At 36.8% G+C, this 72,089-nt stretch overlaps 3 protein-coding genes across 4 annotated transcripts; all 3 read left to right on the top strand.

The window, feature by feature from the left end:
• Nucleotides 1-32,133: 32,133 nt before the first annotated feature.
• Nucleotides 32,134-36,571, top strand: LOC136207377 (uncharacterized). 2 transcript variants are annotated; one of them, XM_065998647.1, is made up of 6 exons: nt 32,134-32,269; nt 33,060-33,394; nt 33,600-33,745; nt 34,156-34,432; nt 35,086-35,358; nt 35,903-36,571. In XM_065998647.1, exons 2-6 carry the CDS (start codon nt 33,086-33,088, stop codon nt 36,380-36,382), a joined length of 1,485 nt encoding a protein of 494 aa, XP_065854719.1. In that variant the 5' UTR covers nt 32,134-32,269; nt 33,060-33,085; the 3' UTR covers nt 36,383-36,571. The 2 variants fall into 2 exon arrangements, with proteins under 2 accessions (XP_065854719.1, XP_065854712.1); XM_065998640.1 differs by having other exon boundaries at nt 32,154-32,316.
• Nucleotides 36,572-47,710: 11,139 nt separating this feature from the next.
• LOC136207370 (uncharacterized) lies at nt 47,711-51,293 on the top strand. The gene is made up of 6 exons (XM_065998638.1): nt 47,711-47,953; nt 48,551-48,884; nt 48,981-49,197; nt 49,448-49,985; nt 50,064-50,162; nt 50,567-51,293. Exons 1-6 carry the CDS (start codon nt 47,890-47,892, stop codon nt 50,821-50,823), a joined length of 1,509 nt encoding a protein of 502 aa, XP_065854710.1. The 5' UTR covers nt 47,711-47,889; the 3' UTR covers nt 50,824-51,293.
• Nucleotides 51,294-63,372: 12,079 nt separating this feature from the next.
• LOC136207364 (delta(3,5)-Delta(2,4)-dienoyl-CoA isomerase, peroxisomal-like) lies at nt 63,373-64,749 on the top strand. The gene is made up of 2 exons (XM_065998633.1): nt 63,373-64,112; nt 64,280-64,749. The coding sequence occupies exons 1-2, from the start codon at nt 63,476-63,478 to the stop codon at nt 64,471-64,473; spliced, it is 831 nt and encodes a 276-aa protein (XP_065854705.1). The 5' UTR covers nt 63,373-63,475; the 3' UTR covers nt 64,474-64,749.
• The last annotated feature ends 7,340 nt before the right edge of the window (nt 64,750-72,089 follow it).

Genomic DNA, 72,089 nt, shown 5'->3' with positions numbered 1-72,089 from the left:
CGGACGAACAGCTGGCGGATATCTTCACGAAGCCACTGGCTCGTGAGCAGTTCAACATACTGAGAGAAGCAATTGGTATGTTTAATCCTCTTCAGTAAATTCCTGTGCTAAATGAATATTGAATGCTGAGTGAATTACATGCTGAATGATTTATTGTTTGCTGAGTATCTCTTGAAACTGACTGAATATACAATACTGAGTGATTAATCCGTTAGCATAAATTCCAAGCACGCGTATAACCTAGGATGACGTATTCGCTGTAATGTGTCATAAATGCCAGGATCCCTGTCGGTACATGATCCCAAGGCAACTGACACATGGATTTGGTTAAGATCCACACCGTTCAACTCGTCTATAAATCATGGGCAATTCCCCATCTTTTACTCCTTACGCTCAACAAATCTTTAAGGCTACGAAATCACCCAAATTTCTCTCTCTCAAATACCTCTATTCTCTCCATCTTAGAAGCATGACTAAGCTATCCTTCAACGTCTCCGGTGCCGGCCAAAATAAGTCCAGCTCCGATGAACCTTCACGAAACCCTTCCACCTCTAGCAAGGGTAAAACTGATCAAAACTCTGAAAAAGAGAAAGCTGTGAAAATACGAACCTACTCCAAAGTCTTCGAAAGTGTTCTCGAATGGAAAGTTGAGCCCTCCAGATGGGTTTTTGAGCACTTCGTCCAACATGAACAACCGTTTGCCGAATGGATTGCAAAGAACGAATGGACTGGGCTGTTCTCCGTCAGAGATGAAACGTATCCTGACCTGGTAAGGGAGTTTTACCACAATCTCATGGTTGCCAATGACTCCCCTAACTATCTAAGCACTAAAGTAAAAGGAAAGACGATCTTCATCAACCCTCTGTACTTGGGAAATCTCCTCCAACTTAAAACTGAGGGAGTGAGGCTGAGGAAGTCTGGAGATCAGGACAAGACCGACTACGTCCATACTTTCTGCAAACCTGAGGGTCACTCAGGCGAGATCTCAACATCTTCAATGGGACAGCACCAAAAGATGGCTCACTACCTGCTGAGCTACTTCATTTACCCTAAGATAAACTGCACGACCTCAGCAACGAACTTTGAACAGTGCTTCATATGGCACATGCTGACGTACACCCCCATCAACATGCCCGTCTTCCTAGTTGCTGGGTTCCTACGCAGCACGGGTACAATGAGGTTGGGATCAATCATTACCAGGATCCTTATCGACCACAAGATTGACCTTGAAGGTGAGGAATCTTTCAGAGGAACCGAAATCACAGCGGCCTCGCTGAGGGCACTGAAATATGGGCAGCCTTTGAAGAAAGGAAAAGCTGCTGCTGCTACTGGCCAAGCTGATCAGACTGAGGAGACTATAGCTGAGCCTAAGAAAGGGCAAAGAACTAAGGCCCCAGCTTCTCGCAAGAGAAAATCTGCTGAGACACCTAATGTTGTGTCTCCAGCAAAGAGGCAGAGGTCAGCTGGAAAGTCAGCTGAGAAGAGAAACAGGCAAGATGAGCCTAACACTGAGGCAGCTGCTGAGCTCCCTCAGAAGAAGCAGAAGTCTTCAACACTGGCCCCTCTCGACGTCATACCGATGGATTTTATTGTACCGGGTGATTCTCACTTCACTCAATGTCAAGGCACTGATGCTGAGGGAACTGAGGTCCAGTTAGATGACCACTTCATCTCCCAAGTTGAGGAAGAACTTGATGGAGATAATACTGAGGAGGAAGAAGAAGATGATGAAACCAGCGGTCAGAATGACGCTGAGGAGTCTGAAGAATATGCCAGCGAAATTGAAGCTGAGGACGCTGACGCTGGGTTAGCAGGTGGTGCTGTGCAGACTGACACTGAGTTGGCTGCGGGAGTTGAACAAGTTGAAGAGCAAGCTGACCAGATTCAGACTGAGCAAAAGGAACCTGCTCATCATACCACTCCACCACGTAGAAGGCGAAAACTGGTTAAGGCCAGTAAGGTAATAGTCAGTGACCCTCCTGTGCAACCACCATCCATTCCTTAACTTGTCCTCTCCAAGACAACAAAGGATCCTTCTACCGTCCAATTAAAATTTTTCAAACGGCCCTCAACTTCCTCTACTACAACGCCGTTGGAAAAACAAGCCTCTGTTTCTTCTCAACAGGAACATGCCGAGCATAACACTTCAACCACTTCTACAAGTCAGGTTGAACCAAGCACTGCCCATGCTGTTTCCTCAAGCATAATGCTGACTCCTCATCCCTCTACCGTCAGCACAGACAGTGTTCGGGTTATGACTTCCATCATCAACAACCTCTCTGCTGATCAATCAAACTTACCTCCAACTCAAGTGCAGATTGAGCCAAGTCATCCAGTCACTGACCAGGGTATTCCTTTCACCCCACTTTCTTCTGGTCATACTGATGTACATCGGGATACCACTGAGTCCGGCAAAAAGCTCCTTGACTCAGTGCAAGCACTCATCCACGATCTTCAACATTCCGCTTCGCCTGCTGCTGGATCTTCAATTCCTGTCGCAACTCAGCTCTCTCAAGTCACTCTACTTCTCAACGAAGTCAAGGGACTCAAGGATTTGCTGAATGTCGTCCTGTCATTACAAGCCCAGCAAGCTAAGCAGGATTCCATTGCTAAGTTGGTAGAGATACAGCTGTCAACAATTCAACATCTGAACTCACTCCATCAGCAAGTTCAGAAGTTATCTGCTGTGAACACTGACTATGCCACTTCCTCAGAACTCAAGATGCTCTTTGCTCAGCTTCATACTGAGCAACTTAAGACAAATGAGCAAATGGTATCCTATAGTCAGTGCTCAGTCGAGCAAATTGGTGAGGCCATTCGGCTCCTTAATCTCAACAAGCAAGAGATGGATACTGACTCGATGAAGCAAAATGAGTTGCTATCTCTTGCACGGCAATCCTTCACTCACATCCGTCATAACAATATCCAGCGTCATCATTATGACTCAGCACTCTTAAAAACCTTCCACCAAGTCTTTGCTGGTCTCACTGAAGCTCTCATTTGGCAAGCCAAAGCACAAGCCTTCAGTGTGAATATGCTCAGTGCTGATGATCTTCATATACCAGTCGAAGTATCCGCTGATGGCGTTGGCATTTTTGATGGGGTAAATGAAAGTGCTGACAAACTCAAAGAGCTTTCACAGGAACTGACTCGCGCTGTCTTAACCGATGCGTTTAAGCTCCCTAAAGTTGACAAAACGGGGGAGAAAGCGCAAGCTGCTAGAGCTCAGCATGAGCAACGTCAGTACAAGAGAAGTTAGTCACAGGGCAAGAAAAAGAAATAGTTAGGCTAGGTCTTAATTTTTGCTAATTTATTTCTTTTGCTGTGCAACTGCTGACTTCTATCAATATATCGTACTTCCTTTTCTTATTCAAATACTGAGTTATGATATATGCTATTAAGTACTGAGTTATTATGTATCTTCATTTATATCAGCTATGCTTAACACTTATAATATTTATTGACTAAATGATATGCTGATAACATGTTTGACATCATACTATGATCTTATGATACATTCTGATAAAGAACTCATTGAACAATAATTTGCTCAGCGCGCTCTGTCACTATACATTACTTCCGCTGAATTCTGAGTAAAATAGAATATGACCCATAAGCTGACCTATACCTGAAATCTGATCTTAGACTTATTCAGTTAAACCTTAGAATGTTTAGAATAAAGCTAAGTCAGTAGTTCAGTCCTTACGGGGGAGTTCACTTAATTGAAAAGGTCAACTATCATGGGGGAGCTCATACTGAGTTCCTTGCTGAACAGTTTTGCCAACATCAAAATGGGGGAGTTTGTTGAAACACCTTTCCACATAATTTTGATTTGACAAAATTGTTTAAGTATAAATTAAAATACATATTCTAAACACACTAAGTTTAAATGCGTTGATTTATTCTACTAATGTGTTTGTTCAATGTTGAGTATAAATGTTATAAGTCATAAGGATTGGAAGGCCCAAGCCCAATACGGAAGCCAAGGCCCAAGTCAAACAACTCAGTACACTCGGCCCGCGTATGTCAAGACGTTGTCGTTTTGGACAAAAACGCAACTCAGCAAACGGAAGGATCTAGAAGACCTTCAGGAACAACTTCACAATGAAGCTGCTGAGTAGTCTCGACAAAGCGTACAAGACAGCAGACCGGCAGAGGAAAACTTCCAGACAAAGTGTTTCTTCTTTTAGCAAAGTTCAGACGACACAGTATGCTGTCCAGTTGACTTTACCATAAAAGGAGAGACCATCTGCTGTGCTGACCGAGGACAGAAGATACACGATTGTGATTGGCCAAGAGCTCTGTGCAAGTCAGGATGACAACGACACATAGCCGTTTCCCTCCAACGGTTATTTCGAAATTCGAAATGACCGAATGGCCAGACGTCTCTATAAATAGTGCCATCACAAGCTTCACTAAACACAGAACTTGATCAAGCCATTACGCTGTCCAAATCTCTACAAGTTCTGCAAGCAAGAAGCAAAGCAAAATTCTTACACTACATTTTCATATCTGTGTAAAAGTCTAGAGTGGTTGTTTTTCAATCATCTAAGGTGTTCTAGCAATTGTTGTTTAGGACAAAAATCTTTATCATTTCTAGAAGTAGAAAGGAGAGGCTGAGTACTCGGTTTTAAGTACTCAGCGGAGAGATTAGGATTGAGTAGAAGTATAGAGGAAGGTACTCTTGTCATACTCAATTGCTGATATTGTAAAAGGTTTGAGGCTCTACCTTTAAAGAGCTCAGTAGAGGATTTGAAATCTCGGAAGTGTTCCGGGGACATGACGTAGGCTTAGAAGAAGCCGAACCTGGATAAATCTGCTGAGTGAAGTATTTCTAAACCTTAACTCCTTATTTACATTGCTTGCTTAAAACAAACTAAAACTGACCAAGTAAAAGAGGTCAAGCTGAGTTGTGCGCTACCAACGAGAAGGTTCAGGAATAGACTCTAAGTGCTATTTCCTGACTTAAGCAACAAAGCTGTCCTAGTCACTAGTTGACTAAGCTAGTGTCTTGCTGAGTGCTAAGCGCCGCTGTTAGATAAACTTTTCTTAAAGAAAATAAATCTGCCTAAATTATTTTAAAAAGGTAAAATAGTTCCTAACCCCCCCTTGGAACTATATTTGCAACCTTACAAGGGACCAACACATACAACGAGGTGCTATTCCGTTGGCCGCAAGGAGGATGAGCCGGGTGTCCCTCCGTGACTATGATGAGTTGATAGGTTGGGCTTTGTACGGATCGGCGGATCCCTTTTTCTTGAATCCGAGTGTTCCTCACGTCATGGAATTAATGGTTGTGGACATTTGGGAGAGTTCCTCGGATGAGGAGGATGCCAATCGAAGGGTTCCTATTAACATTTGGGACGAATCGGATGATGAGCCGGAAATTGCGGTAATGATGAGATCAGGTCGTGTGGCCGAGGGAAAGGCACCAATGGTAGAGACTGAGATTGGAGAAGGGTCGGCTCCTAAGCCCGATGACCAAGTTTTTGAGCAGTTGAAGAAGACGCAAGCTAAGTCTACGGTCTGGGAAGTTTTATGCCATTCTAAGTACCATCGTGAGAACCTGATGAAGGAGTTACAGAATTTGGTTATTTCCACCGATACTGAGCCGGCAGCGCTAGTAGGGGCAATTATGGCTCGAAAGAAGACTGAGATCACATTTATCGACGAGGATCTCCCAGAAGAGGGGAAGGCTCATAATAAGCCATTGTATATCCGAGCGGAAATTAATGGGAAGAAGACTAGCTGTGTGATGGTCGATGATGGATCGGCCATTAATGTTTGTCCGTTGAAACTCTTGTCGAAGTTGGGAGTGGAAAGAGGAGACTTGACGGCCTCTGAAACAGTGATTAGAGCATATGACGACAGCCATAGGCACATTGAAGGAGTCTTCAAGGCCAAGTTGAAAGTGGGGCCGCACGAGGAAGAAACTGAGTTCACGGTGTTGGATATCCCGGTAACTTTTGCTGTGCTGTTGGGACGCCCTTGGTTCCATAAGTTAGGAGGTGTGCCCTCCACGCTCCACCAAATGATTAAGTTCCCCTTTGGGGAGGAGATAGTAATAATTAGAGCTGAGAAATTGAGCTAGGTGGCAGCACTGGGAATTAAGCCTCAACTTTTCTCCGGATTCCAAGTCTCCGGGATTTACGAGTCGAGCATGACCACCGATGTGGTGAAAATGATGAAGGGAGGTTTCATCCCGGGAATGGGTTTAGGAGCATACCATCAGGGGCTGCCAGAGTTTTCGGACTTTAAGAGTCAGAAAACCCGGAGAGGTTTGGGATATGAGCAGGGGAGTCCGTCCAATGCGAGTGATGAAGGAAAAGTAGGCTTGAGGAAGTATTTTGTGAGCGAGGGGCATGGGAAGGCATATTCAGGAACCCCTGAGGCATGGACTAGCACGGAAGGGAAGATTCTGCCAGGGTTCGAAATCTTCAATGATGTTGCCGACTGGGGCAAAGGAAAGGCGAGCTGCTTTGCCGAGGAGATCATGATGCTGGATTTAAATGCCGAGGAGCAGGTCATCACCATCGAAGCGACTGCGGGAGCGGGAGATGAGCCTAGTACCTCCAAAATTCACGAGAAGTCCGAAGGCCCTAATGATGAAAATTGTATTACTGCTTTGTTTGAGTCAGATGATGTAATCACCCATGCTATCAATGAAATGAATTCTGATTTTGCTTACTTGCTTGATGTCGATCATGATCATTCCATGCATTCTCATTCATATAACATGCCTGCATTTGAAATCAATACAATAGAAATGTCAACTTTCAATCTTGGTACGGATGAAAATCCTAAACTTATACAAATTGCTCAAGCATTAACTATTGAAGAGAGAAAAGAATTTGAGAGAATAATTAAAAAATACGAAATTGTATTCGCTTGGACATACGAAGACATGCCTGGAATTGATCAATCAATCGTAACCCACCGCATTCCAACTTACCCCGAAGCGAAGCCCGTAAAGCAGAAGCTCCGACGTATGAGACCAGAATGGGCAGATAAGATCAGAGAGGAGGTGAAGAAACAGTTAGAAGCAGGATTCATCGAAGTAATCGACTATCCCCCTTGGGTCGCGAATGTGGTGCCCATCGCAAAGAAGGACGGCAAAGTAAGAATGTGTGTTGATTACAGAGATCTTAACAAGGCATGCCCCAAGGATGAGTTCGCATTACCTCATATCGACGTATTGATCGACAGCGCAGCGTCAAGTGTATTACACACGAATGTGGACGGTTTCATGGGCTACATGCAAGTTCAGATGGCCGAAAAGCACAAAGCAAAAACCTCGTTCACAACTGAGTGGGGGACATACTGTTACAGGGTAATGCCGTTTGGTTTGAAAAATTCCGGGGCAACTTATCAGAGAATGGTCACAGCACTGTTCCATGATATGATACACAAGGAGGTAGAAGTCTATGTGGACGATATGATGGTCAAATTAGAGACAAGAGAAGGGCATTTTGCCGCGCTCGAGAAGTTTTTGGCCCGAATTGCAGAATTCAAGCTAAGGTTAAACCCGAAGAAGTTCTTTTTCGGCGTTTCGCCGGGGAAAATCTTAGGCTATGTAATCGGAAATAAGGGAATCGAGGTGGATCCTGATAAAGTGAAGGCTATACAGGAGATGCCGGCACCGAGAAATGAGAAGGAAGTGAGAGGGTTTCTGGGGCAGGTTCAATATATCAGTCGGTTCATAGCAAGACTCACCGCAATCTGCGAGCCAATCTTTAAGTTGTTAAGGAAAGACCAACCCACCATCTGGAATGATAAGTGTCAACAAGCTTTGGAGAGCGTCCGGAACTATTTGTCTAATCCGCCAGTGCTGAGACCCCCTAAACTGGGAAAGCCGCTTCTCCTCTACGTAGCAATTGAGGAGCGATCTATTGGGGCAATGTTGGCTCAAGAGGGAGACACCGGTGTGGAGCACGCGGTGTATTATTTGAGTAAGAAATTCCTGGAGTACGAGCTCAAGTACAACATGATCAAAAAGACATGTGTGGCAGTGGTGTGGTTGATAAAGAAACTGCGGCACTATTTCCAATCGTATAAAGTGATCATTATTTCTCGGATGGACCCCGTGAAGTATCTATACCGAACTCCATCCTTGACGGGGAAGTTAGCCAGATGGTTGTTGCTTTTATCCGAGTTTGACATTGAATATGTGACGAAGAAGGTTATCAAAGGGAGGGCCGTGGCAGAATTTCTGGCCAACCAACCCCTGAATGCAGAGGAAGAAGAGATAAGTTATGATTTCCCCGATGAGCACTTGAACGCAATCGAAGTCATACCGTGGAAAATGTTCTTCGACGGAGCAGTTAATTCAAATGGAGCCGGAGTAGGAGTACTACTCACCTCACTAGAGGGAGAAAGGATCCCGATGGCCAAGAAGTTGTCGTTCCCTCTTACCAATAATATGGCCGAGTATGAAGCGTGCATTTATGGTCTAGAGTCATTAGCAGCACTGGGAGCATCATATGTCGAAATTTGGGGTGACTCCAAGTTGATCATCGAACAGGCACAAGGAAACTGGGAAGTAAGGGAAGAAAGGCTACATCCATACCTAGATCAGCTAGAAGGGTTGGCACAAAGATTCAAGGAATGTCGTTTCTATCATATTCCTCGAGCACAGAACCAGGCGGCGGATGCTTTGGCCACTTTGGTGTCAGTTTGGGACAACCCCCGGAACCTTGCCTCGAAACCGTTGGTATTGAGGAGATCTCACAACCCATGCTACGAGGACGTAATGCTGTTAGGGGCAGATGAAAAACTGTGGTATTTCGATATCGTGAACTTCATGAAAAATGGAACATATCCGGCAGAGTCAGAACCTAGGGATCAGGCTGTGATTAGAAGGCTAGCTCGTCAGTTCGTCATCCACAACGACTTGCTTTACAAAAGTCACATTGATGGATTACAACTATGATGCTTGGATGCGGGAGAAGCCCGCGAGGTAATGGAATCAGTACATTCAGGAATTTGTGGAGCCCATATGGGGGGAGCAGTACTAGCTAAGAAAATTATTAGGCAAGGCTTCTATTGGCTCACCATGGAAAGAGATTGTAACGAGTATGCAAAGAAATGCCATGATTGTCAAATCCACGGCGATTGCAGTCATCTTCCAGCCATGGAACTACATGTGCTAGCACCTATTTGGCCATTCGCTGCTTGGGGCATTGACATCATCGGCGAAGTAAGGCCTAACGCTTCAAATGGACATAAGTTTATTGCTGTCGCCATCGATTATTTCACCAAGTGGGTAGAAGCAGAGTCGTTTAGCAAACTGGGATCCAAGCAGATGAGAAAGTTCATTGAAAAACACTTGATCACCAGGTTCGGAGTGCCTCATCACATGATTACGGATAATGGGGTCCAGTTTCAGGGGGAAGTAAGAAATCTTTTCCGAGAATACGACATTGAACATCACAGATCTTCTCCGTACCGTCCACAAGCTAATGGGGCAGTAGAAGCAGCTAATAAGAATCTTAAGAGGATTCTCGTAAAAACGGTGGAATCACATCGGAATTGGCATGAGCAGCTCCCACTCGCATTATGGGCTTATCGCACGACAATTAGAACCTCAACTGGGGCAACACCATTCTCCTTGGTATACGAAACAGAAGCAGTCCTGCCGATTGAGATCGAAAAGCGATCGTTGAGAATCGCAGTGGAGGCAGAAATTCCCGAGGCGGAATGGGTGAAGATGCGATGTGAGCAGTTGGCTCTAGTTGACGAGAAAAGGATGGAAGCACTTTACCATGTACAATTATATCAAAGAAGGATGGCTCGGGCTTTCAAAAAAAAAGTCAAGACCAGCCCTATCAAAGAAGGAGATTTAGTGCTGAAACAGATCCGTGTGACGCACACCGACCCGAGGGGGAAGTTCAGGCCTAACTGGGAAGGACCATTCATCGTAAAGAAGATACTAAGCAAAGGAGCGGTGAAGTTAACCACAATGGACGGCATGGAATTCTCCGAACCTACCAACCTGGATAGGCTTAAGAAATACTTTTCGTAAAAAAAAAAAAAAAAAAGAAAAATAAAGAAAAATTCCCGATAGGTTGAAAACCCGCAAAGGGCGACCTATGCAACAATAAGGGAAATCCCAATGGGTGAAAACCCGAAAGGGCACTCATTTAAAAATTCCGGGATAGTAAAAGGAGAGGAGAAAAATCGCCGGGATCCGAAAACCGAAAGGCGGGTCCTGGTAACAATAGTTATAACTTGAGCAATTACAAAAACAATGTATAAGAGACTAAGTATTTCTGTTGTTTGTAAATAAATAGAGGCATGAATATATCTGACGAGAATGATTGGAATCATTATAATCTACCGAATGCATGGTAATATGAATCATGGGTTATACATTTCTTGTCCTACTTTTCACAAAAAGCCTACCTACTATCCACCCACTCCCTATACATCAGCTATACATCGGAGAAACCCTAATAAAAGCTACAAAGCAACAATGAAAGCTACAAAGCAATAATGAAAGCTACAAAGCAATACATAACGAGCCTAATACGGAGGAAAGTCCCAATAGTTCTCAAAATCTCTCAGGTGTGATGCCCGCTCCGCAGATAGTGCCTCCTCGGCAGCACGCGCTCTCTCATTAGAAACTCACGCTCTCTCATCAGAAACTCGTGCTCTCTCATCAGCAGCTCGTGCTCTCTCCTCTGCAGCAAGGCGTCTGATCGACTCATCACGCGCCCTCTCCTCGACGGCAAGGCGACCCTCAGTCTCCCGTCGCATCATCCCCGACCAGTGGTCGTTCCTCTCTTGATACACATGACCAACTCGGGCATCAGCTTCCCGCACTAGCTCGCTCTGTCTCCGCTCGTGGGCATGCAGATCACTCTACAGAAAAAGAAAAAAAAGAACAGATAAAAGGCAGCATAGGCAAAAACATAAATCATACATACATGCATACATTTCACTACACTAAAGTACAGTAATGATACATACCAGGTGATCGGTACAGCGCAAGCTGAGGCGGTCTCGGAGATAACCAGACAGCCCCACGTAATCCGTACAAGTCTCTCTCGTTGTCAGAGAAGCGTCCGAGGGATCAAACGGGACCCTCAAGGAGAAGATAGGAGGGGCCGCCTCAAATCCCGCGTAAGGTGCCCCGGACTCGTCATAGCAGATCGTAGCATAATCTCTCCCATAGTCTGGTATAAGCATGCCTAGGGAAGACCTCTCCGGTCGGGCAGCGCTGGAGGACTCGACAACATAGTAGGGCTGCTCGCACACTGGCGTCTAAGCCCGAGTGCCGTCGAAGAAATCAGATAAGTGGGCACTCCTCCAGGATCCCTCCTGCAAACAAAACACACCATAAAACCTCTGAACATCTCATGAATAAAAGGGGTAAAATAAAAAGGGAATAGAATCACTTATCGGGACCTCCTCCTGACCAAAGACTGCCGCGACAGCCTCCCTCGAAAATACATCCGCCACCGGATCCACCTCCATCGCCGCCGCTGGGGCATCCCTCGCGCTCAGCAAAGTAGACAAGTAAAGCTCACGGCCCCCGGCGTGAATCCACACCGCTCTACCAACATACCGACGGGTCAGGTCCCGACGAATGACCGATAGTGGCAGGGTCCGCACCGCGAACATAGAGACGGGGATCTCGCCCGGCGTCCAGTGAGCGTCCCTAACTCCGGTGATGCCTCGATCCCCTAAATACCACGCCCGCACGCAGGGGCCGGTGAGCACACACTGCTGCTCCTGGATCATCGATACATATGTATAACCAGGGCCGAAGTCGAGGTCGTCCCATCGGAACTTAATCTAAAAAAATGCACAAAGAGAAAGTCAGAAAGACTCAAACAAAAAACCAAGCATGATTAGGCAAAATCTACCTGTGTGAGGGTCATCGAGTCGATCCGATCCAGAAGCCGCGACACTGTCCGACTCCTCTCGGCGCTCAAGTCAAAATCCCTCCACTGAGTCATGAAAGGCGGCCTCAGTACTCTCGGTCGAGATCGAGATCGGCTGGGAAGGATGTGTCTCTCATACGCCCACACCTGCGGTAAAAACGAGGACTAGGAGTGTGAAAAATGCGAAGAAGATAAGACGGATAAGTCAAGAAGGCGTCACGTACCAGCAGAGCAAAGGTATAACCACCGAAGTCCTTGCGCTTCCGGCAAGTCAGGTCCAAAAACTTGTAAAGAAAGGCTAAGCCTGCCCCCGCCCAATCGTAGGAAGCCGCTGCATCCAAATCGCTGAGCGCCTGAATGAGGCCCGCATGTACCTTCCCGCCCTTCGTGCGGAAAATCGTCTCACTCAGAGCATATACCAAGAAGCTACGAACCGCCAAGTCGGTATCGTCAGTCTCGCAAAAATCTCATCTACTCAAGAGGCTCGCGGTGGAAACAAACTTCGCCGGAGTAGACTTGGCGCATAGACGAACTCCCGGTCCAATCAAGGCAGCAAGCCTAGCAGGGTCGACCCGCGGTCGCATCATACCAAAATGGAAAGGGACGGGAGTGTTGCTCCCTCGCAATCCGGTCAATAGCGAAAAATCTCGAGGCGAGATAGTCATCTCCCCAAAGGAAAGGTGGAAGGTGTGGGTCGAATCGACCCACCGCTCACACAAGGCCTGTAGGCCAAAAGGATCGCATACCCCGTTGGTGCGGGGCAGCACTGCAATAAAGGGCTCGAAGCCCAACTCACGCACGCGGGCTCTCACCGCGGCGCCTAGCCTATCATACCACGAGTGAACCTCGGCGGTGGTCCCCGAAATCTCAATGAACTAAAAAGGAACAAGATAAGAAAATTTAAATACAGCTCCTAAAGCATGCAATTGATAAGCACGCGTTAAGACTAGGTATTCTTTCATTTTCTAACCTAGAGACATCCAGTCAGTTAGGACCAATTTTCTGTAAAAATCTCTCCTGTAGGGTCATTCACGTAAGGTTTAGTCAATTCTTTAATCCACCATCGTCTGCGGTGACGAGGAGCATAGATTAGCTTTACTATTCACGTGCATTAGTTAAGTTTTTACTATTCACGTGCATTAGTTAAGTTTTTACTATTCACGTGCATTAGCTAAGTTTTTACTATTCACGTTTCCACTATTCACGTGCACTATTCACGTTTTTACTATTCACGTGCATTAGCTAAGTTTTTACTATTCACGTGCACTATTCACGTTTTTTTACTATTCACGTGCATTAGCTAAGTCTTTACTATTCACGTTTTTGCTATTCATTTGCACTATTCACGTTTTCACTATTCACGTGCACTATTCACGTCTTCACTATTCACGTCGTTTTTACTGTTAGCATGCATAAATTCGTAGCATCACTATTCACATGCATATAGCGCGCATTCTTACAAAAATAAACAGGTGTTACTTGTAAATAAAAGAATTCACGTTTTCTAGCTAAAGTCCTCTAAGGCAGTCTAAGGGTTAGCATGCAAATCATGTTCGTATAGGAATGCTAAAGCCTAGAGTTCGAATCGAATAAAAGTGAGAAATTACTTACCTCGTTGCAGCGTGTCCTGCTCAAATGCGTCGTAGGGTCGTGAAAGGTATCCACTCTATCCAGGTTTACGTAAACCTCGTCCATGCCTCTAGTGTCATCCCATTCATCTAAATCCATCCCGAGAATAATCCAAATTGAAGTCTAGTGAGAGAAAGAGGAGAGAGAAGGTGTGGGGTTGAAATGAAACCCCACCACCTTATATAGGAAAAAGGAATGGCATTCCCGTAAATAGTGAAAAAAGTACGATTTGACATAAAGGTAAAAAGTAAATAATTAATTACTAGGTGCACAGACCTCCGATTTGCAGTCCGTTTCAGCCTGCATTTCTCCCAGACAGCGACCAACATTGTCAAGATATGAACTCCAGACCACAGTCATTTTTTACAGAACAGCGACACCAGTCAAAATACAGACGATAGTCAACAGAAGAACAATCATTAGTCTATATCATTTCAGACTAAAACACGTTCCCATTGAACCTCCGAGATGAAAGCTCCAGTGAGAAAATACAGACAACAGTGTTGTAAGAAAATCCAGAAACAATCCCTGCTTTTGAGCCATCTGACTCACGGTCGCAGACCGGAGTTGCTTTTGAGCCATCTGACTCGCGGTCGCAGACCGGAGTTGCTTTTGAGCCATCTGACTCGTGGTCGCAGACCGGAGTTGCTTTTGAGCCATCTGACTCGCGGTCGCAGACCGGAGTTGCTTTTGAGCCATCTGACTCACGGTCGCAGACCGGAGTTGCTTTTGAGCCATCTGACTCGCGGTCGCAGACCGGAGTTGCTTTTGAGCCATCTGACTCGCGGTCGCAGACCGGAGTTGCTTTTGAGCCATCTGACTCGCGGTCGCAGACCGGAGTTGCTTTTGAGCCATCTGACTCACGGTCGCAGACCGGAGTTGCTTTTGAGCCATCTGACTCATGGTCGCAGACCGGAGTTGCTTTTGGGCCATCTGACTCATGGTCGCAGACCGGAGTTGCTTTTGAGCCATATTTATCTAAGATCGTAGACTAGGGTAGCTATTGAGCCATCATCCTCGCAGTCGCAGACTAGGGTAGCTTTTGAGCCGTTTTTACCGAAGATTGTAGACTAAGGTAGCTATTGAGCCATCATCCTCGCAGTCGCAGACTAGGGTAGCTTTTGAGCCGTTTTTACCGAAGATTGTAGACTAAGGTAGCTATTGAGCCATCATCCTCGCAGTCGCAGACTAGGGTAGCTTTTGAGCCGTTTTTACCGAAGATTGTAGACTAGGGTAGCTATTGAGCCATCATCCCCACCGCCGTAGACCAAATCGCTTTAGAGCCGTTCTCATCGCAGTCAGCCAACGTAGGCCGGAGTCGAAAAGGGGGACATTCGCCAGCAGCCGATTCAGAGGCAGCACGGTGCAACCCAAAACAGAGTTTGAAGAAATCAGAGAACAACGCCGGAGCGCGCAGCGCAAAGGTCAGGTATGCTCCCTCCTACTCTTTACGTGTCTTTTACTTTTATATGTTTTACATTGCATGTGTTGCGTTAGCAAAAAAAACGTTTTCGAAACACACACATCACTGTCAAAATAGAAAAGTAGGGGCAACTGTAGACACCGAGTCGGAGGACCTGTGACGAAAACCTGAAAACAAGACGGTTGAAGCGATTGATTCCGGAAGTTTTGAAAAATATATAAAGAATAATAAGGGAAGGAAAATTAGCGGCACGGCGCGGGTGCTTAGCGGCATCCGGCACGCGGACGACAATGGTCGAACGCACGCTCGGCGGCGCGGGACGTGCGCTCGGCGTCCGTCGGACGCACCGCAAGTGGCACGCTCTCGACGTCCGAGCAATGCCCGGGTCCGGTGGCACGGGGCGCGCTCTCATGGGCCGCTGAGCGCACGTGCCCGGTAGCGCGAAGCGCGCGTTCGGCGGCCACGACGTGTGAGCGACCGGCGGCCGCGGGGTGCGCACGCCCGATGGCTCGAGGCACGCCCCGAGGGTCGTCGGCGCCCAACCTCATCGGGCGATCGCCCAACGATTGTTGGGCGATCGCCCAACAAATGTTGGGCGGCCGCCCAACATTGTTGGGCGGTAGCCCAACACTAGGTTGGGCGGCCGCCCAACGCCAATGGGCGACGCCCAATTTCTTTTGGGCGTCGCCCATTGGTCCGGGGACCCGTTTGCCTATAAAAGGCACGGATCCCCATGCAAAGAGGAGGAAAAAGAAAGAGGAAAGAGGGAGGAGGAATCATTAGAGAGCTTCTCACACTAGATATTTTTCTAGAGAGAGGAAGTTGATTTTTTTAGGAAAAAACATTTTTTTTCCTAAAAATTGAAAATCTCTAAATTTCCTAAGTTCAATTTTTACTAAATTTTTTATAAAAAAACGGGAGCTCATGGTTCGTGGAATCAATCGGCTTCAACTGTCAGATACCGAATTCAAGGTATTATCCGAGGACTAGACTCTTTATTTTATTTAATTTATTCTCTTCTTCTATTTTTATGCTATAGTTTTTATTCATTTAGTCATTTATTTATTTTGTCACATTTTATTTAATTAACGTATTTATTTAATTTTCGTTTCGTGTTAAATAAAATTCGGTTTTGTTTTAAAATAAAAAACCTCGTTTTTGATGTCCCAATACGAACCGTGATCCGATAAAAGGTAGTTCGGGTATCGAAAACGTTGTAATTACAAGTTTTTAATTTAAAAAGAATTTCCAAATAATGTTTTGAAATAAAAAACGTCGTTTAGGAATTTCCATTTTCGACTATGATCCATCTTTGGTAGTTCGGAAACCCAAAACGATTGAATTAGATTTAATTTAAAGCTTTTGAATAAATCTGGAAACATTTAGGAGTGCTGCTGTAATTTACCTATTCTGTCACTAAATGCTGTTTACCGACGGATTTTCCGTCGGTAAATCTGCAAAATGTAAAAAATGCCATTTCAGTCCCTTTTTCTTAACTTTTAAACTTTTAATCCTTAGTACATATATATAAATATGTAATATATGTTTTTCAAATTATTTTAGAACTTTAGCATATATAATCATTCTAGAATATTTGTATATTATTATTTATTCCATTTTACAATATAAGTATAAGTATATATATGTATTCCTTTTTATTAATTTGGATTATGTTTTAAATGTTAGTTATTTGGTATTTTGAGAAATAATTAATATATATTAGCATATGGTATTTTTGGTATTTAAAACTATAGTAGTTATGTATATGTATAGTTTTTGGAACATTTGGGTTATTTTAGTGATTATTGAATAAAATTATTTTTGGATAAGAATTATTTTCTTAGTTATAGGATCTACTTATTATTTTCACATTTTCAAAGTATAGATATATTGTACCTATTATTTTTATATATACATATAGCTTCTTTTGTATTAACTCTTATTTATATTCTATTTTTGATTTAAATGTATATATGTATGTACAAATTATTTTCTTTACCCTTTGAGCCCATTCATGGGTCCATATTTCAAATGGGCTTTATTTAAGTGTAAATATTAGTTAAAATAAGTTTATTATTGTAATTATAACGATTAGAGAGTCCATTAAATAAGTGGGGAAAATAAATCACAAAAAGAGAATTTTCAATTGAATTATTTAAACTAATGAGTTTTTTTTCTAATGTAAATAAATAGAGTCATTCTTGTTAATATTCCAAATCGTTTTCAAAACACCACGTTTTAAAACCTTAATCCGTTCCAAATGCGGATTAAAGGATCATTGTAATTAAAATCGTTTTCTTTGCAAATAATAGATTTTTGAATCATTTTCTTAAAGGATTTGTACAAAAATGAAACTGACTTGTATGTTTAACCACATTTTCTTATTAAAAGGTTCTTTATCTCAAACGTTTTCAAATACTCGAGTCGTTCCAACGGCGATTCGGGTAAGCTTCATCAAACGAGGTTTTAAAACGCTCCTAAATCGTTCCAACGGCGATTAAGGTGCGAACCATGTAAATAAAACTCGTTTTGGGGAAATAAGTTAGTGTAGAATAAACACACAACATAACATTTAAATACGGTTGTAAATAAATCATTTCTTTCTTCCCTCTCTGTGTATGTATAAACATAAATGGGTGATTCTTTACTGAGGTGGCTTTTCAATATCATATGCTCAAAATGGTTTCTAAAAAGAGAAAGAAAAGGGTTTCAAATGAATTTTAAACTTAAAGAAGTATACGATTAGTCCATTATCGCCTAACATGCTGAGTAGGAGGCCGGTGGTTCATAACCGGGCGATGTCGGGGTGCCTAGTAGCCTTTCTCCGGAAAGGAGCTAGCCTTCTCGGCTCGTACCTAAGTTTCCCGAACCCACACCGGTCTCCCGCAAGGGATCGGTGTTCATTTTCCCATTCGTGGGTGGCGACTCTTCCATATCTCCGAGCTCCGGTCCTGCCGAGCAGCTTGATTCCACGATTGGTTGCTTTCGGCGCCAATCACCGCTTACGTCGCCATGAGGTTGTCCACCCCCCGGTCCGCCCTGGAGATTAGGCCGCGGCACCTCGTCTAACAATACTCAGTATACATTAACACCAAAATACTTATGTAATAAACTAAGTAGCAACATACTTCTAATATTTTTGAAAACTGACTTAAATCAAATTAGCTCAGATCTTAAAAAATCTAACATTAAATTAAGGGGGGAGTCATTTCAAAAATAAATCAATCATGGGGTAACTTATAACTGAGTTCCATAATTATGTATTTTGCCAACATCAAAATGGGGGAGTTTGTTGAAACACCTTTCCACAAGATTTTGATTTGACAAAATCATCCATGATTAAGAGGCAATTAAATTTAAATGCTTTGATTTAATAGTACTAATGTGTTTGTTCAATATTGAGTGCAAAAATATATATAAAGTTAAACAGGACAAAAGTCAGTATAAGCCAAGCTGAGTGGAATGGAACTCAGCATGAAAGAATAGAAGCTGAGTGGAGTAGAACTCAGTCTCAGAAGTCTTCTTCAAAGTTGCCAGAATGAAGCTAACTAAATTAGAAGACTCCTTCAGAATTATATAAACAGAACGGAGCTGACTAAGAAGGAACTCAGCATGGAAGTTGAACATTCGAAGATAACGAATGAAGCTGAGTGACAGTCAGGACAGCATGAAGGATCCGTTCACTAAAGGACAAAGTCTGCCAATCTTCTGCACCAATAATTGAAGCCTCGAAAATACACAGAAGACTAATTCCAAGAAACATGGGTCAATGGATTATTGGTAAAAGACAACTGGCACAAAAAGACAAGTCTGATGCAAGAAGACAAAACCTGACGCCTGAAGAAAATAGAGGAAGGGAATGGCGGAACAGTCTGAAGCTGACCAGAAGATGTTCCCTAAAAGAGCCGTTTTGGTGTTAACGGCTAAAACAATTCAAATGATCCATCTGCAGATTTCCATCTATAAAAGGACAATCAAGAACCTTGGATTATTGCCCAATCACAAAAAAGAAAAATCCAAGAGAGAAATCTTCAAAGCACTCAAATACAAAGATCTTACACCAAACCTTCTATTCTTTGTGTAAATGCTAGAGTGATTCTGTGTAACATTCTAAAGTGTTCTTTACTGAAAAAAAGAACAAGTGTTTATCAATTGTAATATTGAGAGTGTATGCTGAGTGCTTGGTTGTAAGCATTCAGTGGTAGAAAAATCTAAGTGCTGGGTTGTAGTACTTAGTAGGAGCTGAGTAGACGAATAGAGGACGTACTCTTGCATACTCACTGCCTTGTAAAGGGTTTGTGCTCTACCTTGAAAGAGCTCAGTATTGGATTGAAAATCCCAGGAGGAACTGGGGACTGGACGTAGGCAGAGAGGCCGAACCAGGATAAGTCGTGCTGAGTAACTTCTAAACTCTTTCTCTCAATATATATATATATATATATATATATATATATATATATATATATATGTGCATGTGTTGCTTGTAACATTTACTTAGCATATAAATTGTTAAAACTGAAACTGAGTAAATCTGAGTGCTGAGTTGGAAGCTGACCTCTCAAGTGTCAATTCCCAACTCTCAAGTCAAGCAGTCTTAGTCAGCATAGAACTAAAACTGTCTGACTAATCAATCGGCCATGCTGACCAACACGCTGAGTTAACAAATTCTTAAAATAACATTAAGTCAGCATAATTAAAAGCGAAAAAGTTACATTAGTTCTTATCCCCCCCTTTGGAACTAATTACTAGGGACCAACAGTGTGTAAGGAGGAGTGAGTTCAGAGATAATTCCATTTTCCTTGAGGAAATCATCAAATTCAGTACTCATATATTCACCACCTCGGTCTGACCTCAGTGATTTAATATTTTTCTCAATTTGATTTTCTACTTCGGCTTTGAATTCTTTGAATTTTTCAAAAACTTCATATTTGTATTTCATTAAATACAAATAACCATATCTTGATTTATCATCAATAAAGGTTACGAAGTAGTGATAACCTCCACGAGCTATTTCACTAAATGGCCCGCAAACATCAGAATGTATTAATTCTAATATTTCATTGGCTCTCTTCATTTGTCCCACAAATGGTTTTCTAGTCATTTTTCCTTGTAAACATGATTCACATGTTGGATAATCAGATTGAGAATTTAGATTTTTCAAAATTCCCATCTTATCCAACTTAGTGAGTCTATTACTAGAAATATGTCCTAGACGGAGATGCCACAAATATTTGGAATTAAATTCTGATTGTTTATCAGTGGAATTATTATCCATCTCTTTTAGGTTGCCAAGCAAAACTTGCTTATTTTCATTTTTGTTATTTGGTATATTTTTATCAACATAAAATAAACCACGATGTAAAACACCAGAACCGATAATCACATTATCAAAATATACTGTACAAGCTTTATTACAAAATCGGAATTCATAATTCCTTTTTGTCAAACTAGATACAGATATTACATTTTTATATGCTCCTGGTATATACAATACATCTTTCAATAACAAAACATGATGGTCTAACATAAGTGAAATATCTCCCACTGCCCTGGCTGCAACCCTTGCACCATCTCCTAGTGTGAGTTCCACTTCACCATCTTCCAACAACCTTTTATTTGCCAGATCCTGAACATAGGAACAAATATGAGAAGTTGCTCCAGTGTCTAAAATCCAGGCATTAGATGAGTTATTAGAAAGATCATTATTTAAATCAACATTTAAATAATTATTAAGAGAAATACCTGATGCAGAAGCTGCACCCTTACCCTTCTCTAAACTTTTCAGAAAGATTGGGCAATTTCTCTTAAAGTGACATTCCATTCCACATTGAAAACATCCCTGCTTAACAGCACCCTTAAGTTGTGTTGAGGCTTTTGGCCTCACAAATGATGGACTTGTATTAGTGGTCTTTTGAACTTTCTTTTTCTTCTTTTTAGGTTGGGTCTTACCCTTCCTTTTAAAAGAAGATGCAGCCACTACTACAACATCATCTTTCTTTTTATCTTGGTCCACCACATTCTGTTGGTGAACAACCAGATTCTGCAGCAACTGGGCCAAAGTACACTCCACTTTGTTTAGTTGAAAGTTTGAAACAAAACCTCCATATGAACGTGGGAGTGAAGAAAGCACAAGATCAATTTGGAGTTCATGAGCCATTGCAAAATCCAAATTTTTTAAAGATTGGATTAAATGGATCATTTCTCCAACATGATCTGAAACATTTTGGCTTTCTTTCATCTTCATCCTAAAGAGCTTACTTGATATCTTATATCTCATAGTCCTGCTGGTCTCACCATACAGGTCTTTCAAGCCCGATAAGATTTCAAAAGATGTTGCTATATTCTCATAATGCTTCTGTAGTTCATTATCCATAGAAGCAATAATATAGCATTTGGCCTGGGTATCATCATCTACCCATTTGTCATATGTATCATGTAAAGCCTTTTCTGCATCCTTTTTAGGGGATTCAGGCTTAGGCTTTAGAATTACATATAACAAGCGTTGTTGAGTTAACACAACCTTAAGGTTTCTCAGCCAGTCCAAATATTCGGCCCTGTGAGCCTATTACGGTCTAATATCGATTGGAGAGGTGTTGATAACATGTTTGGAATCAAAGAGTAACTGCAGAAAATATAGATTGATAGTCAGTTATATATTTAAGGTGAATTAAACGAACCAATATGACATGGACTTTTATCATAATGGTTTCCCACTAATTTTGCGAATCCTATACTTCCAAATAGGAAATGATAATTCTTTGGAATGAATTACTAGTGGGTAAATCGAATTCTTATAAATTCTATTAGGTTCTCCCTCAACTTCACATTGGTATTCTTGGGATAACTAATAAATTCATAAGTTGACAACACTTGTCAATCACCTTGCACTATGCTGTGAAATTCAATTTAACACTTTTCTAGCTCCTAGTGTTTTAATCCTCAGTTTCCCTTTGACATTCTTGGATTTCAACACTAGATAAATCCAACCCACTAGATCAGCAGATTATATTAAGCCCGAATTAACATTGTTCAGCTTCACATTGGCATTCTTACAATGTTAATTGCCTAACATAAACCACAAATTAATTCAATGGGAATTAATTTTCACACTAATCACACAAACCATTGTGTATTATTGTACCAGTGGAGAGCCTCGATACAATTCTTGTATCTTTATCAGATTTAATATTTATTTGGAAGATTTCCGGTCTTGCAGTTAAATTAAATTTAACTTAAGGTCTCACTTTGCACATTAACCAATTTAAATTTCTAACATGCAATTTTGCATAAAAAGAAATTTATCTTGAATTAACACTTAATTCAATTTATTAGTTAATGTTTGCACATTATCCAATAACATGCCTTGTGGTGATCAATCTTAGCATTCATCTAATCTTATTGGTATAATTATGGATTGGATAAAATTGAACATGTAATTAATAAAATTACATATATTTATGTAGTAAAATCAAAATTGATTTTATTACACAATTGACCCTTTTCGTACAATTGACCCTCAATTGTTCCTAAATGTAACACTTACATTTAAGGCCAATATATAATTTTAATCACATTTCAATTTTATAACAGCAGACAACATACAAACTAGACAACTAAAAATTTCCTAAAGTGTGCTCGCGCCATAAATCTGCAATCTGTCAATTTCGTCGTTTCTTCAATTTTGCTCCAAAATTACAACAAGAACAAAATAATAAAAGCAAAGCCCCAACAATCCATAATTATATCAATAAAGAGAACACAACATCAATTAACTATAAAAGAACTTAGATGGCTCTGATACCACTTGAAGGATTTGAAGCGGAAGCATGTTGGTATTTAGGAAACGAATGTCAAATTTTTTCCCTAAACAAACAATCAGTGTGATCCAATCACTCTGATAAACAGTCAAACATCCGATGTTTGACATCAAATCCTTAACCAAAATCATTAAGTTCTTTAATAATCAAATTGATATTTCTACTACGAGATCGGAATAAATACCTCTTGTAGATTCCAATCAGGTATTAAATCTTCTCTAGTGGTGAAGCCTCTAGTCAGTCCACTAAGTCGATTAGATCAAGCCTCAAAGAAATTGATTAATCTTGCTCAAAATCGAAAACTAATTCCGGATCCGATTTTCTGAACCAAAAAACCGTATCTCTATATTGTATATCCGTATACATATGTATATATATCTTTTGATATATATACACTTTGTTTCAATCCATTGCTGGATTGAAACAAAGCATGCACTAGGACACTACGTGTCCTAGTGCATGTTATGTATATATATATATATATAATATATATATATATATAAAATATAATATAATAAATTAATATAATAATTAATTATATTATTATTAATTTATAATATATATAATAATAATTAATTAACAACTTAATTAATTACGATTACATCCTTTAATAATATTTTAGAGGAGTTAGCTTAAGACACTCTCAATTTCAATAGTCAACACTTGACTATTGTATTCGGACATCAATTTAAATTGAGCAAGAGTAATTATTATAATTTCCTCATTTCAATTGAATATCAAACAGTGTTAGAATGTTTTGTCAATCCCATTGACATATTCAATTATGTCAATTCATTAATTAAAACACTTTTAATTAATCAATTTAACAAAAGCTAGATACATACAACTTATATGTGTGTGACTTTCTAGGTTCATCTTTAACTGGCATTAGGGGCATAATACTAACTCTTAGTAAGTATGTCAGGAATCCAATTCCTTGTACTATAAGTGTATCTCGTATAAGCTTAACTTATATTTACTTATAGTCCTCTAAAGGTCATGATCTCCAGCTAACACACTGCGTCATGACGTCCCAATTAAGGAATGAAGTTACTTGAAGTAAACTTATAATTAAACTAATTATGAACCATCGATCATAATTTCCATGCACTAAAGTCCTTTCATTAAAAATCCCGATCTTGACTAGAGTCACAAAGTGTCAAACTCTAATCGTCAAAATACTAAGAAATATTGATTAAGTCTTTGATAAAATAAGACTCTCATCAAAGAACCATTCTTTGATACTTATCTCATAAGAGGAGTCTTATTGTCCTGGCCAGGAACTCATTCCATCAAAAAACTAATCAATAACTATCTTAGGATTTATCTCTATTTACTTAGAGTAATGAATCCTCTATTAGCAAACTCTTGTTACACTACACAACTAACTATAACGATTCACTGCCGGATTACAAGAATTAAGATCCCAGTACAAAGCAGGAACAAACTATAATAACATGCATAAGAACAACTAAGTTTCCTCAAGTCAAAGGACTATATGCACTATTATGACCTAGATAATAATTATGTTGACTAGAAGTAAACCTTTGTGCAATTATTATCTAACGTCACAGTTCGACCATTCGCCTCTTCGAATGTCCACATATTTATTCTGATATCAACATATCAAACAGAATGAGATTTTCTGTTTCTGATTAATATCTCATACTAATCGAGAAAATAAATAGAGGTGATAGTCTAAGGATAGATGAGTGTCCAATTCATTATCCACCGACTATGAACATTTAAGATTATTATTTCATCAAAGAAATATATCTCATTATTATTAACTCTTAATAATATTATCTCTTTGTAAATATCTTTGGACTAATAAATATATTCATTAAGTAATTAAACAATACAAATAATTACACATGAATACATATATATTATTAATGGATAAACTACACCAATGGTACCTGAACTTTACATAGTTTACACTTTGGTACATAGATTACATTTTGTCCCAAAAATATATCTGAAGTAACGATGACCGGACAATTTAGTATATTTTTACCGGTTATGACCGGTCAACGCGAGTTTTCATGAGTTAATTACATTAATGGTACCCGAACTTTACCATAATTCACACTTTGGTACCTGGATTTTATTTTATCCTAAAAACATAACACAAGTAAAGGTGACTGAAAGGTTTAGTTCATTTGATCGGTTAGTGACCGGGTAACATGAACTAAACATTGGGACTCACCATACACTCAATTAACATAAAATTATAATATGGTGGGTCAATTAAAAATTGAGACTAATTTTATGTTAATTGAGTGTATGGTAACATGAACTAAAAATTGGGACTCAGTATTATAATTTTATGTTAATTGAGTGTATGATTAGTCTCAGTTTTTAATTTAAAATGGTCAAACTCGGGTTGATCAATCACTGATCGGTCAAATATACTAAAATATTGAGTCATCTTTACTTGAAGTGTATTTTTTGGACAAAATGAAATCTAGGTACCAAAATGTAAAGTTCAGGTACCAATAGTGAAATTTACTCGTTAAAATCGTATTGACCGGCCATTAACCGGTAAAATATACTTAATTGCCCAGTCATCGTTACTTCGGGTATATTTTTGAGACAAAATGTAATTTAGGTACCAAAGTGTGAATTAGGGTAAAGTTCAGGTATCATTGGTGTAATTTACTCATTATTAACTGCCATTTGGATACAAAATTCACACTGTATAATATACAAAAGGAATGGCCTAGGGCATACAACACTTACAGGAATTAAATGTAAAATTAATTATGGAGGGAGGTTAAGGGATTTTGAATTTGAAATGAAAGGAGGTGATTGGAGGTTAGAAGAGGTGGAGTAGAGAAGTGGAGAAAGTGATGGGGAAGAGGGAGAGGTGATGTGAGTGGTGGAAGAAAGAGGTAGAGTGTTAGGGTAGAGAAGAAGGGAAAAGGCTGCCATGGGGAGTTGAATTTCGCAACTCCCCAAGGATACGCGGGGCGTGGTATAGGGGCACGCCCCACGTAACCTAAATGTGGCATTTATTTCGGAAAGGAACCTATAGGTTTAAAAACATACGGGGCGTGGACAGGGGATACGCCCCGCGTGGGATGCTTTTGACACTTTATCTACCTCCAATTCATGCGGGATTTATTTACACGCCCCATACGAGCTTTGGATGAAAGAGGGATTTGATTTTTTTTTATTTTTTTTCTTTTTATGGGCGGAGGTTAAAAATCACAAAGAAGAGGCAAACAGATTGAAAATCAAAGGGGAAACGAAAATGAGCAAAAATTTGAGAGAAGATGAAAACACGTAAAAACACGAAAAAGATAAATCGAAAGATGCATATGATACATTTATACAAGGGTTTGGAGGATGCAAACCGGTGCTACGTTTATAGTCGGAGTAGCTCGACTTTCTTGGCGGGTGTGTCTATTGCAGGATATCCGAACTGGAACCCGATGGATCCGAACCGTTACCGTTAAGAAGAGTTATTGCTTGTCCGGATTCTCTATTCTTAGCATGTGGGTTTTGTTCGGTGTTTGTTGGGAGAGCTCCTAGCTGCCTCTCCTATTGATGATAGTTTAGATGAGCCACTTGGTGACTCAAATCCCTGCAAAACACCTCATTGTCGGCAAGACGAGTTAGAATATCCTTTAACAGGGAAGTTACCGATTGGCCTTGCACGTTATTGGGAGGTTGGGCGTTTCAGCCACCGGAGGTGGTTTGTGATTGGTCGAGCCCGTGCTCCCTATATTCTTGGTGAAAATCGGGTGGGGGCCTCAATACATTATTGTTATTATCGTACGACAAGTTAGGATGTTGGTATCGAGGTCTCCACCCGTTATCATTATAGTGGTGTGAATATGAGTTTGAGTTAGAGTTATACCTTTAGTTACCTCCTATATAACTTACATTTTCGGTGTCACCGACAAAAGGGCTATCGACATGACAATTATGTCCGTCGTGATCTCCACCACAATGATTGCACATAAGGACCTGTGCATCTTTATTGAGGCTCAATTGTGCTATTAAAGCGTCTAGTTTTTTATTCATTTCAACCATGGAACCTTTTGGAGCCTCTTTCTCCATGGCGAACGTTTGATGTCGCGGAGGTCCGGCAAGCCGATCTTCTTGTCACTGCACACTTTTTCTTGCGAGCTCATTGATGAGTTCATATGCTTCGGTTGCCGATTTCCTAAACAGGTCCCCATCTGCTGCGGAATCCATGGTAGCACGATTAGTAGGCATTAAACCATGATAGAAAGTACTTATAAGATCGTGCTTGGGGATGTCATGGTGTGGGAAACTTCGAAGCAATTTTCGGAACCTCGCCCAAGCCACGTGAAGGGCTTCGTACTCGAGTTCCCGAAAGGAAGTGATATCATTGCGCAACTTCACCGTCTTGGAAGGTGGAAAGTAATAAGAGAGGAACTCCTTTTCGAGCTCGTCCCATGACGTGATAGTTCCGGCTTCCAACGAGTGCAACCATTCCAACGCTTGGCATGTCAAAGAAAAAGGAAAAAGTTTTAGATGTACGGCCTTAACCGGGACACCATTTTTCTAAGAAGTATCGGCACACATAAGAAATTTATAAAGATGCTCGTTAGGGTTCTCATGAAGTTCTCCTCCGAATTGACCGAGTTGTTGGATCAATTGGATCATGCTAGTCTTTATTTCATATGTGTTGGCCGGAATGGCGGGGGCGATGATTCTGTTGCGATTTTGTGGTCGATGCGGAGCTAGGATCTCCATCATTGTTCGGGTGTCATTTCCTCCTCCGTTCCGGACGTTGTTCACTGGTGGGTTGGTGGGGTTGGCTTCATTGTTGACGTTGGCCATCTTCTCTCTCCGAATCCTATAAAGAGTACGTTCAATTTCAAGATCAATAGGAACGAGAGTATCACTTCGAGATCGGGTGAGCATAAACAATCAAAAGAAAATAAAAGAAGATATGAACAAGAAAAGAATTGTTGTTAGTATATAAATAAAGTATAAAAAATTTATACAAAAAGAATGCCTGGACTAACAATAAAACGTTTTTGTCTAATATTGTGAGAAAATATAAATCCCCGGCAACGGCGCCAAAAACTTGATGGGGCGAGGCGCCTAGTAGTATAGAATGTGGATGGTATGGAATGTGTAGATGGTATATGGGTGATGATAAATGTGACGTGTGTGTAAATGAAAAGCTCTACTAGACGCGGCTACTTAGGGGCAAGTGTACACCGTTGTATCAAGTAATAATCCGGTTAAGACCAGGTATCGAATCCACGTGATTTATAACCACAAGTATTAAGCTACTCGGTTCTATTCGTTATCTAGACGGTGAATACTTTAGGTTGGTTTGGGTGACAAGTACAAACTACTCCTAAACTATGGTGAGACAGACTTGTATAACTAAACTCTACGGGTTGCGATAAGTTATAATTATAATAAGCAAAGACTCCAAACATATATGATTGATACTTTACTCTTGCAAAGATGACCACGTGTAGATAGACCGGCCCGTGAAGTACTTAGACGACGTGGTTCCTAGTCAAGGCGTGTCTAATGCTGGGGATCAGAAATTAGGGCCCGTAAGTTCCGTGACTTGTCAATTCCTACGGTTTCCGGTGTTTTACTTCCGGTAGGGCAGCACCTATATGGTTCCCTAAAGATAACCCGTCCCTACGGGTCGTCGGGTATCGTGCCCCCCTACACAATAATCAATTACAAATATCAAAACAAGTAATAAACATCAACACGTATAGAGAAACGAGAATTGCAAATCATATATTATAAATATGGAATGGAAAGAATATGAATACAACCAAGCCTAGTACATAGGAAGAGTACAAGCTAATTAGCAAGTAAGAAGGGAAGAATCGGCCCTTGGAACTAGCTAACCGGACTCAAGGCCATCTCTTAGGTCTTGGAGGTGGAACTTTTCGAGCTTGGTGGAAGAGGATGGAACGGAACTTCGACGGAGTGACAGAACAAGCGAACAAGCTCTCAAAGTGGTAGAGTTTAGCTATACAAAATCTGAATGAATGAAATGAGTGCTAGTCACTCTTATTTATACATCAAGCTCGGGGGTAGAATCGTAATTACACAAGTTACAAATAAGATTTCACACTATTTTTGCAGGTTTCACAAGGCACGCCCCGCGTGAAAGGTACTACGCCCCGCGTGTCTGCAAAATTAACCCATTCCATTGATAATTTCTTCCGCATGGACCAGATTCAGACTTGTTGACTCAACCACGCCCCGCGTAGACTGGGGTACACCCCGCGTGGTTGAGCTCTTGGAACTCATTTGCTCGAATTGTGCCTTGAACGCCCCGTGTGGTCCGGGAGACGCCCCGCGTATGTGATGTACGCCCCGCGTGGTAGGTGTTGACCAAGTGGGAATGCGTAATTGACTGTCGTGCATTGGGGAACATTGTGCTACGCCTCGCGTGGCCTGTGAATCACTGCTTGATTGTTTCCCATTTTTCACCTGCAAAATACGATTCTAAAAAACCGAGTTAGCTTGACGTTTATTTTTCTAATTTTAACCAAAAACTAAGGAAATTAACTCAAGTTATGAAATTTATTTTTATTTTGTAATTTTATTGAAAACACACTATTTTTGTAATTAAACTTACTTATTAAGCTCGAAATTATACCGCAAATCACGCTAAAAGATAGGGACAAAATGCCCCTATCAATAATGTTATGATTTTAATGTTAGAATCCGTTGTTGTTTGGCATTTTTTGTTATATATCACTTCACGAATTAGCTTCAAAACACGTCCAGGTTTCGCATATGCTAACTAAATTCATCAAGTAAACCAAACATTCGCATATGATCGAATTTGCAAAGTCAGACGGGAGGGAGGGAGACGCGCGTAAATATTAGGGGTATTATTGGAAAGTCACTCAAAAAGTCTAGATATGTAGTAGGTTGAGTAAATGGGTTAAATATGTAAATGGGCCTCCCATTTGACCTAGTTTTATAATTTACCCAAAAAAAATTGCAAAAAATTAATAAACTATTAAAAACCTTTATTTAAGAAGAAAAAAACTCAAATTTAATTAATAAAAATTAAAAAGAATTGGAACTAAATAAAATAAGCTTACTAATAATAACCCCATATAAAAAAAATATGGAGCAACTATATATAAACAATTATACAAGGTTATTAATTTAAAGGATGTCTGACAAATCTCGAATCAAAAAATCCGATAAATTATAAAAAAAATAATTATATACATTGCATTGATAAATAAAATTGTAATTATTTAAAACTTTAAAATAATTCAGAAATTAACATATAAATTACATTAATAAACCTTAAGTGCAATGTTATTAACTATAGTTTCAACTTAAAAATTATTTGAGACCGATGAGTGGTTATTTTGTCAAAAACAAAGTAACGGTAGAAAAAACTTATATTTGCAAATATAAGGTTATCAATTTATACATCTTTTTGTTTTTGAAAAAAAAAAAAGTTGGTTTAAGTAGTTATGGATATCAACTTAGTAATATGTTTTTAATCCTTTAAAAATAATGGATTGCTATTTTTCGCCCCTATTTTCCTTACCGTCGCCTCCTGTTTGACATTTTTGCCCTTTTCATTTTTCATTCAAAAAAGTGAAATTCTCTCAACCACGAAGAACAAAACGAAGAAAAATCATGCCTCCAAAACAAGGAAAAATAATTGAACATCTAAGTTTCGTATTTACCAATAATCTGAAATTTAATGAATTTAACTTGAAACGAAATTTTTTTTTCCGTTGAATTTGCACTAAACGGGTAGCCCATACGGTCCGGTCCATGGACCGATAGCATGAACTACCCTATTTCACCTAGGCAAAACGGGTAGGCTACCCTATTTTGCCTAGGCAAAACGGGTAGCCCACCCTATTTTGCCTAGGCAAAATAGGGTAGTCTACCCGTTTTGCTTCAGAAAAAATGGGTTTATTTATTTATTTTTTTAATTATAATAAATATTAATTATAGATAAATTATGTATTGATTGGAAATAAAAAATACGTATTGAAGTGTCCAATTAATTTTTATTTGGTAAATTATATTTATTTACCTTTTAGAACGTAAATTTAATTATACGTAAATTATGTATTGACTGGATAGAAAAAACGTATATATAAATTATTGATTGGAAATAAAAAATACGTAAATTATGTATTGCACGCGTTAATACATAATTTATCTATAATTAATATTTATTATAATTAAAATAAATAAATAAATAAATATATTTTCTCTAAAGGAAAACGGGTAGCCTACCCGTTTTCACCTAGGCAAAACGGGTAGGCTATCATATTTTGCCTAGCTATCACCAAATATTCATATTCCTCAATTCCTATCAACCTTAGGTCTGAAGAATTTAATCTAGCTCTGATACCAAACTGTCACACCCGACCCTAGACGACCTCAATCGGCATCGGGTGTGAAATAGAAAGATCATAATCAATACTTCAGAGTCTCCAAATTATCCAACACCTTTTCCCTCCAAACACTGCCGAAACTCAAAAACTCTTCAATTAGGACTTAGATCTATGCATAAGGATGCTACGTTTCCAATTTCGAGTGATTCGGACGGTCGAATCTCCGTAAATCAAAGAAACGGTGGAGAAACGGTTGAGGAACGCCCGTTTTGCCTAGGCAAAATAGGGTGGGCTACCCGTTTTGCCTAGGCAAAATATTGCCTAGGTGAAATAGGGTAGTTCATGCTATCGGTCCATGGACCGGACCGTATGGGCTACCCGTTTAGTGCAAATTCAACGAAAAAAAATTCCGTTTTAAGTTAAATTCGTTAAATTTCAGATTATTGGTAAATACGAAACTTAGATGTTCAATTATTTTTCCTTGTTTTGGAGGCATGATTTTTCTTCGTTTTGTTCTTCGTGGTTGAGAGAATTTCACTTTTTTGAATGAAAAATAAAAAGGGCAAAAATATCAAACAGGAGGCGACTGTAAGGAAAATAGGGGCGACGAATAGTAAAACCCTAAAAATATTGGGAGATAGTAATAAATTGTAACCATTATCAATTAAGGTTTGTTTGAATGTTTAAAGGGTTCAAATCGTTTAAACTAGATTTCGAGTTCAAATAGTAGTCTCAAAGAAAAATAAAGTAACACATCAGTATATAAGGGTTATGCTATGCTTACTTTGTTTTTACTTTATTTTTTTCATGAGCTTAATTTGTCAAATTTCATCACCAATGATAAAAAAAAACAAATATTCTAACCCACAAATAAAGTAGGAAAATAAAGTAAACACATCAGCATATATATAGTATACAAATAAAGTGACACATGAGCAGTTTGTTTACAACTTCAAAAATAAAGTAAACACATCAGCATATATATAGTATACAAATAAAGTGACACATGAGCAGTTTGTTTACAACTTTATATTGAAGTAATAGATAGATTTAAATATTTTGAAAATTCAGTCTCTTTTTTTTAGCCAAAACCAGAGAAGAAAACTCACTCTCCTTTCCCAGATTCCTTTCTTCTCTTCTCGAGTAAAGCTGCTTTTTTTTTAGGTCAGTTTTTATTCTACGCAGCTATTGATCAATGCTTCTCTCTTAAGGTTTGATCTCCATCTTGTTTTTGTTATTAATTTTGGGGATATCTATTTGATTTAATAGAAGCACCAGATTGCGTATGAGTAATCGTTTTGTTATAGTTTTTGTGGATTTTTTTTTTCCTCTCCCTCTGGGCTCTTCTTTTATTCCATTGTTGTTTTCTTATTGTTTTTCAATCATCTGGGATTTTTTCATATCAACTGGAAGAATTGTAGGTCTACAGCCTGATTTAGTTTTCATGGCAAGGGGAAGGAAGTTGGTGATGGAGATTTTTCTTGTGTGTGCCTGCTTTTTTGTATATATTTTGATATTACTCACAGTTAGTGGTTGCCAATAGGGCTGAGCATCGATCAAGTATGATTAAAAATTCGGTTTAATTGAGCCAAATATTACAAATGCATATTATAATATATTTACTTGCTCTCATTTTGTCCCACAAATCCCAAATTCCTCATTCAGTTTCACTTGCGCAATTGCTCAGTCCTCCACTGGACCTATATATATCTATCACTGTCAACACCGCTTGTCACTAATCAAAACTTTAAATGAGATGTTGGCATGAAATCTGGAATTCGTGATTGAGTAAACATGTGCATAAGAAATAATTGATTTTAGCTTGATTTGTGTCTTCCTTTTTTGCTTCCCTTTTTCTTTGGATTTAAGCCATCTTTTCTTCCAGTGAGCTGTTTTTTTTTTGCTACAAATTAGATGGTCACTAACATCTCAGCATCTTGTTCATTTTGTTCAGCTACAGTTTATATAACGCAAAGGAGTATGGGAAGTCCCCAGCTGCCAAAGAAAAGAGTGGCGTTTGTGTTAATTGATGGGTTGGGTGATGTGTCTTTGCCAAGGCTTGGATACAAGACTCCCCTGCAAGCAGCGAATGTTCCTAACTTGGATGCTATTGCATCTGCTGGAATTAATGGCCTTATGGACCCTGTCGAACCAGGCTTGGGGTGTGGAAGTGACACTGCTCACCTTTCATTATTGGGTTATGACCCCCGAGTCTATTATAGGGGTCGAGGTGCATTTGAGTCCATGGGTGCTGGATTAGCCATGTCTCCTGGTGATATTGCATTCAAGGTTTAGTTCGGAAGAACGGCTGTATAGTTCTGAAGTTTTTATCATACCTGACGACCTTCTTCTGCTGATATTTTATGTTTCTAGCTATATGTTTTACTGAAGAGGTTCAAGCTTTGAAAATATCAGCAGAAGGTCGTCAGGTAAAAAAATTATTGTTACCGGTGATTATTCCATTTAATGTCCATTTCAATTTTCTGATTTGTAGTCAAATTTTGCAACATTGGATGAGAAAACTGGAATAGTCACCAGTAGAAGGGCTGACAGACACTTTGAAGAGGAAGGCCCAATTCTTTGTTCAGCTTTAGATAGATTGACATTGCCGTCTTACCCTGAATATGAAGTCAGAGTCAGGTGCAGATAGTTCAACTATGCCGTCAATAGTTTTTCACTGTATGCCAATATGCATAATGCGGATCCAGTTTGTGAACTGTGCTTTGGGACTTTGAAATTCCCATTTTTTTCTAAACTTACATATTGATGGGATGGGCTAAGATTCTTTGGGCAAGCAATCAAATGGGTGGTTTGGTTTGGGGGAAATGGCGCAAAAGATGGTAAATATAGTAAAACAAGGCTAGGGGTGGTGCGGGGCAGTTTTATGACTTAGCAACATTGACACTGGAGTCAGATGACCCCCTTTGTATGGTTAAAGTAGGGAATCTATGTAAAGTTATTTGAAGAAAATAATATATCAAAAAATTGAGTTTGATTGGTGTTAAGTTTCACACTTAGATTGAAAGTATTAAAGAAATCTCATCCTACAGGTATGCAACTGAACATAGATGTGGAGTGGTTGTTAAGGGACCAAAATTGAGTGGAAATATTTCAGGAACAGACCCTTTGAAGGACAACCGCTTACTTCTTCAGGTCGAAGCCTTAGATGATACTGATGAAGCAAGGCATACAGCTGCAGTTGTCAATGAATTGTCCAGGGAGATGTCACGAATTCTGATCTCTCATCCTTTGAATGCAAAACGAGCAGCGGAAGGGAAGAACATTGCCAATATTGTCCTTTTACGAGGATGTGGTATTCGAATTGAGGTGTGTTGTTTGTACCCATCCATCACATGTGATTGTTTTTTCTGGAAAGTAATGGATATGACTAGAAATGAACTTTAAAATTTCATTCAACCACATATTTTGCTCAAAATCAGGGTGGAACTATATGTTCTTATTTCTTTATTTCTACTGGATGGGGTTGGAGAATTGATTGTATCAACGACAAATCTCAGTTCATTTATCAGGCGTATGGACATGACTAGACTTTTTAACCCATTATTAATTCATTAAAATGCATATTAATAATCCATAATGATAAATTGAAGTATTGATGAAGCTATGGGCTTCAGTAGTTCATATTTTTTTGTTTCAAACATATAATTGATACTATTGTTGTTTTGCATCTGATGTAGAAATTTGCTGTGAGGTGATCTAGCATATTGTTTATTTTTCAAATTTTCTTACTTCTTTATATGATGTTTCTGCAAATAATAGAGGATGCTTATTTACAATGCATTTTGATGGGGCTTGCAAAGCATTGTTTAATATAGATAAGACCTGGGGAGAAGGAGACATGCAAGGCTCTTAATGTAATTTTTATGCTGTATGAGACAAGTTGGTTTTCCATATATTTTCTCAATGCTTGAAAATTTAGGTTATTTGTTTCATGGAAAGATGTTCTCATCATTGTGCAGGTTCCTTCATTTGAAAAGAAACACGGGTTATGGCCATGCATGGTAGCTCCAACTAAGATCATAGCTGGTTTAGGCTTATCACTTGATATTGACATTCTAGAGGCTCATGGGGCAACTGGAGATTACAGAACCCTTTTGACTTCCAAAGCAACTGCCATAGCTAAGGCACTCTCTGCTCCTTTGCAGCCTTGCCCTAATGTTTTTGTGCCAGGAGAGGATGAGCACAAACCAGGGAGGCCAGATGGTTATGACTTTGGATTTCTCCACATTAAGGTCTTAATTTCTAAGTATGAATATGATAGATCTTTTTCTTTCTATTATTTCCACAACTGTGAGCATCATTCTGAAAGTGCCCTTCCATATCAGAAAGACTTTCTATTTTCTTTCTATTGTTTCCTTGTTTTCTTTAAACAAATTTTTTCATCACCACTGTTGTAAGCAAAAGTAACTATATGAATGCTGGCACTTGAACGACATCTTAGGCTGTCAATTTTCAAGACAGACTTTGTTTTTCATGTTTGCTGCAACATGCACAAGAGACAAAATCTCCTTAATATAGTAATTGGTTGGACAATTAGAGCTGAGGACATCATGAGGATATTTTTTTGCTAAAGTATATTACTACTTTCTTTTACAAGAATTTGATGCTTCAAAATCATTTGATTTTTTGGGTGCTCCTTTTTCTGCACTTTTATCTTCTCTGCCTTTTGGTGTTTTTCATTTTCTGAAAGGTTGAATGCCTATGTTCTAAAGCCATCAATTTTTAAGTTCTTGAGGTCATAATAACAATGTATTTGCCGACTTTTGGTTTTTTCAGGCAATAGATGATGCAGGTCATGATAAGGCCAGCATTTTCAAAGTTAAGGCAATGGAAGCAGTAGATCAAGCTATAGGCCAGCTTGCCAAGCTCCTTTGGCAGGCAGAAGTAACTGGAAAGTACCAGTATTTCATTTGTGTCACTGGAGATCACTCTACTCCAGTTGAATATGGAGACCATAGTTTTGAACCAGTTCCGCTTGCCATGTGCCGATTAGCAGACTTTGTGGGTGCAGTTGGTGGAGAGTCTGTTATTGTGGCAACTTCACTTGAACCTTTTCCTCTCCCAACTGTTAAGACTGATGATGACCTGGAGGAATATAAGATAGAAAAGGAAAGAGGTAGCAAACAGCTTAAAGCTTTCAGTTGTGATTCAGTTTGCGAATTCAGTGAGGTAGCAGCAGCAAGAGGATGTCTGGGACGGTTTCCAGGAGGAGAAATGATGGGCATCATAAAGGCATTTCTTAAATTAAATTCATGAGATGCATCCGATTATGATTTTGACATCATTGAAAGCCTGAAGGCTTTCTTTTTGTTTGTTTTCACATTTGAAGAAATTATTACTATTTCTGCTCACTGTAGAATAAGCCAATCCAAATTGTGATCCTTTTTTGTTGTCTCAATGTCGTAATTGGTTCAATGCAGAATCCTAGTTGGTTCTTTAAGCTTACATTGTTTCTACTTTCAAATATATTTTCGAAGGTAGATAAGTTAAAAACAGTTACTTGTATCTTTATCTAGAGCAAGCTAAGTTTTGTTGTCACAGTGAATGACCTTCACTGGTTAGTTATCATCGTTCATCAAAATTCTCGTGAAATCAAATCTGACATGATTCTTTTTACTCGTGGAGGTTGTTTTGAACTGTTCTGCTTGCCAAAGAGGCTGAATTGAGGTTTCACTGAGGAAGTTGAGAAGGCTGTAAAAGCTCTCAGTTATATGAAGTCTGGGGTAGATGACACAAACTAATGAAATCCAAGTTTAACGCGGAGGTGAGTAAAGCTTTTTCTTTTAATTTTATGTTCAGAAGCTTTCAATAAATTTAATGGGTGTTATTTCCAAATTGATCGTAGCACTGGCTCACTGTTAGGGCAGAAAATGGACAGATGTCCTTCATATAAGTTAGTTACTAGGTGCTTTAGGTGCAGCATGCTTCTAATTCAACTTGAGCAAGAAAGCAAGGTGTATGAACACTAATAACTAGTTTAATCTTCTCTGCATTTTATCTTATGGGATGCGCCTAGAATCATAATGAACCTGGCTCAATCGTAGATCTTATATTAATCTCCGACACACCCCCACACGCAAATGCCCATTGGGCTTGCAGCAAGCACAACATAGGCTCATCCCGCCATGTGTTTTTAATTCCACACATTAATGAGGTTGCCAAGACTCGAACCCTCGACCATTTGGTCCTAGAGGCTTTGATACCATATCATGAAACCGATTGCACTAAAAGCTCGAGCTGATAGTTTAGGCCCAATCGTATATCTTATGTTAATCTCCTACAGAACCTTCTTCCTAAAACTTATATCATGTACTCCAATTCTTGCATTTATAATTCACGAATCACAACCTCTATTTGCATTTCCGTTTTTCCCGTTTTTATATCCTCCTTTTTAACCAATGTAATTCCCTTTAAACAGTGTAAATTCTTATGATCAGAGGACTGAACCACCGAACACAAAGAGCAAATGCAGAATTCAGGTTTAATTTAAGATAATTGAAGATGAGAGAGCTAATAACCATCAGGAATTATGCTTGGTAAATCAAGATTCTCTCATTACGAAGGAGCTTACCTGTTCTCTATTTAATTTCTGTTAATCCTTGTTACCAGGACTAGCCAAACAATAATAGTTTTTGATGCTTAAATTATCAAGTGGATTGTGTGATACGAGAAAAGAACAAATAAATGAGCAGACTTGCCTTTGAAAGCAAAAGGTACCTTCTTTTCAGTTGTCAATCTCTCCCGGTAAATATTAGAGTATTTTAATGTGTTAATAATAGGGTAAATTCCAAAAAAAACTCCTGTGGTTTGGCCGATTTCCAAAAAAACCCCTGTGGTTTGTTTTTACCAAAAAAAAGAGCGTGGTTTACGCCGTTACCCGAAAAACGGAAAATGACTTAACAGTGTTAAAATAGAGGGGTAAAATTGGAAATTCTGATTTTTTTTAATTTTTCCTTCTTTCTCCTCCTCCTCCTCCCAATCTCACTCAGACAAGCTTGAATCCTCTGATCGGAGCCATAAAACTTATTATACCGATCAATGCAACCATCTAAAATCCTAACAAGAACCTTAGCTAGAGGATAACTAATAGCAAAGCCACCACCGCCATAACCCATATTATAAGAATGAATCACATCCTGTTCAACACTCTCCGAATTCGCACCAATATAATACATCTGATTATGATCATATTTTCGCAACACCATTATCAAATTCTCCAATCCAAGCTCAAAGCTCTCCTTAATTATACGCACAATCCTCAAAGCCGACCGCGAACCATAGGTACAATTATACATGAACCTCGACGTGTCCTCCGATACTTTATACGGCGGCGATGTTTCCGGCCACGGTCTCACAGGTGTTTCCTCTAACCAAACGTAACCTCTGGTACTGTTAGGCCTCCGGTTATGAGGGATTGAAAATTGGACGCATCGAGGAGAAGAAAAGAAGCGAAATTGATTAGCGAAAGCAGCGAAAAATAAGATGAAGATTGAAACGAGAACGCAGATTAGAAGAGCCGTTTTGATGATTAAAGAGAAAATATCAATAGATTTAAAATGAGGGAGAATCAGAGATTTTCAGGCTTTGAAAGGGTATTGAATATTTGTTTCTCGAGGACCAGACATTTTTTCTTTTCTTTTCTTTCTTCTCTTTGATAAAGAAGAAGAAGAATATAAAGAAGGAAATTTGGAGATTTCCAAATCGGAAATCTGGAAATTTCCAGAAATCTGGAATTTTCAGATTTCTGATTTCGGAAATCTGAATTCGAAACAAAACAAAAAGAATAAAAAAAAGAAGAAGAGAGAGGAAGAAAAAGAGAAGAGAGAGAGAAAGGGGAAGGAGGAGGAGGAGGAGGAAGAAGAAGAAGAATGAGGAAAGAAAAAAGAAAAAAGAAAAAAAAATCTTTTTTCCAACTTTACCCCTTGCCACGTCAGCATTTTTAACGGTGTTAAGTCATTTTCCGTTTTTCGGGTAACGGCGTAAACCACGCTCCTTTTTTTTTGGTAAAAACAAACCACAGGGGTTTTTTTGGAAATCGGCCAAACCACAGGGATTTTTTTTAGAATTTACCCTTAATAATACACTAAATATTTTACGTCTGAAATAACAGAGTTTAAACTCGTCTTTTCAAAATTTCAATAATGTAGGCTAAGATTGACTTACCTTAAATTTGTACCATTTTGATTCTCCGAAAACATTAGGATTTATCCATTTTTTTAAGGTATTGTTATGAATTGATAATGTTAATTTGTGTATTGGTCGTCATGCCTACTCATGTTTAGGTGTTGAGATTGTTGTAACGTGGGTCATATTCTATATGTTCAGAATTGATTAATTTATTTTCGTATTTGGTTCTTTAGGGTTCCATACATGACCTTTTCATGTATTTAATGTGGTTTTATTTTTGAAAAAAATAATAAATAAAAGCATGTATTTTATAGTGTTAGCAAAAAAGAGGAGTTTGACTAGCGAACTTTAATGATGTGGTATGTTTGACTTTGATAAAAATGATACATCCTCAACTACTTGATACATATGTTATATTAGTAACACATCAGTGTAGAAGTCACTCATTAAACCTTACTTTATTAAATTATGGGATAAGGTATCAAAATAGATCTAGAGTTTGTTGAGGACTATCAATTTAAGCTCCATTTATAAAATAACATCAATTTAGATCTTGATAGCAAAACATGATACATCATTCATATTATTCCGTTAAGTTTTTATTTTTCTCTCTATGTACAGTTGGAAGAACTTAACGGAGTAATATGAATAACGTATGCCGTTTTGTTATCAATGCTTAAATTAGTACTCTTTTATAAATGTTAAGTCTACATTTGTTTTTTTTACGTGGAGCCTCAATTAATATTTCTTCAAAAACCTTAGACTTATTTTAGTACCTTATTCCATAAATTATTCTCTTCTCTAGTTCATTAACCTCTTAACTACTTAATTATATGTGATCCACTCTTAATTTGATAATTTATTATTATTTCTATTTAAAAAAAAAAGTAAAAGCTGTCATTGGTAGCTCACCAATCGGTTAATACTTGTTAAAGGGTTGACGATTCAACTTTTCCATAAATCTCTCTCCTTCGAGTTAAGTGTTGTTTGATAATTTACTTAATCACTTAAATCAAATATTAAATATTTATTTAATTTAAATGTATTTGATAATTGTTCTGCTGCCAACATTATTCCGGTCCATTAGCTTAAACCTCCTCCGGCCTGGGTTAAAGTCAATGTGGACGGCTCTGCTTTTGGCACACCTGGCAAGGCAGAAGCGGGAGATATTTTTCGCAACTATCGAGGCTTCCCAAATGTTGTTTTGCTTTTTCTACTCATCCTTCTTTTGCTTATATGGCTGAATTGAGAGCCGCTATTTTCGCAATTGAACTTGATTGGGAGAAAAATTGACATCAGCTTTGGATTGAGTCAGACTCAATGTACGTAGTTAATCTGCTTAGACATCGTTCCATGGATGTTCCTTGGAGTATTCGACAAGAGTTGTTGCATTATCTCAGCATTTGCTTTAGGATGAACATTCTCTTTTCACACATCTTTAGAGACGGAAATAGAGTTGCTGATGCATTGGCAAAGTTTGAAGTCTCTTCCTCAGTGATCAATTGGTGGCCTTCAGCTCCTGCTTTTTGCCACAGGTTTATCAATGATGACATTTGTAGTATTTCACACTTGTGTTTTTCTTGATTTTTCCTATCTTTTCTCCTCCCATTTCTTTTTGTTTGTTCTCCTTCCTATTCTCTTGTTCAAACACTCACTTTTTTCTTTTATTAATATATTGCGAGTTTGACAGTTCTTGGACCATGGATGCTCACCCTGTCCAAGTTTTGTTTTGTCCCAATTTCTATAAAAAAAAGTGTGTTTGATAATTGTTATTTCTCCATCATTTAAATTAGTTAATTAAGTTAAAAATGACTTATTTTGATAAGTCAAAATATTTAATTTAATATTTTAAATTAAACATTATCAACTAATCAGTCCAAAAAAACATTATTAACTAATATTTTTTGTAATATTAACATCATTTAATATTTTCAGTACTTATAATATTTAACACTTAAAATTCAGTATTTATTTTTTCACCGCTTAATTTTCAATTTTATGAAACAGTACCTTAGTAAGCTTTTCTATTAAGTTCTTTTGTACTTCTTTTCTTTTTTTTTTTTTGAAGAAAAGTTTCATTAATGAGCCAAAATATGGCAAAAGTTTAACATCGAAACAGAAATACAACTTGGAGTAACATCAAACAAACACGGACTAGCATTTTGGGAAGCCGCTCTAGCCAAAGCATGAGCTACTCCATTTGCTTGTCTTCTAATGAAATGGATAGTAAATCCATTGTTAGAGTTCAAAAGATTACGACATTGTGAAACCATATCCCCAAATTCCGACTGATCCAATTTATCCGATTCAATAGCATTTGTCAGAATTTGAGAGTCCGATTCAAATAACACCCGATCAAGACCAACCTCCCCCGCCAAAGTAATCGCCTGCAGCAAAGCCCAGGCCTCAGCCTCCCTGACCTCCATCAGCCCCTCCCTAACCTCTGATCTGCCAGCTTTGAAACCACCATTTTCATCCCGGAACACAGCCCCGCAACCCGTCTTCCCCAAAATGGTAAAAATACTTGCATCAGCTTTTCTATTAAGCCCTTTTGTGCTTCTTTTAGTAAAAAAAATAAATAAAAAAATCTTAATGGTACAATAGCATCTTCAAAGGACTTCTTTTAATACAAAAAATGTTCTATACTCAACATAATGTTCTATACAAATAAAAAAAAAACTTATTAATTGTATAGTAGCATCTTCAAAGAACTTCTTTTTGCGTTTCTCTAGATACCAAAAAAAAAAAATGCTCTATACTGAACATTATGGTAATATTAATATGTAATTTTTTACAAGAAGATATTAATATGTAATTTAAAATATAGTTAATTAATTTTACCATAATAATGTTTAAATACTACATTTTGAGTAAAACTACATATTTATCCTTATTGTTGCAAATAAAAATCTTCAATTAAAAATCCTCAATCCAGATATTTTATATTTCAATTGAATATGTTTTGTAATTTTTTTTATATATTATATGTTATAATTTTAATAAATTTACAAAAAAATAAAATTAATTTAGTACTCAATTCGGTTCATATTATTTGTTCGAGAGATTTTTTTTATTCATATTACGTGTTACTTTAGATTTTTCATATATTTTTTTCTATTTTACCCCTATTAATTAGTTTAACAAGGTCCAGCCTCTTAGATGTTGAAGCGGACGAACTATAATATGTTGATAATCACTCTTTCGTCTTCTGTTCCAGATGTTTACGCAATTTTTATATATAATATATATATATATATAATTTCATATTGGTTTATTTAATATAATTTTGCATAATTAATTAACTTGTATTTAATATGATATCCAATTATTGTGTTTTGGTTCAAATCAAATCAAATTAAGTATAATAATAATAAGCAGCAAGTTCGGATGGGGAACTGGCGGAGTTCGAATTGGTCAGGCGAAAATTAATTGATGGCTTACTCAAAGCTGAGGATCATTGGAAGCAAAGAGCAAAAATTCAATGGCTAAAGGAAGGTGATTCAAACACTAAACTTTTCCATACGGTGGCTAACGGGAGAAGAAAGAGGAACAAAATCATTAAATTGCAACGTGAGGATGGAACTTGGGCTACTAACTCAGACGAACTCTGCAATACTGCGAAAGATTATTTCCTTAATCTGTTTGCATCGGATGAAAACGAGATCGAGGGGGTAATTGACCAAATTGAGCCTAAAGTGTCTGTAAGTGATAATGAAGACCTGTTAACTCCATTTACGCTTGAGGAATTTCATGCTGCCCTGTTTGATATGCATCCGGACAAATCTCCGGGCCCTGACGGTTTTGGTCCTAGCTTCTTTCAACGCTTCTGGCCAATGCTAGGATCTGAAATTCTTCGAGCGGCACAACTCTGGCTTGAAAAAGGTACTTTCCCTACGAGTATTAATGATTCAATTATTAATACCTAAATGTGAACAACCCGCATCAATGAAAGATCTTAGACTAATTGCCTTATGCAACGTTGTCTACAAAATCATATCAAAGGTTCTTGCCAACCGTTTGATGAATATATTACCCAAATTAGTATCAGAGAATCAATCAGCATTCATCAAAGGCAGATCCATTCATGATAATGTGCTTATTGCATTTGAGGTTATTCACAGTATGAGAAAGAATTCGAATCGTAAGAAAGGGGAAGTTGCGCTCAAAATTGACATAAGTAAGGCATATGATAGAGTAAATTGAGATTACCTGGAAGCTATGCTAAGAAAATTGGGTTTTGCAGAGACTTGGATCAAATATATCATGATGTGTGTGAAGTCTGTGAGATATTCGATTAAGGTAAACGACAAATTGGTTGGCCCTTTTTTACCACAGCGTGGCTTGAGGCAGGGAGATCCACTATCCCCTTACCTTTTTCTCCTTTGTGTTGAGGGTCTGTCAGCACTTATTAAGGAGGCGGAGGCGAGAGGACGTCTTCATGGTGTAAGGGTGAGCAAAAGAGCTCCTCCTATTTCTCATCTCCTATTCGCCGATGACGCTTTTTTATTCTTCCAAGCAAGTATTGAGGAGTGTAGACAAATGAAGAGAATTTTAGAAGTGTACGAACAGGCGTCTGGCCAGGCTGTCAACTTTTCTAAGTCTGGGATCCTTTGCAGTAAAAATGTCGACATCATGCTTGCTGATGGTCTTTCAAATATCTTGGGAGTGTTCCTACCAATCAACACAGGGCGCTATCTGGGGTTGCCGTCACTGGTGGGAAGCAAGAAGAAAGCTATCTTTGCTCATTTAAAAGATAGGTTGTGGAGGAAACTACAGTCCTGGAGAGCCAAGCCATTATCAAAAGCTGGTAGAGCGGTTTTAATAAAAGCAGCTGGTCAAGCTTTGCCCATCTATTATATGAGCGTCTTTATGTTACCCATTTCTACTGCTGAAGAGCTTCAGAGGATGCTCAATTCATTCTGGTGGGGTAACAAAAGAGATGGTTCAAGAGGAATTAACTGGTTATCATGGAACAAGTTATGTGTGCAGAAGGAAGGAGGGGGCCTGGGCTTTAGGGATTTCACGGCCTTTAATTTAGCAATGTTGGGAAAACAAGGATGGAGATTACAGTCTTCCCCTGATTCGCTGGTCAGTAAGATCTTCAAAGCTAAATACTATCCTGATGGGGATTTTTTAAGTTCAAAAATGGGTCATTCACCTAGTTATATTTGGCGTAGCATTTGAGGTTCTCAATTATTGCTAAACAAAGGAGGGAGGTGGAAAATTGGAGACAGAAAGTCAATTAACGTCTGGAAAGACCCTTGGATCCCGATCCACTTGTTCAGAAAATCACAACACCTGTGGTTGAGGGCCTTGAGAACTTAAAAGTCTGTGATTTGTTCATTCCAAACTCGGTGGGCTAGGATGTTGAATTACTACAGGAAATCTTCTCCGAGTCGGATATTGCTGCTATTTGTAGATCGGGTGCAAGTAAAGGGGGTGGCCAGGATCAACTCATCTGGAATGATACCAGGAACGGATGCTATTCGGTTAGGAGTGCGTATCGTCTGGAAACTGAAGTCCTTATTGATAATAATGAATTGAGGGAGAAAGGAAATTGGGAAGCTGTCTGGGAAGCGGAAATACCGTATAAAGTAAGGTACTTTTGCTGGCGATTATTGAGAAATTCCGTTCCGACTCGGTTCCGATTAAGAAAAAAAGGTGTTGATTTGGAGACCTGCTGTGTTATGTGTAATTCTGACATGGAAGATGTATGGCATTTGTTCATTCTCTGTTCGAAAATGAAGGAAGTGTGGCAGGAGGCGGGGTTAGCGGATATGATTTACAGATTTGGGGAAGACGTGAATAATTTTGCAGAGCTCTTTTTTAAAATGTGCAGATTAGGCGAGCAACGTCAGGCTGAACTGTTTATGATGATTCTGTGGAATTGGTGGCGAGCCCAAAATGAAAGGTTTTGGAAGCAGCTGAATAAAACACCATTGTCGATTGTGCAAGAGAGCAAAAGGATTTTGGAGGAGTGGAAGATTACCAGAAATCTCAGAAATATTAGAGGTGAGACGCGTACCTTATCGGATTGTGAGAAGAAGTGGCACCGTCCGCCACCGGGATTTCTGTCCTGCTGCACCGACGCTAGCTTCTTCACTATGCTCGGAGTGACGGGAAGTGGCGCTGTCATCCGGAATGAGGAGGGTGTTTTCCTGCGTGCTAGGACGACAAGGATCGATGGGGTGATGGTTGTTAGAGAAGGGGAAGCTTGGGCCTTGCTTTCTGCGATTAAATGGGCCAGTGAAGTGGGAATTAATAAAGTGATATTTGAGTCGGACTCGTTGGAAGCCGTCAATGCCATTTATTCCAAAAGAGAAGATCTTTCTGAGTTTGGGGACATTATCAATCAATGCCGATCTGCCTTATTACTGAACAGCGGTTCTACTGTCTGCTTTATTAGAAGACAAGCTAATAGCTTTGCATATGCTTTGGCTCGGGCGGCTAATCTATATGCTAGTCTTAACCTCTTTGATGTTTTCCCGTCTTTTATTTCTGATTCTGTTCTGAACTTTTTCCATTCCATGGCTCATTAATGAAATTTATCTTCAAAAAATAATAATTTGATATAAGATATGTTACCCTCTAGTAAGAATTGAAAGGTTAGTAGTACTGTTGCAACTCAATTATTATTTATCCATGAAAATAAAACACCTTATGCATAACGCTCTATATTTGGCATATATTGAAAACACACTCACTCATGCTCATCTTTGATTCATAATTGTTTTTAACTGTTGTGAGCATGGACTTTTTCCGACCCTAGTGATGGGTTTACGTTACACTCTAGCTAATAGTTGGTGTAGGTGGACTCCACACGACACGCTGTGCGAGATACGAGCTAAGGACCCGAACCCTGTTTTCTGAGTCATTTTAGTTCGTTTTACTTTATTCTATCAAATTCTATTTTTGATCTAGCATTTCTGAAATTAAAATACTCGAAGTCTAAAAGGACCTTCGATCGAAGACATGTTTCTCGATCGAGGATGAGGGTCTTCGATCGGCGATCTTTGACGGTTTTCGGGCAGCTTTTAGCCAGTTTTTGTCCACTCTCCACTACTAAAGGGAGAGTAAACTACCAAGACAGGAACAGAGAGGTGGAGAATCACATTTTGGAAAGAAAAAAGAAAGAAAAAGAGTGGAAAAGAGTGAAATTGATTGAAATAAAGTGAAATCCACTTGAAAGTAAGTGAAATTGAGTGAAAAAGTGAGGTTTTCTACATAAAGCTTACCAAAAAATACATCATTTTGAGCGGTTGAAACACCCCAAATGCACAAATTACAAAGGTTTTAGTTCGAAGAAACACGTTTATCACAATTGTTCTTCACTAAACGTCAATTCTGAGTTATTACACTTCTAGAATTTACCTTTTTGGGTCAAATCTACTCCAAATCGATGGTTTTCGGTTTAGTCTAGTGGAATACCACATTCTAATCACTTCAAATCTCTTGCTGCACGGGTCTAGGTTGCTGCTCAAGGTCTCAATCACATGTTCGTCGGCCTATCTTTTACAAATAAACTGGAAAAGCGTCTCAGAGGTAACATCTGAAGGGTTTTAAAAGCCTGTTCCATACTGTTTGCACGTTGTTTATTTAAATTTCGCATTTCTCCCCTTGTTTTCTGGTTCCGACACTAAAACAAAGGGTCTGCCCGAAAGGTTTTCCTCGATCGGGGATCTTCCCAAATCGGTGACAGGGAACTTTTCGGGCAGAAACTTGTTTTCTTGTCCGGGTAGTTTTGGTTTTCTGTTTTTTCGGTAAATTTAATACATTTCAGCCATCTTTGCAAATGAAGATAAAATCAATCCCGAGATAAGGGTATTTTAGTCGTTTCTGTTAAAATCTATCTAGACATCTAAATTAGGCTTCGGAATAATTGCATGCGACATGCAAGATCTTAGGAATAAATGAGTCCTACTTGATCGAGTCCGGCGTCGTAGTTAAATCCAAAAAACAGGCCCCAAAGTACCCGCAGTTAACGTTTATTATCTTGCAGGTTTAATAGATTTAATTCCTAGGGCTAGATCTGATGTATTTGGGCTATTTGTGTCATTTGTGAATTGATGGAATAATTTTATATTTCAGTATTTATTTATCGTTTTCGAACGATCAAACGATATTTAACTGAAACTGGAATAGAAATATTTGGTATTTTTAATAAAAGACAAATCTACGCGTTTATTAGTAGGTTTTTTATTCAAAAACATTTAATACAAAAGGTCTATTCAAATTTCAAGTAGGAGTAAAATTAGTTCTACTCAGAAATATTATTAGGTGCAAAATTTTATCATTTCAAATATTAACAATAAATCAGCACTTCTCAACAAAGTAAATTTAAAATTTATCCTTATTATTATTTTTTTAAGAGGTCAATTATGAATCTTATTTATTTTTTCTAAAATATAGGGCTTGTATGAGCAACCTAAATTGGTCATACATATATCCTTTTATGGAATAGATTTATAAGAGAACATTTTCAGAATTTCTAATTCAATGGGATCCATTTACTTTGTTTCAATATATCAACAATGCACATGACAAGTACAACAACCGCTAGATAAATACACGCGCAGCTGCCATTGATGTTGTTGGATTGGAGCAAGTTTTGGGTCAACTAAACTTGAAACTCGAAAATGGCCGCTTTTGCAAAGCCACTCCCTATTTCAACTCAATCAAGTTCAAGGATCTGCACCTCAGGTAACACTACTCAATTTTCAACCTACTTCTTCTGTTTCCTTACCGTTCTTGAATTTTTTCTTCTTTCAATAACTTTACTACTTGATTCACTACACATAGATGATCTGGTATGAAGTATGATTCATGGAAACCCTTTAAAAAACCCAGTGAAATAGACAATCTCTGCTGGTTTTCTGTTTTCCGACTGAATCTAATTTGTCCATGAAATGTATTTTCATGTTTATTGATAATTGAAATTTAAAATTTAATTGACAAATGCGTTCGGTTTTAGTCTCAAGAGTAGCTAGGAAGGATTGGAAGAATGGAACAATGACCGAGTCAATAAACATGATAGTTTTTGAAAATATACTCTAATTTGTTTTAGGAGCTATTGCATATCATAAATTTCAGAACGAACAGATAAAAAGGGGTTCTGCTACTCAACATTACATTAAGGCGCATTAAAAGCGTTTATATTGCAGAAAATAAGCAACTTTAAATAATTTGATATCTAGTAGAATTTGAGAACGAGATTAATCTGTTTTAGCATCCTAATTGTCGTCTGTTTGCTGCATTGCTGATTCTTTATTCTTCATTTTATGTTTTTGGTCTTCATAGGAGAGGAGCAATGGCTTGGTTGTTTTCAACTGAAGCCAAATCGGTGGAGTTTAAGGTCCTCAAATGGGTGTAGTACAAGAGCAAAAGCTGCTTTAAATGCTGATACGAAAGCTATTGGAATTCCTCGCCAATGGTATAATCTTGTTTCAGATCTTCCTCTGAAACCTCCCCCACCACTGCATCCACAAACTTATGAACCAATAAAACCAGAGGATTTAGCGCCTCTCTTTCCTGATGCCTTGATTAAGCAGGAAGCAAGTACTGAAAGATTCATAGACATACCTGAAGAAGTTCTTGATATATACAGCCTTTGGCGACCAACTCCATTGATCAGGTTCAGTCTTGTATTCTTTAAAAGTATGCTATTATTTGTATGTTTTGTACCTTGCACTCTCTTAGGAGCATTATATGAATTTTGAGTTGAATTTAGGGCCAAGAGGTTAGAGAAACTTCTCGGTACACCGGCTAAAATTTACTACAAATATGAAGGCGTCAGCCCTGCTGGATCACATAAGCCCAATACTGCAGTTCCACAAGTTTTCTATAATGCACAACAAGGCATAAAAAAGGTTGTGACAGAAACAGGTGCTGGCCAATGGGGAAGTTCACTAGCCTTTGCTTGCAGCTTATTTGACCTAGGCTGTGAGGTAAGAATCCTTATTGCTTTACCGAATTAATATCTCATTATCCAGATTTTACTCCTATGTTGCAAATGTTTATCAATTGCAGCTTCATTATAATCTCCTATGCAATTAATATAATTTAAGTCAAATTGCCTTCTAGACATGTAATCATTGTTGAACTTTACTGTTTCTCTGCATACTAGTGCCATTTGATGTTTTGGGTTCAAATGCTAAACATAATTACTTCTTACGTTGATTTTGAATCTTTGTATAGGTGTGGCAGGTTCATGCATCGTATGATCAGAAACCATATCGTAGATTAATGATGGAAACTTGGGGTGCAAAAGTACATCCGTCACCATCAACTGTTACGGAGTCAGGGCGCCAAATCCTGCAGAAGGATCCTTCAAGCCCAGGAAGTTTAGGAATAGCTATTTCAGAAGCTGTGGAGGTAGCAGCATCAAATGTTGATACTAAGTATTGCTTGGGGAGTGTGCTCAATCATGTTTTGTTACACCAGACAGTTATAGGTGAAGAATGCCTGAAGCAAATGGAAGCTATAGGTGAAACTCCTGATGTGATTATAGGGTGTACTGGTGGAGGCTCCAACTTTGCAGGACTCAGTTTTCCGTTCATTAGGGAGAAGCTGAACGGGAAAATCAACCCTGTAATAAAAGCAGTTGAACCTGCAGCTTGCCCTTCACTAACAAAAGGCGTTTATGCATATGATTTTGGTGATACGGCTGGGATGACTCCATTAATGAAGATGCATACACTAGGGCACGATTTCATTCCTGACCCTATTCATGCTGGTATGCAGAATTTCAATTAAGGAGTCATGTTCAAATTTCTTATCCTTCTTTACCAATAGCATATTCTCTGTTCTATAGGGGGATTGCGTTATCACGGTATGGCACCATTGCTTTCACATGTCTATGAGTTGGGCTTCATGGAGGCAATGGCAATTCCTCAGACTGAGTGCTTTCAGGGTAAGCTTCTCTTCCTTTTTCTGCACTTAAACCAGTAAGTTTATCCCATAAATGGCTGCAATGTGATTTCTAAATTTTCAGTAGAATTATGTTAGAGATAATAAACACCATTCTTGTAACCTTATTTATCAACATAAGCTTTTGGGTTGAATGGTTATTTAACGCATTAGAGCCTATTAAATCAAAAGGTCTAGAGTTTGAGTCTGTAAATCCCATTTATGAGTTAAATTTCAGCACTTATACACGCTTCAAGCCCAAAGGAATTCGTGTGGCAGCTTACACTTTTGATAGGTTCCATTAAAAAGAGAGGAGCTCTAGTTAATAATGATTATAGACCATCCAATAGTTTTGGCTCAGTGAGACGGAGTCTCCTCTGGAGTTGTAATATTGTGACCGTATTGCAGGTGCTATCCAATTTGCTAGATCTGAAGGGTTAATACCTGCGCCTGAACCAACTCATGCAATTGCAGCCACCATTAGGGAAGCTCTGCATTGCAAGAAGACTGGAGAAGCAAAAGTGATTCTTATGGCAATGTGTGGACATGGCCATTTTGACCTTACATCATATGAGAGGTATCTGCAAGGAAATATGGTTGACTTGTCATTTGACGAGGAGAAAATCCAAGCGTCATTGGCCAAAATTCCGCAGATCATGGTGTGAAGCGAAGCATACAATTCAGTTGTGATAATTCTGATCCTCAATACCTGTGCCAGGTACACCTTAATTTTGACATTATAGAGAAGTCAGAAAGTTTCCAAATATGATACCTAGGCTATAAGTTCCCAAAAAGAAAAAAAAAAGGGGTCTCTGAACTAGTTAATTTGGGATGAGTGACACTGAATGAAAAGAAAATGTAGTTTGTGTTGTCACCCATATGTTATACTTTTTGCTCTCTTTTCTTTTCTTGACCAAATGTGTGACTTGCCCTGAATTAGATAGCTCAAGAGTCTATTTATATATAAAATAAGAAGTTTTGAGCCATTTTGTACTTATAGCCAGCCCATGCTACCTATCTGATTCAAACATTTCCAAGAGTAGTTGCTCGTTGATGTGTGTATTAAAAATCGTGTAATAGCATAAAAGCTCAACACTGCTGCTAATGTTTACTTATCATTTTTTTTTTCTCTCAACTTCTATTTCTGAATGTCTTCTATTTGTTGTAACTGTCATCTCTTGATTTACGCTTTCAACTTTTTTTTTTTTTTTTAAGTTTTGGTATTTCCTTCAACAAGACTTTTGCTCAATTTGTTTCCATATTCCTGTAAATCATATATATATATATATATATATGTATATGTAAATAAGTGCAATCAATATTTCAATATGCATGTATGTGAGGAATTTTTTTTGGAGAGATTTTACTATACATATACTTCCGATGTACCATATGATCCATACGTCGAGCTGATTATTTGAGGTCATATTATTATTATTATGTGTGTAAAACCTAGAAGCTAGAGTTTAGAAGAATCCGGACATCCCAACTAGGTTGGTACTAGGGTTGTAAATGAGCCGAGTCGCTTTTGAGCGGCTTGACATTCGGCTCCATAAAAGTTCGATCATAATCGGCTCGATTTATAAAAAAAAATCCCGAGTTTGAGCATGATTTTGAAGCTCGATTCTTAAATGAATCGAGCTTAAACAACGCCAAAACTCGGCTTGAAAGCTCACACAGTTTCAGTTATAGATAGGACTTTGTTCCAACAGCTGCCACACGTGAGATCCTGATCGTCTTCTTCATACCTTTTTTCTATTTGGCAGCTTTTTCCTTCAAAACACATTCTCAAACAGCGGATGCCTTGAACAAGCTCATGAACTAGCTCGATTATAATGTTTATTAGGGGTGTGCATCGGTACAAAACCGAACCGAACCGAACTGAAAAAACCGAATACCGAAATGATCAAAATAATTCACACCGACACCGAACCGAATAATAGGTAAAACCGAATTAAAACTGAACCAAAATATGCGATTCGGTTCAGTTTAAACCGAACAAACCAAATTAAGTTAAAAATAATAAATAACAAATAAAAATCACTATATATTCTCATTACCTCAACAACAACAAAAACAACAACAAAAATTGAAATATTTCCAAAATATATCTATATTGAGTTATTATCTCAACAATAAAAAGGGCGGTCCGGTCGTACTACGCGTTCCCGCTGAGCAAGGGTCCGGGGAGGGGTCCCACCACAAGGGTGTACTGGGGGGCAAGCCTTCTCCTGCCAATTTATTTGGCAAGAGGCCGCTCCTAAGACTCAAACTCGTGACCTCTTGGTCACACGACAACAACGTTTACCGTTGCGCCAACGCGCGCCCTCAGTTATTATCTCAACCATAATTAAAAAAAATATGTGTATATATATATATATATATATATATATATATATATATATATATATATATATATATATAAATGTAAAATATGTGTAATTCGGTGCGGTTCGGTTTTTTTACATTTTCTGTTAAACCGAATACCGAAATATACTTAAAATTAAAACCGATGCCGAACCGAATTGTTAAGAAACCGAATTCACTCGGTTCGGTTCGGTATGCGGTTTAAACCGAATCGATGTACACCCCTAATGTTTATGGACTGACAAGCTCGATTCTATTATTCTTTTTTAGTAATAGTATTTCTACAAAAGAGGAAATGTAAAACGACATAGTTTCGTGTGAAATTTTAGTTTTGTCGGTTTCAAAACTACGTAGCTTTTAACATAATTAACGAGCTGTTTGCGGGCAAAATTCATAAACAAAATTAATAAGTTGTTCGTGAGGAAATCTCGTGAACAAATAAATGAAATGCTCATTATTAAATAATTTTCTTAATGAACAAATCTCAGACACTGCGAAGGGATTGCCGGAATTACTAAAACAATTGTTTTCGCATTGCAGTTGTTGTAACTGCGAAATATTTGTTGCTTGTTTTGTTTTCGCACTTGGGTTAACTGCGAAAGAATTGATAACTGCGAAGTATTTTTTATGCCAATTTTTTTTATAATATGATTCCAATAAGAGAAAGAGAGAAATATCTCTGGATGATAGTCTGAAAGGCATCAAATTCAAGTATCTTTTTAGCTTGAATGTAAATGCATCAATCACAGTGAGGGTTGACTTGGATGTAATGAAGAAAGTGAAGAATAATTTGTCAAAACAGCAGATGAAAATGTTTAAGATGAGTTGTTTCAGACATTTGGTGGATATGGAACTGTGCACATTATCTACTCCCATATGTCACAGTGTGTTAACTAGAGAGATTACTCCACTTAAACCGAAACATAAAGAGATGTGGTTTAACACTAAAAGAGTTGAACTCAAATTTGGAGACTCTCTTGTAACCTCTCGAATCTGATTTTTGTTGAAATCTAAGCAATTTCGATTCACCATCCACGTATGTCATGGCTTTCCCTTTGTTTTTCATTGGTTGTTCCATGTGATCAAACACAAAACATGACTGGTTAATATATTGCTGCTGAGAAACAAACATATTGACAAAACAAATTAAAGAAAAAGAGTATGAAGTATCAGAGAAAAAAAAACTGAGTTCTTCGCAATACTTCACAATTAAGTAACTGAGAACCCTTTTCCCATAACCCTAAAGCCTCCGCACTTTTTGCTCGCAGTTTACAATTCTGGGGAGCAAAATCACCAACTACGAACCCATCGGGTTGGATAAAAACCTCCGAATTCCAAACTCCTAAGGTGCAAACTACCTTAAAATATATAAAATTAATTTATGTATGTAAAATCAATAAAATACTTACATGAAGAGTTTGAATTTTGGATTGATGTATGAAATTGAAATTTGATTGCATAAAGGATGAGAAGTGAAGTATAAGTGGCGTTAAGTGATAATATATACACTGAGTTGGGAAAGAAGACAATGAAAATATTTAGTTTGGTGGCATGTGTTGTAGTGAGTCTAAAAATATAACGGATTTCTCCATAGGATTTTGTAATTAACCCTTAAAATAATGACTATTAAAATTATTCCTATCTCAAACATAAGAAAATATTAAATTTGATCTCCTCTTTCATAAAAATACTAAATTTGATTAAGTGACATTTAAAATAACAAGTTAAAAAATCGTGCTTGTCTGAAACATAAGAAAATAATAAATTTGATTTTCTTTTTCAAAAGTGGTAAAGACTATGTTTACTTTGTTTTTGACAAAGTAAGTCTTATCTTGTGTGTTTTCATCATTGAATTAATTTTATACTCCATCATCTAATGGTGAAAACACACCAGGTAATAGTACTTTGTCAAAAATAAAGTAACCATAGAAGGGACTTTCAAAATAATATATTAAATTTGATTAAGTGACATTTGAAATAACGAGTAGAAAAATCGGTCAACATAAGTAAAAAAAAAAAAGTTGAATTTCATAAAGTAAACAGCGAGTTTAAAAATTGTGCATGTTTCAAACATAAGTTTCAAAAAGTATTAATTTTTGATTGACATTTAAAATTGCTTCAAAAAGTGACATTTAAAACAATGAGTATAAGTTCATTAAAAAAAAAAAAAAGACAATGAGCATAAAAATTGTGCATGTCTCAAACATAAGTTAAAAAATATTAATTTAATAGCCAGATAAAACTGATTTTTCAAATTGAAATGCAGAAGGGAAAGGGAGAAGAGAGAAAACTTCTCATGCAATTTTTGGTCGAAATAATTGTGGGAGTCATTGTTCTTGCAATTCCAATACGAGTGCGGTTAAAGCCAAAGGTCTTTCCAAATGTGCGACTCCACGGATCAAACACTCAACCAGGGATCAAGCAATCATCTTTAACCACTGCGACCGGCATCTATTGGGTCTTCTCATGCAATTTGCGTAATCGAAATGCATAAGAAGAAATAACAGAAAGACTAGTTAACTTATATGTCCAAGCCATTACTGTAACGACCTGATCCGGGGTGGGTGGGGCCGGGGTAAGAAGGCCTAAGCAAGGAGCGGCCCTAAGGGATGGCGATGAGTTCAGGAATGAACTGAACCCCACATCGGAAATGGAGAGGGAGTGATGGAGCTTATTAGTAAGATGTGAATCCAATACATGCAAACGCGTTTTAAAGCCGTGAGGCCCAAAGTGTTGGATTTGGGCCAGAGCGGACAATATCTACATGGTATTGGACCGGGATGTTATACATACACTGTCTGTATTAATGAAATATAAGAATTAAAATCAATTAATTGAAAATCAAAAGATGATGAAACTGAAATAAAATTAATCAAATAAAATGTATGAACATTCTATTTTAAAAAGAAAATAATTAAAAATAAATACTAAAACCGAATAATATGATAAGAGAAAAAAATTGGTCAAAACTATTTTCAGAGAAAAAAGTAAAAATAAATAAGTACAAGGATCAAAAGTGAAATTAGTTTAGGTATAAAAAAAGTATAAACAAATAAGTACATGGATCAAAATTAAAATAAAAAATTAAAATTTAGTCAAAAATATTTTTTGAGGAAAAAAATTAAAAATATATAAGTACAATGATCAAAAATAAAATTAATTAAAAGATAAAAAAGTAAAAATAAATAAATATATGGACCAAAATAAAAAATTTAAAAGTAAATTAGAATTTTATAAGGAAAGTAGAAGTTCAAGATAGTAAGAGAGCCAAAGGGAATAGAAAACCTTAGGGGTTGGGAAATGAGATTAGATGAGTTAGATGTAAACACAAAACTAAAAAATGGTAAAATGAATGATTCAACTAATAAAACAAATACAAGCAAAGAGAATAAAACCTCACATTTCCCTTACTATTTCCTGAAACCCCTAAAACAAACGTCTCTTAAGTGATTTTAGCCCTTTCTTTTAAAACTAGAGTTGTAATCTAGCGGAGCCTAGTCAAGTTTTGACATGCTCATGCACGGCTCATTAGAAAAATGCCGAGCTCTAGCTCTAGCTCGAGCTCAATATTATATTCATGGGCTGCTTACGAGTTGTTGTGAACTTATTAACGAGTTTTGCTCACGAAGAACTCGTTAATTCAATTCATGAATTTTGTTCGTAAACAACTCATTAATCATATTGATTTGAAATTTCTTTAACACAAAAATATGAATAGTTTTAAAATTTACAAAACAACCTTCTTTTATATTTTTCTTTTATAAAAATATTAGTATTAAAAGAATAATTGAATCAAATTTATTCACGAACTTTATAATCGAATTTGTTTATAAACTTGTATATAAACCTATAATCGAGAGTTTATGTAGGAGCTGCGATATTGACTCATTTACCGCCAATTTAGAACCTTCTTCTAATTTCTTTGTTGATGTATATTGGTTGTCGCACATGATAAATAATGATGTTGCACTTTAGTCATTAACTAATACTTTTGATTAATTTATTTAGAAAAACTTTTGGATTAATTAGTTTTTGATATTTTTGTATATTAATGTTCGATAGTGGTGGAGCCATCCCACTGAAATTATTATTTTTACTTTTTTAAAATTATATACACAAAAGCATTATTATTGTGATAACATTTTATAGTATTTTAACCCCACAATTATATGTATATAAAGAAAACTAATATTTGCATCAATTAATGTTCACTTGAGACAGATCATTTAAGATAAAGATTTTAAGTTGGAGTCTTAAAGTATACATAAAATTTTAATTAAGAGGATAAATCTAAAAATTGTTTGATGAGCATCGAAAAATCGGATAAACTAATAAAATTATATTTACAACCAATTAAGGTTGGTTCAGTAATAAGAGGCTTTTTTGTTTTTTTTTTTCGTGATAAATGGTTCGAACTCACAGCTTCTCATCTTTAATTTATGATATGTACCAATTAAATTATACTAATTTAGTAGTTAAAGTCGCTTTTGTATATGAGATGAGTGTATTAAATACTGTATGTTACATATATAATTAGTATGTCATAGTATTACTTTTTATAGATGTAAGACAACTTTTTTTCTTTAAAGTATTTTTTATGTTAATTTAAGACAAGAAGTCGGTTTGGTTCAGTTGTTATTATTAGTTGTTTATTGTTTACTATTATTAATTAGTTGATTTTTAAGCTAATAAAAATTGTTTTTAAGTTTTACCAATACCTTTTATTTCATATATAGAATTGAAAAGAAAAAACTCTAGCTCCGAAAAATATAACCAAATAAGCACATTAATATGATATTATAGCATTTTGTATAAGGTTGATGGTTAAAAAAAGGGATAATGACCAAATTTAACCATAACATTTTAGAGGATACTAATTTTTCTTGTAGTGGGAAATGCAGATTTAGTCTTAACATACAAAATTGTAGAAATTTAACCCTAACGTTTTCAAATGAGACCAATTTTAATCATGTTAAAATGCTAAGAACTAAGGGTGCGTTTGACATTGCTTTCCTAGAACTCAAAAACAGTTTTCCCTAAAAGCAACGCTTGGTACATGCAAAACTACTTTCTTTAAAAGTTTGGAAAGCTGTTTTTAGGAAAAGCTACAATTTGTAACGTTTGGGGAAAATAGATGTCACAGCTTATCAACAAAGCTGATTTTTTTTTTGATAAAAATAATCGTAACTTTCATCATAATTTTTTTAGAAGAGATGAAATGATATTATTGATCAGCTCTCAAAACAGAAACAAAAAAAAGGAGGAGGGACAACACCGCAAGCTCCACAATCTGACTCAGAATCAATCGCTCTAGCTAAAGTATGAGCTACATGATTGGCAGATCGACTAACAAATTGAACATAACAATTAAGCATAGCTCTTACAAAAGCTTTACAGTCATTAACAATTAAACCAAACATATAGATCAAATCGGCCTGATCATTGATAGCTTGAACTAAAAGTTGAGAATCTGATTGAAGCGTGACATCTTGAAACCCATTTGCCTTCAGCCAACTTAAAGCTTCCCACGCACTAAGACCTTCAGCAATCAACACATCAGATGTGTAAGGAAGCCTACCATTTCCACTAAACACAAAACCAGTAGAGTTCCTCAAGATGAAACCATATCCAACACATTGAGATAATGGAAACACAACATCATCGACATTACAAATAAGCAAACCAGGGCTAAAGGGTAACCAACGAGTTGTCAAGCTGGGGGCAGTAGAAGCAATAGGCTGATGGGTATGACACTGGTTCCATCGAGATAAAAAAGTGATGGTTGTGCTAAAAATTACTACCATCGATAAAGAAGTGTTACTGCAAACTAGATGATTCTGATTACGCCATATACCTCAATAGATAACCTCTAAACACTTGAATATCGGTCTCATTACCAACTAAGCATTTAGCACCCCTTAGGGACAAAGACCTTGAGCTTTCAAAATACTACGCCATAAGAAACTCTAATTACTCTTTAATTCAGCCCCATGAAAATCAGTATTAGGAATATCAGGATACGGGAGCCAAGGATCGCCCAACACTTGAATATCAGTCCCATTACCAACTAAGCATTTAGCACCCCTTACGGACAAAGATCTTGAGCTTTCAAAATACTACGCCATAAGAAACTCGAATTACTCTTTAATTCAGCCTCATGAAAATCAGTATTAGGATAATATCTCGCTTAATACACCAAGAGAATTTGGGTTGGAAAAGAGACGCCAACTTTGTTTAGCCAAAAGCGCTAAAGTGGTTCTACTTTCGAAATCCCATTCCCCTTTGGTATTTAGGTAAACACAATCGATTTTAAGATCTCTAACTAATATCTTGTTGATTTTCACTAGAAGAACCTCAACAAAAGGAATTCATATTCTTTCGAGCTTTGTGGAGAGAGTGACAATGATCTCAAAGAAACTCATCGCATAAGACGGGATGGCTTGAAGGTCCGACTTGATTAAAACTTCTTTCCTTGCTCTAGAGACGAATTTAGACTTCCAACTAAAAATTTGGACTTTCATTCTTTCTTCAAGATAATGAAAATTTCGGGGTTTTTATTTCTGCCAATAAGACAAAGGAGCCCCAAGTAGCTACCGACCATGCATTTGAATAAACCTCAAACAAATTGTGCAGCTCTTGAGAAACCGACAGAAAACAATTTCTACTGAAAATATTCAATGTAACTTAATATTATATTTATTTCTTGACTTCTAAAATTTTTAGTGTGTGTTTACCAAACACTTATCAGATTTTTCCCACATCATTTTTTCTCACAGCACTTTCCCCCACAATATGTTTTGTTGGTCACGACAACGCTAAATTGGCATTAAGTCTGCTATTTTATAAGCTAATCACAAATTTTTTTTATGGAAGTGGCTAAATTGTTTATTGAGTTACTAATATAGTTACGAATAACCAACAAAAAATGTACGAAACTGCTTTAGTTTATCAATAAATTTGTTTAGAATATCTAATGTAACAGTTCACTAATAGTTAAACCTGCAATTTTAAAACAATTAATATTAAATTTATACCATTTTGTACATTACGGTTAAATCTACACTTTCCTAGAAAGTTAAGATTAAATTTCCCACTTACTCCTAACATTTTTTTCTTTGTCTACATATCACTAATTCAAATTTGAGCCTCTTAGATTTCTTTCCGTAGGCAATCATGTCTTAACAAGTATTTTTATTACAACTATATTTTCATTGCAAGCTGCGCCTCAATGATCGTCTTCTAACTTCTGTCGTTGCAAACTTCTAGTCTGAATCTTTCCTTAAATGGTTGATAGAGAGAGACGTTTGTATGACATGGTCTTCTATCAGTTTTGTTTCTTTTGGAATGTTTGAGTTGACTGAATGTCAACAGGCTTTTGGTTCCAGATTTGGGTTATGAGCCAGACTTAAGCTTTGGGCCGTTAATTCTTTTAAGGCCTTTTTAAGTTGTCTTCAATTTATGTTTAAATATGATCAACACTTAACAAACACATTAGCATAAAACAACTTAATTCAATTCTAAAATTAAATACTTTGGGAATCTAATTCCTTAATAGTTATTTTTTCATAATAAAAAAACTCCATAGAAGTTGTGTTTCAATAGTTAGATGTTTCAAATGCATTCCTATATGGAACTTTGGATGAAACGGTTTACATGCAACTGCCACCTGGTTTTATTCACCCTGATCATCCAATCCATGTCTGCAAATTAAAGAAAAGTCTCTATGGCCTTAAACAAGCACCTCGAATGTGGCACAAATGCTTAACTAATTCACTCACTCAACTTGGATTCATTTGTTCAAAAGTGGACACATCTTTCTATTGTTTTCATGCTCATGGAAGTCATATGTTTTGCCTTCTATATGTTGACGATATCTTAGTCACCGAGAGTTGTGACATGGTCATGACATGTCTTGTACATCAACTCAAGTCTCATTTTGCTATTCGAGACCTTCGTAAAATCTCTTACTTCTTTGGATTGGAAGCTACTTGGACCCGTTCGTCTCTTCACTTAAGTGAGAGGAAATACATCAATTACTTACTATAAAAATAAAAAAAATGGCAGATTCCAAGGGAATTTCCACACCATCATATGCCTCTACCAAGTTAAGCATCAATAATAATGAACTCTTTGACGATCCAGGTTTTATCATAGTATCATGGGTGGTCTACAATATCCTACCATCACAAGGCCTGATATCAGCCATCTAGTTAACAAGGTCACTCAATTCATGCATCATCCTACTAAGGACCATTTGAAAGTTGTAAAACACATACTTTGATATCTTCATGACACAACTACTCATGGCCTTAGAATTCATTGTGGCAAAAATCTTGACATTAATAGGTTTGCGGATGTTGATTGGAGTGGTGATCTCGATGATTGCAAGTCCACCATCGGGTATGTAGTTTTTGTCGGGCCCAATTTAGTATCTTGGAGGTCTCCTAAACAACACACTGTATCAAGGTCCTCAACTGAGGCTGAATATCGAGCACTAGTTTCTCTTACATCGGAAGTTTTGTGGTTACGAATGTTAATGCAAGAACTCGGTTTTGCTCCTCCAAAGCACTTGTCCTATGGTGTGACAATCTAGGTGTAACCTATCTCACAACTAAACTCATCTTCCATAATCAGTCCAAACATCTAAAAATTGATTTTCATTTCAAACGAGACAAAGTAGCACGCTAAGCCCTTCAAGTTTGCTACATTTCAACCATCGATCAAAAGGCGGACATCTTAACAAAACCCCTATTCAAAGCTCGCTTTCTTCAGCTAAAGGATAAATTAATAGTTACTCCACAATTAGTTTGAGGGATGATAAAGTTATACTTGGGGACCGTTTGTTTTGGGGGTTTCAGGAAAGGGTAAGGGAATGAGGAGATTTCATTCCTTTTGTTGGTGTTTATTTTATCAATTCAATCATTCCCCTTACCCTCTTTTAATTTTGGGTTTACCCCTAACTCCTCTAATCTCATTCCCCCCAACCCCCTGAGGTTTTCCATTCCCTTTCCTCTCTTTCTCACTAATTTAAACATTTACTCTCCTTATTAAATTTCATTTTAGTCTCTATTTTGTTTTTAATTTTATTTTGGTTCATATATTTGTTTATTCTTACTTTTTTAATCCTTGGAGTAATTTCACTTTTGATCCTTATACTTATATATTATTTATTTATTCTCACAAAAATATTTTTGACTAATTTTTACTTTTTTATTTTTATTTTTTTATCCCTAGACTAATCTCACTTTTGATCCTTATACTTATTTGTTTTTATTTTTTATCCTAAAAACTATTTGACAAATATTTTTCTTTTATCATATTATTCGGTTTTGGTATTTATTTTTAATTATTTTAAAATAATTATTTTCTTTTTAAAATAAAATATTTATGCATTTTCTTTAATTTATTTTATTTCTGTTTCTTCAGTTTCATCGTCTTTTGATTTTAATAGCTGAATAAATTGATTTTCATTCTTATATTTACATGTGATTAATTTATTAATATAGACATATTATTGTATAGAAATTATTGTTAAAAATACAAGTCTAATTTATTACCTCATTTGAACCAAACAACCACAAAGGGAATTATGGGTATATCATTCCCTTTGTGGAACTGAAACAAACAGAAAAGGGAATTCAGGGTCATTTCATTCATTTCTCTTTGTTTTCCTTTCTTGATTCTAGGGGTGTTCAAAAACCAAACTGAACCGAAATAACCGACCGAACCGATGCATTTCGGTTTTCGGTTCGGTTTTTGGACTATTAGGTTCGGTTTCGGTTTTAAATATTACAAAAATCGGTAATATCGGTCGGTTCGGTTTTTATGATAAAATAACCGAATTAACCGAAATAGAGATTAATTAGATTTATAATTTAGGTAGAGACTTTATATGACCGAGACTTTGTATTTTCCTCCGACCATCCAAAGAACGTAACTATTTATAAAATTTTTTTATCAATATTAAGTCTAATATATTAATATTGTTCTACTAAGAAAAATACATTAATACTGTTCAAACATTGCACTAATACTGATCAAATCAATAACATTAGTGTAAATTATGGTTGTAATGCGAATTGTGATCGTAGAAGATTGAAATTCAACTATTTATATCTTTAAAATTTTGAATCACTTTGATTTAACATTTTTTTTAATTACATTTTAATAAAGTTAATTTTTAATTTTTAATTTTCAAACTTTACATTTATGTTGTATATATGCTACTCAACTTGCGTAACTATTTTTAAAATTTTAGATTAAACTAAATTAATTAAAACTTATAAAATTATAAATATTAATTTATTTTTTATTTTAACTAGTTAGGTATGTGTTAAAATCGAAAACCGAACCAAACCGACCGAAATAATCAGTTCGGTTCAGTTCGATTCGGTTCTCATTTTTTATGTTATTCGGTTTTCGGTTATTTTGGTTCGGTTCGGTTTTCAGACCAAACCGACCGATAAACACCCCTACTTGATTTCATTTCGTTACCCCTATGCGAACCAAACACCCCTTATTATTCTTATTAACTATGCATAAATTAGTTCAAGTTATTTGAATTATTACAAAATGTAAGTTGTTATAACTAACCATATGTATAGTCTATGGGTGCAAGCTATGTGACAAATACTTTGGTTTTTTCGCCATGCAATGCCAACTTAATAAAATATTATAAAGGATTCTAATTATCTCAAAGAGTATTTTTATTATTATTATTATTATAATAAGTGTATTTTCATTTCAACGTGGTTGTAATAATGATTAAACACATCTTGAACATATTTAATTATATTTCTCAAAGTTGAAATAATACTTCTTTGGACTATAAAGTAGCTTGCAGTATCCTTCAAAAAAAAAAAAAAAAAAAAAAAGTAGCTTGCAGTATTTTCACGGCAGATCATCGGTTCCTCTACTTTCCTCTACAACCATATTCTCCGATCAGTGAATATGCAGCAGTACAAATCAATCTCGATCCAACAAAAAACCCCAAATTCCAGAGTCTTCTATTTATACCTTAACAACCCCTCCAAACTCAACGCCTTCCCCTACGAATTTTTCACAGAATTCCCCGCCGCCTTTGCTTCTCTGGACAAAAATCCCGATGTGGGCGTCATAGTCCTCTGTGGCGCCGGTGATCACTTCTGCGCCGGCGCTGACCTCAACGTACTCAAATACCTCGGCGATCAGGGCCTCGTAATCGAGAAGAGTCAAGCCAACGAGTGGCTCAGGCAAGAGATCAAGTTGTTACAGGACGCGTTCACGGCGGTGGAGCGGTGTAGGAAACCAGTGATAGCAAGTATCCACGGTTATTGTATTGGAGGAGCATTTGATATAGTGACTGCCTGTGATATAAGGTATTGTACTCAAGATTCCAATTTTATTCTCAAGCACGTCGATGTCGGGTTCACGGATGATATGGGGGCGCTGCAGAGGCTGCCGGGGATAGTCGGGTATGGTAACGCAATGGAAATGGCTTTGACTTGTCGGAAGTTTTCGGGTCAAGAGGCTAAGGATATGGGTCTCGTTTCTCGGGTTTTCGAGTCTAAACAAGCATTAGATGAAGGTGTGGCACTCATCGCTCAAGGTAAGATTATTATTTGATTTTTTTTTAACACCGTTAGTTAACGGTTAAATCGGATTGTTTTTACTAACGGAATGAACCGTTAGGTATCAACTTATAAATTTTTAAACCACGTCAGATTTATCTGTGTACTTTCTTCTAAATATTAATCATACATATATATTTCACAGGAATTGCAGCAAAGTCTCTCACAGCGGTGGCAGGAACAAAGGCAGTGATGTTAAGGAGTAGAGACTTGACTCTAGATCAAGGATTAGATTATATTGCAACTTGGAATGCTGCAACAGTTTATAGTTCTGGTGATCTAATGGAGGCCTTAAATGCAAAAGCTCAGAAAAGAAAACCTCACTTTGCGAAGCTTTGATATCAATATTTGCTCTATCATACTTGGTGTTTCCTCCTTATATCTAATACAACGGATTCTGATGTGTCTGTATTTCTTTTTTACAATATCTTTGATCAGGGTCGGCCCTGGGCCTAGGCTCGGGATGCACCGGCTTAGGGCCCAGGTCTGGAGGGATCCAAAAAAAATTCGAGTTATAAATAAATGGTTTATGTTTTAAATATAATAAATAAATTCATAGTAACAGAATTGTATTGCCTTGCTTTCTAACTAAAGAGGACATATGTTCGATTCTTACCTTTGTAATCTTTAATATATTTTTAATATATAAATGATATGGATAGTTAAGGATACAAAGACAAGTTTCATTTTATTGCCTCATGTTAGAATAACTCTTTTTAATTTGATTAAATTTAAAATTAAAAGAAATTTCATTTTATTACCATAATTTGATTAGATTTAAAAATCAAAAATTAGTTTATGCAATGATATGAATAAAAATCAATTTAAAATTTAAAAGGTGTGCCAAATTTTTACATTTTAATTAGTAAATTTTATATTAAATGGACCCTTGTAGTTTATTTTGCTTAGGGTCCCTAAATTGTAAGGACCGGCCCTGGCTTTGATATATTATTATCTTTTAAGTTCAATAAAAGCGACAATAATTTATCGAGACAATTGATGGTTAGTGCATCGTGTAAATTGCTATATTTATGAAGTTCCGAGATAAAATCGATATAGATTTGTATTTCCGATTGGGTTTATGGGAAGAAAATTATATATTGTAGTTCTATTTGGGCAACTCATGATTTCTAAAAAAAATGTTATTTCACTGAAAATATTGTTTTCGGTTACTTGAAATTAATTTCTTTTTCATAGCTATTATTTTTTGTGGATTCTGTGCTGGTTTAACCTATCTTGGTGTTAGATTTATAATTTACTTTATTTTACTGATAGGACTTGACAAATCACTTGAAGTAAAAGAATAAATAGAGGAGAATTCTACTTTTATACTTAAGTTAGTGATGATACTGGAAAATAGAGCTTTAGAGTAGTTGAAGGAGGAATTAGTTAGTGTTTTAAGACATTGTATCTGGTATTTATAATAACTTTGAAGGGTCCCTCGTAGTTTAGTAGACTTCCATGATGCAATATCTCAATGGTTTGTTAATTTCGGTTACTTTTGCGAATGTATGTTGCTTCTGTTTATTCTAGTAGAGAATAAGGGACCGAAGCGTGCATTTGAACTTTACCCTTTGATTGGCCATGTGTCTCGGGAAAGAAAATCGCATTGGTCCATGTAAACCCTTTATATGATAGTATGACATCGGAATAAATATATGCTTTCATAAACGAAAGATCGGGTTAAAATTAATTAATATGGGAAAGAAATTATTATCATAGAAAGATACCCCTAATACTGGCATTAGGAGCAATTTTACCTCTAACATTTAAAATTGTATAAGTTTACTCATAATGTTGGCAGCAAAGTGCAAATTACCCCTAACATCTAAAATTTTGCAATTTAACCATAAAGTTGGTAGCAAAGAGAAAATTAACCTCTAACATTGACAAGTTTGCTCAATTTGAGAAATAATTCATCAAACTATCTTCTCAGTCACGAATCGTGCCATCTACATGCATTATTTTACCACTCATTTGTAACAGATCACACCATATCATATGAATAGAATAGACGTGCTTTTAAAAAAAAAACATTTAAAAATTATACCGTATTTTGTATTAGCTGGACAAAAGAAATCCTGAAGGGATTATCCTAATACAAACACGAGTTTAAGACTTACCTCTTGTAGAGTAGAACTCATTGGGAAGATAAGCAGTGAATAAATCAGATCAACCATGATCTTGAATCACCAGTCATGAATCGCCCATATTGATATTAGTCACGAGGTGAAAATGGTGGATCCACGAAGTAAAGCTGACGTTTGAGATAGGGAGGAAGTGTGGCGCAGGAGGAGGGAGAAGGCACAGAGATTGTGTTTTGTATCTTGTGCAATTGACAGTGTGATTGGGATTAGGTGGCTATCTATTTATAGCCTTGGTTAAGCTTATAAAACCTTAACCCTAATCCTCCATCTTTTTGGATGGTCTTGGTCCGATTCCATTTTAGGCGAATTAGTTATTCGGTCCATAACCCGAATAATGCTAACATCTGCCATTCGCACATAATGGAACATATACAATCCTCATCTCAATCTCATATGATTGCAAATAGTTCATGCGACCGACATACTATCGAGAGCTCTAGTGTTATATACTCGTTGGAACGTATAGCTGCTCAATGTGCATGTATCAAAATTGAGACTATATCATCGTTGGAGATATATTTTAACATGGATCGTCTCTAGTGTATGTTTTATTCTAGATTCCAAATCACATCCACTGTAATAACATTGATCTCTATAGTTCTTCTGTTTTTCACAAATATGCAGATGTGCATAAGTGTTCGGACAGTGAAATACATAAACTTTTAAGATGTGAACTTAATGGATATCTTTCCCTTTTACTTTATTATTTCGATCATACTTTACCTTGATTATCCAGTCAGGTTCTTTTTGGTTGGAATCAGCACATCAACCTAAAGACGACCTTTCCAGGTTAATCACATTAGACTATAATTCTAGAATAAGTTAAGAGTCTTTAAGGATAAGGAATGTCGAGAAATCGTGATTTCACGATGTAAGTCTCACACTAGGAAAAGGTAAGATCGCCCCTTTTCCATCTTGTGATCGGCAAAGCACGCATGGTATGAAACATGTGTTATGTTGTTCAATTCTTTCTTGGAAAGAGAAGCATGTCTTTCATCTTAATACCATATAGAAGCATAGGTTCAGATGTAACAAAACATCTAACTTTAGTTTACTATATATAGTGATTATTTCCGGTTGTATAGACAGAAGTTTTTAAGTCATTTCAAATTCGACTTTCAAATTACACTTAATCTGTTTCATACACATGTAATGTATGTGATCATCTTGCACCCTAATAAAATTTCTTTCATACCTTCTGCACGGTTTCTATTGTTGAACATGCTCTCGAATTGTTCAAAAACAACCTCATCTTTAAATAATCAAATCATCATTGAGAACCTATCTTCGATAATAGCTCTCTATGCACAAATAAAATATGAAAGCATATAAATAAACTGGATCTGCTCCACTGTTGATAAAAAAAATACATATTTTTTAGAATTTAATTAAAGGAGATTTGTTTTTTTTAATGAATAAAGGAGGAACTTTTAGTATTTCTGAAATATTGTTATTTCAAGGTTGCTTTTTTATATCAGAAAAAGTTAGGTAGATTATATGAATCACATTATTGTTATTATCATTATTACTACTTTTGATTTTGGACCCAAAAAATTAATTTTTAATTCGTTTTTACCATTTGGTAATGATTGTTTATATTTTTTTTTTTTTGATAAAGTTGTTTATATGTCTTTTTGAAGGATTTGAAACGGAAGCATGTTGGTATTTAGGAAATGAATTTCAAAAAAAAATTTTAAATAAACAATCAGTATGATCCAATCACTCTGATAAACAATCAAACATCCGATATTTGACATCAAATCCTTAATCAGGATCATTAAGTTCTTTAATAATTAAATTGGTATTTATACTACGAGATTGGAATAAATACCTCTTGTAGATTCCAATCGGGTATTAAAGCTTCTCTAATGGTGAAGCCTCTAGTTAACCCACTAAGTCGATTAGATTAAAGCTCGAAGAAATTGAAACTCTTGCTCAAAGATTGATCAACACCAAAAATCAATCAAAAACTATGGCCCTGTTTGGGAATTAGTTGTTAGCTGTTAGCTAATTACATTAGCTGTTAGCTGATTACATTAGCTGATTTGACTAGCTGTTTGTGTAGACCTGTTTGGTAAAAATTAGCTGATTGATAATAACAGTTTGTGCAAAAAGACGAATAAGGGCATTAATTTTGGCGCAGGAAAAGAGAGAGCCTATATATTAGGGTTAAAGAAGCCCATTAATTTTAATATTCCAAAACGCTAATTGAAAAAACTCATTTTAAGAGCTTTTTCTAAATTAGCGTTTTCATCCCAAAACTCTCTTCCAAACCTCTCTCCACCAAACACTCCAATCAGCGGTTTTAGTGGTCAAACCTCTAAAATTGGTTAAAACCGTTCTTTTTATCCCAAAACACTCTTTACCAAACAGGGCCCATATCAAGTTTGCATTTATATATATATATATATATGGATATGTCGACTTTTTTCATAAGTGACATATATATATATATATGTCAAACATATCAATCCATTTTGGATTGATATGTATTGTATGCGGTACGTGTCCTACTGCATGCAATGATATATATTTTTTTAATTTTTTTTAAATAATAATATAATAATAAATATTAAATATAATAATAAAAATAAAAATAAATATTATTATTATATATAATAATTTATTATATAATTATTATTATAAAAAAATATATAATAATAATTAATTAACCACTTAATTAATTATTAATATACCTTTTAACAAAATCTAAGAGGAGCTAAATTAAAACACCTCTCAATTCCAACAGTCAACACTTGACTATTGTATTTTGAAAAAGCCATCAATTTAAATTGAGAAAAATTAATTTCCTCATTTTAATTGAATATCAAACAGTGTTAGAATGTTTTGTCAATCTCATTGACATATTCAATTGTGTCAATTAATTAATTAAAACACTTGTAATTAATCAATTTAACAAAAGCTAGATATAGACAACTTATATGTGTGTGACTTTTTAGGTTCATCTTTAACTGGCATTAGAGGCATAATAATAACACTTATTAATTATGTTAGGAATCCAATTCCTTGTACTACAAGTGTATCTTATATAAGCTTAGCTTACATATACTTATAGTCCTCTAAAGGTCATGATCTCCAGCTAAAACACTGCGCCATGACGTCCCAACTAAGGAATGAAGTTACTTGAACTTATAATTAAACTAATTATGAACCATCGATCATAATTTCCATGCACTAAAGTCCTTTCATTAAAAATCCTGATCTTGACTAGAGCCACAAAGTGTCAAGCTCTAACCGTCAAGATACTAAGAAATATTGATTAAGTCTTTGATAAAATAAGACTCACATCAAGGAACCATTCCTTGATACTTATCTCATCAGATGAGTTTTATTGTCCTGGCCAGGAACTCATTCCATCAAAAACTAATCAATAACTATCTTAGGATTTATCTCTATTTACTTAGAGTAATGAATCTTCTATTAGCAAACTCTTGTTACACTACTCAACTAACTATAGCGATTCACTGCCGGATTACCAGAATTAAGATCCCAGTACAAAGCAGAAACAAACTATAATTACCTGCGCAAGAACAACTAAGTTTCCTCAAGTCAAAGGACTATATGCACTATTATGACCTAGATAATAATTATGTTGACTAGGAGTAAACCTTTGTGCAATTATTATCTAACGTCACAGTTAGACCATTCACCTCTTTGAATGTCCACATATTTATTCTGATATCATTATATCAAACAGAATGAGATTTTCTGTTTCCGATTAATATCTCATACTAATCGAGAAAATAAACGGAGGTGATAGTCTAAGGATAGATGAGTGTCCAATTCATTATCCACCGACTATGAACATTTAAGATTATTATTTCACCAAAGAAATATATCTCATTATTATTAACTCTTAATAATATTATCTCTTTGTAAATAATCTTTGGACTAATATATATTCATTAAGTAATTAAACAATACAAATAATTACACATGAATACATATTTTATTAACTGCCATTTGGATACAAAATTCACACTGTATAATATACAAAAAGAATGGCCTAGGGCATACAACACTTACATCTTTCACATTTATACTTAATTATTTTATTTCTCACCCTTAAATACCAATATTTTAAATGATATAGCAATTTTTTTAAAGGAATGATATAGCAATTATTATTTGTATATTTTTTAAGGGTTAATACACATATTTACCTATGTATTTGTCTGTTTTAATTTTTAGATCGGTTCCGTCTTTTTCTCTTTGGCGATCGGATTGGGAATTAAGGGAATTCAACCCTTTACCATCTCAAATTGTTGAATTATATTCGAAAAAAGCTAACTTGGAGCTTGTTGTTCTTTAAATATAATTTTTATTTGAAAAAAAGTCGAATGCTTTCTTTTATGTCTTAATTTTCTGGAAATGGTGATGAAGAAGGCATTGGCACTGAAGTTGATGTCGAGGCTGACCGTGTTGCACCGTTAGTCAAATAAGCTTTGTCATATCCGTGTCCTTAATTTTTTATTTATTATATCCCGAACCCTAAGCTATATTATATTCGTTTTAGGATTGTTCGATTAATTGGATGTTACGGGTATAGTTTAGAGGGTAACTGCATATCTTTAAAAGTAATTATAAGTTTAGAGTGAATTTTAAAAGAAATTGGATTATGAGGGACCAAAAATGACATTTTATAATTAATATAGCGGGCTATATAAGCCTTATTTTCAGCATCTGTAATCATTTTAGATCACAAGGATAAGCTTCTACATCTTTCTCCTCCATTCTCTCTCCACCTTCCACCACCCACCAAAACAGGATAGCTCCACCGTTTCGGTGTTGCCGGAGATCTAACCGTTCAAATCACCTCAAATTTTAACTAGAGACTCTAGACACTTAGAAGCAACTTCGGACCGGAGGGATTTTGATTTGGAGTAGTGTACAAAGAATACGGGCTAGGAAGATTTGGGACAGATTTAGGGTTTTGGTGGTGTTGTTCTCAAATTTAGGTTAAGGTAAGTAACTATCAACTAGTTTTTGGTTTGCATGTATAAACATATGTATATTGAGCTATAAATTTTCATGAATTTGTTTCCTAAGGGTTTTCTTAGAAATGATTTGAGTACTGGTTGTTGATTTGAGTTTGTGTTCAAGTTTGAAGGAAATGAGTTCACAATGGTAATTTTAGACTATTTTGATTCATACCTTGATGTTGAATTAGTTTTCTTAAGAGTTTGATTATTATTTGGTTCAATTGATGTTGAATTGGTTTTCTTAAGGGATATTTGGTTCAATTGATGTTGTATTGGTTTTCTTAAGGGTTTAAGTGCTATTTGGGGTTCAATTGATGTTGATTTGAATTTCTTTAAGGGTTTTAATGTTGTTTTGGGTCAATTAGTGTTCAATTGGATTTCCTTAAGGGTTTTAATGTTATTTTGGTTCAATTAATGTTCAATTGTATTTCTTTAAGGGTTTTAATGATATTTTGGTTCAATTGGTGTTAAATTGGATTTCTTCAGGGGTTCAATTGCTATTTTGGTTCAGTAAATGTTGGATTTCGGTTTATTGATGATTGTAGTAAAGTTTGATCTATTTGATGAGAAAATGTATACAATTGAAGTTTATTTGGATTTTGGGTAAAGTTTGTATCCATCAGGAGTAGTCCGGACGGGTGGTTTGATATTTGAAGACCATGTTTAGTGAGGAACATGGCCTATGTACACAGTCTAAAAACCTAGTCAGGTATTGGCAGCAAAGTGTTGGGTAAGACCAATACGGGATTAGGCATGGTTAAAGAGATGTCTCGATTATGTTTGCGTGTTGTGGATTGATTTACGA

The sequence above is a fragment of the Euphorbia lathyris genome, chromosome 1 (assembly GCF_963576675.1).
Source record: "Euphorbia lathyris chromosome 1, ddEupLath1.1, whole genome shotgun sequence".
Lineage (NCBI taxonomy): Eukaryota > Viridiplantae > Streptophyta > Magnoliopsida > Malpighiales > Euphorbiaceae > Euphorbia > Euphorbia lathyris.
Note: the sequence above shows the minus strand (reverse complement) of the source record. Positions and strands in the feature narration are given on the sequence as shown.

What these genes read in the sequence shown, in the direction of transcription:
- LOC136207370 (XM_065998638.1), top strand. Translation starts at nt 47,890, where the DNA reads ATGGCCGCTTTTGCAAAGCCACTCCCTATTTCAACTCAATCAAGTTCA. An exon ending in TTCAAGGATCTGCACCTCAG is followed by an intron (nt 47,954 to 48,550) that starts GTAACACTACTC and finishes TGGTCTTCATAG; the next exon opens with GAGAGGAGCAATGGCTTGGT. An exon ending in CGACCAACTCCATTGATCAG is followed by an intron (nt 48,885 to 48,980) that starts GTTCAGTCTTGT and finishes AGTTGAATTTAG; the next exon opens with GGCCAAGAGGTTAGAGAAAC.
- LOC136207377 (XM_065998647.1), top strand. Translation starts at nt 33,086, where the DNA reads ATGGGAAGTCCCCAGCTGCCAAAGAAAAGAGTGGCGTTTGTGTTAATT. An exon ending in GATGTGGTATTCGAATTGAG is followed by an intron (nt 34,433 to 35,085) that starts GTGTGTTGTTTG and finishes ATCATTGTGCAG; the next exon opens with GTTCCTTCATTTGAAAAGAA. An exon ending in TTGGATTTCTCCACATTAAG is followed by an intron (nt 35,359 to 35,902) that starts GTCTTAATTTCT and finishes TGGTTTTTTCAG; the next exon opens with GCAATAGATGATGCAGGTCA.
- LOC136207364 (XM_065998633.1), top strand. Translation starts at nt 63,476, where the DNA reads ATGCAGCAGTACAAATCAATCTCGATCCAACAAAAAACCCCAAATTCC. An exon ending in TGTGGCACTCATCGCTCAAG is followed by an intron (nt 64,113 to 64,279) that starts GTAAGATTATTA and finishes TATATTTCACAG; the next exon opens with GAATTGCAGCAAAGTCTCTC.